This window comes from Primulina eburnea, chromosome 1, assembly GCF_022965805.1.
Source record: "Primulina eburnea isolate SZY01 chromosome 1, ASM2296580v1, whole genome shotgun sequence".
NCBI lineage: Eukaryota > Viridiplantae > Streptophyta > Magnoliopsida > Lamiales > Gesneriaceae > Primulina > Primulina eburnea.
In genome coordinates, this window is record NC_133101.1 from 21,865,795 (window position 1) to 21,931,779 (window position 65,985).

A 65,985-nucleotide genomic window follows, 5' to 3' on the forward strand; every position below is an offset into this window, starting at 1 on the left:
GAAAATCGATTAGAACTCTGTTCTTAGTCAGCCAGTCCATACCCAAAATGATATCGAACTCTGGCATCGGCAAAACGATCAAATCTGCATACACTAGGTGGCCCTGTAGTTCTAGATCGATATCCCTGATCACACTGGTAGCTAACAACTCTTCCCCTGATGGGACTGTCACTGAGAAGTTCAAGTCTAGACCGATGGACTTGATGTCCAGGTGATTAGCAAAGGTCTCTGATATAAAGGAGTGAGTGGCTCCTGAATCTATCAGTGCAGTGGTAGCTAATCTCTTTATAAAAATGTTCCCTGAGATACGTTAGCACAACACGACTTATATCCAAAATACTAACGTTAACCTTACGCATAATAAAATTCAATGTCTTATGTCATTCCCAAAATGCTAACAAGATAATGACCCAAATATATCCTAACAACACTAGCATCCTAATAATCCCAAGTAAAATTCCACATGCAAGGCAAAATACTACTGAGCTTAGGTAGAAAAGTTTACCGGTCAGTAAAGTCGTGTCTGGATCTGCCTCCTGAGCATGCATGGCAAAAACCCTCCCTTGGGTTGGTTGCTTCCACTGCGGACACTCCTTAAGCATGTGGTTGGTTGCACCACACTTGAAGCACTTGCCTGATCCATACAAGCATGGTCCTGGATGTTGGCGGTTGCATTTAGGACACACTGGGTAAGCGGCGGGCTTCTGAGGCGCCCCCTGCTGTTGCATCGGACCCTTGCCCTTCTGTGGGCCATGGTGAGGTTTCTTTCCAGGCTGCCCCTGGTAAGGTTTCTTAAATGGTGGCCGCTGCTGATACTGTTGCTGCTGTTGCGGTGCCTGAAAGGGCCTCTTGCCCAGGCGGTCCTTCTCAATCTCCCTCATGTCCTGCTCTGCCTCCAACGCCCTCGCTACTGCGACCTCATAGGTCATAGGCCCTACCACCTTCACGTCACGGCGCAAGATCGGCCGCATCCCAAGGAGAAAGTGTCTCACCTTGGCCTGAGCATCATTGGCGATCAAGGGCATAAATTGGCAACCCTTCTCAAACCTCTGCACATAATCAGCTACGCTGCTATCTCCCTGTCGTAGTGTCATGAACTCTCCAATCAGTTTTGTACGCACTTCCTCAGTGAAGTACTTGGAGTAGAACACCTCCTTGAACCCATTCCACGTGAGAGTCTGTAGGTTAACTATCACGGATGCGCTCTCCCACCAAACTCTTGCACTCCCATGAAGTAGAAAGATAGCGCACCTCACTCGATCAGTATCCTGCAACTCCATGAAATCGAAGATTACTTCGATGGATTTAACCCATCCCTCTGCTATCAATGGGTCCGTCGTCCCTGAGAATTTGTCTGGGTGCATCCTGCTGAATCTCTCATAGACGGCCTCAGCTCTGGGTCTCGCCCCTGCATCAGCCACTGTCTGGTTACCCATAAACTGGGCAAAGAACTGAGTCATTCCGGCCATCATCTGGGCCTGCATGTCGGGTGGTGGAGGTGGTGGAGGATTGGCTCTCTCCTCGCCTCGAGGCTCTCTGTCCTCCTCCCTATCTTCCCGGTTAATCTCACGTCTAGGAGGCATACTGTTTAACATAATTTACCCAACACGTAAACCCAACATGCATGATTATAATACCAATGACAAAAGATGCACGTAATTTGAACTTAAAACATATACATGCTGAAATCATGACTTAATGCATAGTACATAGCATAACTCAAAACTTTTAAAACTTACAGACTTGAGGTGGGACTTCGAGAGCTTCTTGCGACTGGCAGTAGGCGTAACCCTTTACAAGAACACCGCTCTGATACCAACTGTAACGAACCGTACTTAACTACTTGGAATTTGCGGAAAAATTAAAAATTTTATTCGAATAAAACGTTTGTACGGACGTCACCCAACATTCATAAAAATAAATCTCACCATCATCCGTCACCAATAAAATTTTGCTAAAATAAACTGTCTCAAAACGTCTCACGTTCAAATCAAAACATCAGAGTATTTTAAAAATTTGCATAAACATAAACTTGCGGTCCTCGGGTTTAGCCTGCCACTCAGCCCAAGCCTGCCCCTTGGTCGCCACCTCCTGTCTCCTGCGCATCGTACTCACCTGCATCGATCAAGTCTAGTGAGTCTAAAGACTCAACACGTATAAACTGGAATAACGAATACTACATATTAAGGTCGCATGCAACTTTAAAATAGGACATACATAATTTGAAACTTGAACTTGCGCATTAAAACTTGAACATACGTACATACATACTACGACGTGCCATAACTTAAACTTTTCATAAACATGCTGCATACTTGAACATACTTTAACATACATAACTTCATCATTTGCGTAGAGGATGTTTCAAAGCGAGTGACCCGTAACATAAATGAGCCTGATCAGACTATACCACAGTACTGGGCTGACAGGGACGTATCCACTGCCGCATACATAAGATCCCTGTTCATAATTTAACAGGCCAGTTGATCCACGTTCATAATTTAACGCTTCACAACCCCGATCTAACCCGTTCATAATTTAACGGGCGGATTGGTCCCCGTTCATAATTTAACGCTTTCCAATCCTAACATAATTGGTCACAAGACATTTAGCATACCTCGAAAACTTAAAATATTTTATTGCACGTCAACATACTTACTTGGCGTTGAGGGATTCGTTGGACTTTGACTGGGGCCGTTGCTGCAACATACTAACATAAACTTGTATACTTAACTCACATAACTTAACGTAGAAATCATACTTACTCTCGAGCTCGATCATTACTTAGGACGTTCTAACATTTCCCATGACACGACCTTGATAATCCTTGCACTAAGTCATGACATCGACCTCAAAATAAACTATAATATTTTTCCCAAATATAGCAGAACACGGACCCCGTGCCTACATCCGTGTAGGGGTCCGTGTAGGTACTGGAAGTATACACCGAAATGAAGCAAAGGCACGGACCCCGTGTCAGGGTCCGGGTGAGGGTCCGTGTTGGCACTGGAAAAAGACACTAAGTGAAACCCAAAGGCACGGACCCCGTGCCCTCATCCGTGTAGGGGTCCGTGTAGATACTGGAAAAAGACTCCGAGAAGACAACAAAGGCACGGACCCCGTGACAGGGTCCGTGTACAGGTCCGTGTACCCACTGTGATCGCGAACTTACGAAAATTCTGAACACCCAATGCTTATTCTTCTAGACTCGGTTATACGGACCAAGCACCGACACCTCGAGACTCATCCTAGCATACCACAACATAAATCCAAATTGTCCAAACGTTTCAAAACAACAGTGTTCGCTCTACGACACACACACAACCCAAAATACGGCAATTGACATCAAACCGTTTCCTATGACTTCTAATTAGTTCGAGTGCCTATCGACATGAAACGTAACCTCAAAAACACTCTTAACATCATTACTAACATACCCGTACGCAGCAACGATCGCCCGTCGATTTCCAACGAAGCCTGCAACTTAAAACTTCAAGAAACGTATCAATAACAACATTTTCTGAAAATTTCAGCTTGCGCAGTCGCACGGAAAATATCATAACTCACTCAATTTTCGTCCAAAAATTTCGAATCATATATCAAATCGAAGGTATCGAAAAGTTCTACGTTTTTGCCGTTGAAAGTTTTCCCAAAATATGAACATAAAATCGCAGTATTGACATGAACAGTAAAAACGAGTTTTAGATCTAAAAATTTTCCTTCGAAATTGATCCGATTCATGATCTGCTCAAACTACTATCATCATACATAACTTTTACGCATAAAAATCGACACCACGCATAATATGACTTGATCGACACAGCAAGAACAGAATATACGTGCCTTTTTGATGATAACGTTACCGAAAGACGACACCGAAGCGGAGATAGAGAGGGGCTTGATCCGGGACGAACGTGGCACCGTTTTCTTGCAATAATATTGACCGAAATCTGCTGGAATTTGAGGGGGAAGGGGGCGGCTGCTCTAGGCTAAGAACCCTAGGTTTTCTTTCTCTCAAAATAATGAAACTTGAATTGAGACTTGTGTGTGTGTTTTGTGCGCTACAGGTGTGTGTAAAAGTGTATAATTTGTGTGTGTAGCGTGTGTTTTAAAATATTAGGAGACTAACTTTTGTTTAATTAAAATAATAGTCTACTAATCCAAAACACTAACTCACACTTAACTTTTAAATAAAGCTCTTTAGTTAAAATTTCACACACCATACTAGACTTTAAAAGTTTAAAAATCACTAATTAAATGTTTAGGCTCAAAATACTAAAACTCACTAAATTATTTAAAATACCCCCAAACTCAACTAAAAATAAAATACCACTTTTAAAATTGCCAAAAATCGTCCCCGGGTCTTTTCCTCAATCCCGCCTCGAATAATCGCCTGAAACATGAAACTCGAAAAATATATTTTAACGTGCATTGCATAAACGTAATTAAATTAAAAATAATGCATTTAAATAATATGCATGACTAAACTTCTTTAAAATTAATTAAATGCTTTAATAATTTAAATAAATGCATGGGTTATACGTGTACTGAAATCGGGTTCTACATTTTCTATTATTGCAAAGCCGATTACCCAGCTAACCCAAAAGAATACACCATTTTTTTGGTCAGAGGCTTGTGAATCCAGTTTTCTATAGCTGAAGAAGAGATTGACCCGTGCTCCGGTGTTGACTATTCCTTCAGGTACTGGTGATTTCGTTGTTTATTGTGATGCTTCTCAAACAGGATTGGGTTGTGTTTTGATGCAGCGAGGGCATGTTATTGCATAAGGTTTGAGACAGTTGAAGCCACATGAGACTCGATACCCGATTCATGATCTTAAATTGGTTGTTATCGTGTTTGCATTGAAGATATGGCGACACTATCTATACGGTGAGAAGTTTGAGATATATTCTGATCATAAAAGCATAAAATATCTGTTTTCACAGTCTGAATTGAATATGAGGCAACTAAGATGGCTTGATTTGTTGAAAGATTTGATTGTGAAATCAAATATTATCCGGGAAAGTTGAATGAAGCAGCTGATGCACTGAGTCGAAAAGTATGTTCTTTATTCTTATTGACTATTGTTTTTTCGAAATTGATTGTAGATTGTTGTCTTTCTGGATTAGTATTTGAGACAGATTGTCAACCTTTGAGATTGTATGCTATTCAAGCTGAGCCAGAACTGATTGTTAGAATCAAATAAGCACAAAAAGTGGATCAGAATGTTCAGAACTCGATGTTGATCGTCAGATCAGGTCATCAATCAGAATATCAGGTTCGTGATGATGTACTATATGTGAATAATCGTATTGTTGTGCCGGATGTTTCAGAGTTGAGACAACAGATATTGACAGAAGCGCAAAGCAGTCGATTTAGCATTCATCCTTGTGGCAGAAAAATGTATAACGATTTGAAAAGACAGTTCTGGTGGAAACAGATGAAATCAGATGTCACAGATTTTGTATCTAAATGTTTGAATTGCTAATAGGTGAAAGTAGAGAGAAAGAAACCAGGAGGTCTATTCTTGTGAAAGTCCAGTGGAGTCGCATGGCATTGAGAAAGCTACCTGGGAGACTGAATCAGACATGAGAAAGAAATTCCCAGAGTTATTTCGCTGATGTGAGTCTTTTCCTTTAGCTTCTGTTATATCTTCTTATCTTATGTGATTTGATTGCCTGCGATTTCGAGGACGAAATCATGTCTCAGAGGGGGAGAATTGTAAGGCCCAAGATTTTATCATTTTAATCCGAGATTATTTAATTTATGAATTTTGGAATGTTGAGTCATATTCCATGGTTTTACAATTCAAAGGAATGAGTCGTGAGGACCAAATTGCAAATAGTGAAGATTTCAAGGAATAAAGTGCAATTAATGGGATTTGAGTGGGACACTTGTCTTCACCATGCATTTGGATATATAAAACTCTCATTCATTCTTCAACAATTCCAAAGAGAAAATCGAGAGCTTCCATTAAAATTCCCTCAAGCTTATTTCTCTATTAAAAATTTGGTTGTGCAAGATCCGGCCATCAGAATTTTGATGCGGACACAGTTCTGTGATTCTCTCCTCGATAACTACTACAGGACGTAAGTTTTATTGATTTCTGATATGATATGAAATTATGATTTTGGAGGAATTGTGATTTGATTATTATTATGTGTTCTGGTGATATCAGTAATCGTATATTCGAAGTCAGATCGAAGAACAGACTGTTTATGCAATTGTTATGATTTTCAGAATTGATATGTTTGAAATATAAAGATTTGGTATGAAATTGCGATTATTGATTAATTATGGATTGTATTGGCTTTTGGTTATGAAATGTAATTGATATCTTGTGTTGTTGAGTTACCGGGGACATCATTCTAGTGCCGTTATGCCGTTGATTTTGAATCAGATTAAGATTGATCAGAACAGTTTTGATTTGGATGGTATATTGATATTGTACCTGTTGAATATTTCATTTCAGATTGTATTGACAGCTTTGAATTCAGAACTTCCATTTCTTCAGATCGAGAATACGAAAAGAAAGGTATAAATCAATGATTGAACAGGGAGAATGACTCGAATGAGATATAACTTGAGTTTCCCTAAACCACATACTTATTTGTTATTCATTTGATATATTTGAATTCATTGAATCTATATGCATGTTATATTGATTTATAGAAAGTATGATTTAGATTATTGATTTGAGATAGAGAGTCTTTGGCAGATTTGCCAAGTCCTGACAGAGTTATTGGCAGAGGTGCCAGGTCACTGGACGTTTGGTTTATATCGATGTTGCATAGAATGCAGATCATCTTCTATTGCAGATATTCGATATAGTGTATCAAAGTCTGGGAATAAGAACGTACCGCCATCTAGCTGAGGAGAGTAGGTGAGTTGTTGCGTTCTTATTCAACCGAGATCCCTAGACTAGGCTAGATTGAGTCGAGTCAAAGAATAAGAGTTAGAGCTTGATTTACAGACTTGTATCGATTATGTTACATGTTTGTATCGATTTATGTTTCAGATTATGATTCATGGTTTTAATAAATGTTTATGATTTTATACATTGCATGTATACATTGTTTATACTGAGAATTCTATTGTCTCCGGAGTTATCCGACTATTGTTGTGTTTGTATGTGTGCATGACAACTGGTAGGACAGGATCAGGGTCAAGAAGAGAATGAGATATGGTGATTAAAGTGGTGATTCCGGACTTAGCCGTAGAACTAGTTGTTTATCACTGGTTAGGTGATTGGGATGACACTAGTTTGTTTATGATTGTACTTTGAATAGATTTGTACTTTAGATAGTGTTGTAGATATTGCACTGATCGTGTATTTAAATAATATGGAATATGATTTGTTGTATAGAATTGTACACTTGTTTATATAGGGCCCAATTAAAAAAAAATATTAGACCCATTTAATTAAATGATCCAATTATTCCCAAAGAACGATTAAGAAAATGGTTAGCGTCCGGGTCCTCACATCAATCATCAAGGAACGCATTGTACTTTCGTTTCTGCATCTCTCACGCTGTATACATGCTGTATAATGTTTTGTTGGTGTGTGAAACTCTCGATCCAGTTGTATGCATGAGAATTGTTCGGTTTACTTGCATGTTATTGCGGTTCCATGCTTTCCACTCACGTTTTCAGTGATCCGTGCAAGGGGCTGCTGTGTTGTGTTGTTAAGAGGCTGAGAATGGTGTCAAGATGGGTTTGTAGGAGCAACACCGATTGTGGTTGCTGGGAATGGAAAGATCATGGGGATTGGGTTGGTGCTCGCTTGGGGGCTATGGTGTGTGTGGAGTGGGATAGGCAGGGCAGAGGTTGAACCGAGGCTTGGAATAGACCCTGGTGGGTCTGAGTCACGGCCCAGGAAGGCCAAGCCACCACTAGAACCACTTGAAACACCCGCCGCACGCAATGGAAGGAGGGGAGCTCAGGTAGAGTGATTTGAGGGTTGGTGTTCGGGGTTGTTGTGTAGTCCTGCATGGGGCTGAAGGTTCGATGCAAAGGAGTCCACGGGAGTCCTAGGGTGGTCTAGGGAAGGTCGAGCCATGGTTGGGTCATCGGTGTTAGGCTAGGAGCGAAAATATTGAGGGGTTCGCGAGCTAGGGTTTCGAGTCGGGCGTTCGAAAGCAGCTTGTTGGGTATGTCCGATCTGTTTAAGTGTCGAGTTTAGGAAGTTAGGGTCCTTTAAGTGTTTTTCGGTTATGGTAAAAAGTTGAGAAAATTTTGGTCAAGTTTCGAGTCGATTCAGATTAAAACGAAACGAATCGGTTAAGTTCTGTATGGGGCTCGAGTTTAAATCTAAGAATGCTTTTAAATATGTTTTGGGACATTTTAAGGAGTTTGGTAAGCTTCGGGTCAATTTTAGAGGTCCAAGGATAAAATGGTAATTTTTGGGTTTCTAGGGGCAAAATGGTCATTTTGCACCCGGGGTGAGATTTTTGTCATGGCAGCGCCCTGAGCACATTTTATCATGTTTTTAATGAGTATGCATCATGTTCATGATTTTTACGTAATTACGATAAATACGTTGCATGCTTGGTTTAAAGGAAAAATTATGGATATCCGTGCTTTTATATAAGTGGTGATTATGTTGACACGTTTTGAAGGAAGTGATTTTGTTGTGACTAACACGATGACACGATGACATGTAGGTCGAGACTCAGTGGGCAGGTAATGCTGTCGCTGATGTCCTCGTCGCCGGGTACCGAGGTTACACGTAGATGGATCCATCGACTTACATGATGATACGAAAGTCACAGCTAATGAACGGAATTCAAATTTAGAAAATTAACACGTATATGTTTATACGATGATACATGCTATGATTATTATCATATTTGGATAGGTCACGTTCACGCATACGATTTTACTGCAGACATGAAATGTATGTTGATTATGCTATTTCTCACAGCTGTGTGCTACGTATATGTACTTGTTATTCCTGGTACAGGTGTGTTGAGTTTTTAGACTCACTAGGCGTGTGTGATGCAGGTGAGTTTGTTGCTGAGGAAACTGGAGGTGCTGAACTCTTAGTAGGCAGCCCTGGTGCAGTGACATGACCCGAGGACCGCGTGTTTTTCCACATTTGATTATGAGTTTTTGAGAAGAGTTAAACATTTTTATACGTTGGGGATATTTCGATTTTTACTCATATATGTTTACGTTTGATGTTGGTTATAAATACCATGATTATTATAAATACTAGAATCACTACCATCAGCCTGAGTTCCGAAAACTGCACTATTTTTATTGCCAAATAAATACGATTATTTCAAATGCTATTTTGTAAATGCAATCTTTTAATTTTTTTTTAAAAAAATATTTCCGCACTTTTAAAATGAGTAGACGTTACAGTTGGTATCAGAGCAAGGGTCCTGTATAGGGTTGTGCCACCGCCAGCTTCTGTCGCTCGGTCTTCAAGCCTCAAGTCTGTAAGCTTTTATGTTTTAAATGTTTAAAAATGATTTACTGCTATCACCTTCATGCTTTCATGATTTACTGTACATGTTTAACTACTTTTACGATTTAAGAATTTATTGTTTTAAAAACTAGATTAATTGCATGATAGGTTACGTTTATAAATTGGAGAGTATTCAGATATGCCTCCCAGACGCACTCCTAACACAGACAGGCATGATGATATCCTTGAGCGTGGCAGGGGCCCTCCACCACCACTGCCAAGAGACCCAGCTACCCGAATACTTGAGTGGATAGCTAGGCTGATGGAGCAGGCCCAGCTAGGCCAGCAGGTTCACTTACAACAGACATACGTTTTTGGGCAGTTCTGTAGGCTCAACTCGAGGGAGTTCGGGGTACCACTGATCAATTCGTAGCAAAGGGGTGATTAGGTCGCTGGAGGTTCACTTCGAGTACTTACAAATGAGGAATGGAGACCGGGCCAGGTGCGCCAGTTATTTGCTGAGGGATGATGCGTGCCTTTGGTGGGAGGGAGCTGCACATCCTGTAGATGTGGCTACTCTCACATGAGCCAGATTCAGAGAGATATTCTTCAGGGAAGTAATTCCCAGCTGACGTCAGGGGCCGCCTGACGATATATTTATGAGTCTCCGGCAAGGGGACTTATCAGTGGCAAAGTTTATCCACAAGTTTGATAGGGGCTGCCATTTTGCACCCATGATAGCAGGAGATGCCGCCCAGAAGCTGAGGCATTTCCTAGATGGACTGAGACCCACTCTCCGTCGGGAAGTCATGCTGATGAGGCCGGCAGGTTATGATGAGGCCACTGCCTGCGCTTTTCAGGCGGAGCAGGATCTGCGAGACATAGACTACGAGATGTAGAGGAAGCGGCATCAGCCCCAGTCCAATTCTCAGCCACATAAGAAAGCAGTATACGGGGCCACCGAGACAGCAGGGGCAGCAGAAGCCCCAGGGACAGCTTAGGGGCCAGGACAGCAGCGACCCTTCCAGGCACCAGGGGCTCCTAGGTAGGAGGGAGGACCGCCGTGCAAGCAGTGCAACAAACTCCAGTATGGAAAATGCATGTGGGGCACCTACATATGCTTCGTATGCAAACAGGAGGGGCACAAAGCTGCAGATTGCCCTTAGAACAAGGGTACCACTACCGGCAAGGCATATGTGATGCATGCCGAGCAGGCTGAAGCGGAGTCAGATTCTACTTTGATCACCGGTAACCCATATGCTTAAGTTTTATATGTTTACCGCCTTGATTGCATGGGTTTACTGCTTGCTTGAAATTTTATTTTTGGGATTGATAACATAGAAGAAAATAGGATGCATGCTCTACCTAGTTAGGATGAAGAATTTAATGGTTTGAATTAAGAAACTTTAGGGACCCAATTGTATTAACTGTTAAATTGAGGACTTAATTGCTAAAAATAAAGATTTTTGGGATTATTTTTGAAACTTCTGTAAATTTTGGAGATAAAATTCTGAAATTAGAAAGGGTTATATTGAAAATTTTGAATAAGAGAACGACCATTGTGCTATTTTCGAACTTTAAGGGAGTTAATTTGCAATTTCGATTTTTCTGAGGTTGAATTTTGAATTTTGGGGAATGATGTTTGGGTTAATTCAGTGATTGTTCGAGGATTTTGGGTTAATTTCCGATAATAAATCCCTTAAATTCAACTATATTAGATTTGATGGTATGTTTTGTCGCAGTGAGGATATACATTGCAGGTGTAGCCACGCATGCATTGCTAGATTCAGGGGCTACGAATTCGTTTATATTCGAATCTTTCGTGAAGCGACTAGGAATTATACCAGTAGCGATGGATTCAGGGTTCAGAGTATCGATTCCCTCCGAGGATCAGATGTTCACATCTCGGATAATGAGAGGATTGGAGCTTAAATTGCAACAGAAAGTAGTATAGGCAGATATGATAGTACTATCGTTGCCAGAGTTTGACATCATATTGGGTATGGACTGGCTATCTTCTCACGGTGCAGTCATATATTTTCGATAGAGGTCAGTTTCTGTCGGACCACCTAGTGGGAAGCCGTTTTTTTAGGCACTCAGACACCAGCAGTTCCCGCACATCATTTCCTGCTTGTCTGTGAGGAAGCTTATCAAGAGAGGTTGCCAAGCATTCTTAGCCAGCATCGTGTCAGTGATATAGCCAGCCAGTCAGAGGCTGGATGATGTGGTTGTGGTCAGTGAGTTCTCCAGTGTGTTCCTTGACGATGTTTCAGGCATTCCACTAAACAGAGAGGTGGACTTCTCTATTGAGCTCATGCCAGGGACAATGCCAATATCTAAGGCACCCTCTTGATTAGCGCCTGCAGAGATGAAAGAGCTCAAGGATCAGATTCAAGATATGCTAGACAATGGTTTCATTCGCCCTAAATTTTCTTCTTGGGGTTCACCAGTGCTATTTGTTAAGAAGAAGGATGGTAACATGCGACTGTGCATTGAATACCGAGAGCTGAACAGGGTCACAGTTAAGAGTAAGTATCTGTTGCATAGGATCGAGGACTTATTTGATCAGCTTCTGGGAGCCTCAGTGTTCTCCAAGATACACCTTTGATCCGGATACCATCAGCTGAAAGTGAGAGAGTCAGATGTGCATAAACATCTTTCCGGACACGTTACGAGCACTATGAGTTTATGGTGATTCCCTTCGGTCGGACGAATGCGTCAGCGATTTTCATGGACCTCATGAATCGTGTGTTTCAGCCATATCTAGATCAGTTCGTCATAGTCTTTATTGATGATATTCTGATCTATTCGACGAGCAGGGAGGAGCACAGTTAGCATCCGATGACAGTATTGCATACTCTACAGGATAGGCGACTGTATGCCAAGTTCAATAAATGTGAGTTCAGGCTTGATAAAGTGGCATTCTTGGGTCACATTGTATCGCAGGATGGCATAGAGGTCGACCCTAGCAAAGTGGAGGCAGTCAGAGATTGGCCAGTTCCAAAGAGTCTGACAGAGATCCGTAGCATCTTGGGATTGGCAGGTTACTACAAGAAATTCATCCAGGGCTTCTCTTCTATTGTGGTACCTATAGCTGCCTTGACAAAGAAGAATGCCAAGTTTGTTTGGGGACCCGAGTGTCAGGGGAGCTTTGACAGACGTAAGCTAGCATTGACCACTGCACCAGTACTAGCTATGCCATCAGGGCAGGGAGAGTTTGTGGTCAATAAAGATGCATATAAGCTTGGGTTTGGCGCAGTTCTGATGCAGCAGGACAGAGTGATAGCCTACACGTCCAGACATAAGAAGGTTCATGAGAAGAATTATCCTACTCATGAACTCGAGCTAGCAGCAGTGTTACTTGCCATGAAGATCTGGAGACAATATCTGTATGGTGAGAAGTGCAGAATTTTCACAGATCATAAGAGCCTGAAATACTTCTTCACACAGAGGGAACTGAATATGCGACAGAGGAGGTGGCTTGAGCTAGTGAAGGACAATGATTGCGACATTAGCTACCATTCGGGTAAGGCTAATGTGGTTGCAGACGCTCTAAGCAAGAAGCACGCAGTGATTGCTCATCTGTCAGTGCAGAGATCGCTGCAGGCTGAGATTCAGAGATTTGATCTTGCAGTTTATGCCAGGGCGAGGCCCCGAATCTTGCTACTCTGACAGTACAGTCGACTCTGAGAGACAGAATCCGGACAGGGCAGACTTCTGACGAGCTGTTGCAGAAATGGAGACAGAGGGACGAGGCTAAGGGCCAGAGACTATATACAGTTGTGGACGACATTGTCAGATATAAGGTCCGCTTATGGGTTCCTAACAATGATTCCCTCCGAGCAGATATCTTGAGTGAGGTCCACAGCACCCCGTACTTCATCCATCAAGGGCGTACGAAGATGTATAAGGACCTACAGACTCTGTATTGGTGGCCGAGCATGAAGCGGGATATTCTGCGTTTCTTCACCGAGTGTTTGGCTTGTCAGCAGGTCAAATCAGAGCATCCAAGATCTGCAGGGAAGCTGAGACAACTCCCTATTCTCGATTGGAAATGGGAGAAAATTACTATGGATTTCGTGACTGGGCTTCCAAGGACTACTGGAGAATTTAACACCATCTGAGTGATTGTTGATCGGCTCACTAAATCAGCTCATTTCTTACCAATCAGGAAGACATTCACCATGACTCAGTATTCAGAGCTGTACATCAGAGAGATAGTCAGACTATACGGAATTCCAGTGTCGATATTGTTAGATAGAGATCCGAGGTTTACATCTGCATCCTGGAAGAGTCTTCACTAGGCGTTAGGTACGAAGCTACTATTCAGTACCGCTTTCCATCCTCAGACAGACGGTCAGTCAGAGAGGGTGATTCAGATTCTGGAGGACCTACTCTGAGCATGCATGATCGGCTTCCAGGGCAGCTGGGAGCCAAAGTTAACTCTTGTGGAGTTCACATACAATAACAATTATCAGGCATCGATAGGTATGGCTCCATACGAGGCACTGTATGGGTGAAAGTGTAGGTCGCCAGTTTATTTGGATGAGCTAGGTGAACGAGCAGAGTTGGGTCCGGATATTGTCACACAGACAACGGATTTAGTGGCTAGGATTAGGGACATGATGAAGATTGCACAGAGCCGTCAGAAGAGTTATACTGATCAGAGGCGGCAAGAACTTGAGTTTGCAGTAGGGGATCATGTTTTTGTGAAGGTAGCACCGATGAAGGGTGTGATGAGGTTCAGGAAGAAGGGCAAGCTCAGCCTAGATTCATCGTACCCTTTGAGATCCTAGAGATTGTTTGGACAATTAAGTATAGAGTTGCATTACCGCCGAATCTGGCGGGAGTTCATAATGTGTTCCACGTCTCCATGCTACGAAAGTACATGTCTAATCCCTCGCATGTGCTTAACTATGAGCCACTTCAGCTGACACCGTATCTTTCATTCAAGGAGAAATCCCCACTTAGATTTTGGACAGACATGAGAAGAGACTCTGGAACAAGGTGATCCAGATGGTCAAGGTCAAGTGGCTTAATCATTCTGAGGAGGATGCTACTTGGGAGACCGAGACCAAGATAAGGAGTCTCTACTCAGTGTTATTCGACACGTTTTAATTTCGAGGACGAAATTTTATTTTAGGGGGGAGGAGAGAGTTGTAAGGTCCAGGAGTTTAAAACCACGTAACCGAATGCATGCAATCTAGGATTTTATTTAAATTATGAGTTTAATTATTTTATGCATGATTATTGCATGGTAGAATTTAATTCATGAAATTTGATAAGTTAATGTATTAGGGTTTCTAGATGCATTTCGCGCTTCAAAGAGGAGCGGAGACCTGAGAATTTTCAGGAAAATTATTTTATTATATGATTAATTTTTAGTAATTAATTTAAGGTGTTTTTAAGGTTATATTTCAAAAATGTGCTTTTTGGGTATTTTTACCCGCATGATTTTTATTTTTATCCAGTACGCAAATTTTATCGAATCGAGGGACTTTTTCAGGGTTCGTCTAATATTTTCACAAACTTTCCAACACGAAATATTTTTCGGGAGTGTGTTTGGATTTAATGGGCCTACTTTTAAGCTTATTGGGCTTAAAAATCTTTTAAACTTTTAATTAAATAATTTAGGGCCCATTAACTACTTGATTATTATTTAATTAAGCTACTAAGAATCATTTAACCTAAACCTAAAATCCATATCAGCAGACACCTTCCCCTCAGCTCCTTTTTTTCTCACGTTTTTCTCATCAACAACCTCAAGATGCCTCGGTTTTCATTTGTTCTTGCAAAGAAATTCCTCCCGGTGTCTCCCTCGTCTCGTTTTTGTTCATCAATCATCAAGACAAGCATTGTACTTTTGTTTCTGCATCTCTCACGCTGTATACATGCTGTATAATGTTTTTTTGGTTTGAGAAACTCTCGATCCAGTTGTATGCATGAGATTTGTTCGGTTTACTTGCATGTTATTGTGTTTCCATGCTTTACACTCACGTTTTCAGTGATCCGTGCAATGGGTTGTTGTGTTGTGTTGTTAAGAGGCTGAGAAGTGTGTCAAGATGGGTTTGCAGGAGCAACACCGATCGTGGTTGCTGGGAATGGAAAGATCGTGGGAATCGGGTTGGTGCTCGCTTGGGGGCTGTGGTGCGTGTGTGGCGTGGGATAGGCGGGGCAGAGGTTGAACCGAGGCTTGGACCAGACCCAGTTGGGTCTGAGTCATGGCCAGGAAGGCCAAGACACCGCTGGGACCACCTGAAACACCGGCCGCACGCAATGTAAGGGGGGAACTCGGGTAGAGTGATTTGAGGGTTGGCGTTCGGGGCTGTCGGGTAGTCCTGTATGGGGCTGTAGGCTCGATGCATGGGAGTCCAGGGGAGTCCTAGGGTGGTCTAGGAAAGGTCGAGCGGGTCATCGGTTTTAGGCTAGGAGCGAAAATATTGCGGGGTTCGCGAGCTAGGGTCTCGAGTCGGGCGTTCGAAAATTTCCAACAGCTTGTTGGGTATGTCCGATCTGTTTTAGTGTCGAGTTTAGGAGGTTTTAGGGTCCTTTAAGTGTTTTTCAGTTATGATAAAAAGTTGAGAAAATTTCGGTTAAGTTTCGAGTCGATTCGGGTTAAAACCGGGACCTCGGTCCAAGTTTTAAAATGAATCGGTTAACTTTTGTATGGGGCTCGAGTTTATGTCTAAGAATGTTTTTAAATATGTTTTGGGACATTTTAAGGAGTTTGGTAAGCTTCGGGTCAATTTTAGAGGTCCATGGGTAAAATGGTAATTTTTGGGTTTCTAGGGTCAAAATGGTCATTTTGCACCCGTAGTGAGATTTTTTTCATGGCAGTGCCGTGATCACATTTTATCATGTTTTTAATGATTATTCATCATGTTCATGATTTTTACATAATTACGATAAATACGTTGCATGCTTGGTTTAAATTAAAAATTATGGATATGCATGCTTTTATTTAAGTGGTGATTATGATGACATGTTTTGAAAGAAGTGATTTAGTTGTGACTAATATGATGACACGATGACATGTAGGCTGGGACTCAGTGGACGGGTAATGCTGTCGCTGATGTCCTCGCCGCCGGGTACCGCGGTTACACGTAGATGGATCCATCGATTGACATGATGATACGAAAGTCACAGCTAATGAACGAAATTCAAATTAAGAAAATTAACACATATATGTTGATACGATGATATATGTTATGATTATTACTATGTTTGACAAGCCACGTTTACGCATACGATTTTACTGCAGACATGAAATGTATGTTGAATATACTATTTTTCACTGCTGTGTGCTACGTATATGTACTTGTTATTCCTGGTACAGGTGTTTTGAGTCTTTAGACTCACTATGCGTGTGTGATGGAGGTGAGTTTGTTGCTGAGGAGACCGGAGGTGCTGAAATCTGAGTAGGCAGCTCTGGTGTGGTGACATGACCTGAGGACCGCGTGTTTTTCCGCATTTGATTATGAGTTTTTGAGAGCAGTTAAACATTTTTATACGTTGGGGATATTTCGATTTTTACTCATTTTTGTTTACGTTTGATATTGGTTATTTTAAACTGCGCTATTTTTATTGCCAAATATATACGATTATTTAAAATGTTATTTTGTAAATACGAGCTTTTATTTAAAAAAATATATATTTCCGTACTTTTAAAACGAGTAGACGTAACAATCTGCCTCCTCCATCTCCTCTAGGTCCACCCTCTCTAGTACTAGAATTACTAGCATTCAAACTTGACATTCCGTAAAAAAAGGAAAAAGAAAAATTAATAATACGAATAAATGTGTCGTCTTCAAAATCGTCATCATCAACTACAAAATCACCTATGTAGTGCAACAAAAGATCGATATTCATAACCTCGGTTGGTTCAACATCATCACGATGGAAGCTGACATTCTCTAACTCCAGTAATTCTACCACCAATTGCAGTGATTGTGAATTAATCTCTTGCACAACGCGAGAATCTATACTAGTTGTGTTAACATCATTTTCAACTTCAACATTTGGATAGTCCCATAGATTACGTGGGGTATAATCCTGCACCAATTACCAATTCTTTTAGGAGAAAATGTTAGAAAAAAATTAGGGAATCTTGTGAAAAACAAATAATTCCTTATGACGATTTACTTATGGTCAATTAATTAGTCTAACTCAACAAGAATGTTTAAAAATATGTCAAGATTTAAAATTACAAAAATATTTAAAATGGGAAATGAAAAGAACAAAGCAATAATTAGGAACTTTCTGTCAACAATTCTATATAAATCCTAATAAGCCATCTCATTCTAAATGCTTATTAAATTGTGGTGAATCTTGTAAAAAAGCATATGGATATTTTTTTAAATACAATAAGAAAAATTCTAAATCAAAAGAAAATTTTATAAGAAACCTTATAAGAAAATTAGAAATTGCAAACAATATAATTAAAAATCCTTTAAAGATTTTGAATGTTATAAATGTCATAAAAAAGGGTATACTATTAATTATTGTAGATTAAATAAACAATTAAATAAATGAGAATTAAATGAAGAAATATTAAATAAAATTTCTAACCTCTTAATTGATTTTTCGGAGTCTTATGATTCATAATTTGAAAAAATTTCTTCTAAATCTAAATATGAAAATGACTCTTTAAAAATAGATGAATTAATTACATCTAGTAACGAATATGAAAAATAAATTAATATGCTTTCAAAATATCAAAATTATTTTTTGATATTCTAAAAATATAAATGATCTCAATATTCAAAAGTATTTTCTTGATAGAATTTAAAATCTCTCAAAGAAAATAAAGAAGAAAAAATATAAAAAATATTAATTTACCAAATACTTCTAAAAATACTTACGACTTAAACAATATTTTAAAAAACATAAAGAAAATAAAAAATATGGATATAACAATCCAAGATTTACAAAAAGATATAAAAAAATAAAATTAGAGCTAAAAAAATTAAAAGAAAAACAAAAGAAATATTCTAAAATAATAAACGAAATATTAGATAATATTAATACTGAAAATTCTGAATAATCTAAAGATAATGAAATTAAAAACCTTCAAACCTTGAAAAAATTCCAAAAGACTTTCTTTTTGTATTATGTTGAAAACTAAATTTCGCTGATTTGATAAACTAAGTATCAATTTATTGGACTAACTGCTCATACAATCCGAAGTAAACTGATCTACTCATATCAAACTGACAGTCGCCTTAACCGAAGCTTAATGCGCAGCTTATTGAAGGCAGTCGAACTGATCTTACAAACTGACTGATCAGTACTTTCAATTACAAGCATACCAACTATTACTTATCAGCTGATCGTTCAGCTGAACACCTCATCAGTTGAAGAGGACGTTCAACCGTTCAACTGACAATATTACAAAGCAGACTGCAACTCACGGTGGAACGCCGCATTTCAGAGTCTATAGTGTACGAATGTCAGAAGAATATTGACGTGGCAATCAACGGATATTAAATTCAAATTATATTTAATGTTATCGTTGAAGAGAAGCCTATAAATAGGTGAGAAGAGCAGTTGAAGACATACAACACGAACGATTCACACTTTCAGTTTGTTGTTACTCTGCTCAAATTCAAAGTTAAGCTCACACTTATCAGATTCATCAGTAGCATTCAAGGCTATATATAAAGAGCTCAATATCACAAAATTATCTTGTTGTAATTCATTCAGTTGTGCTAAGTCCAGTCGAAGAACTGTGAAAATTGTTGTTAACTAAGAGTTTCAGCTTTGGCAGTGTTAAGTCCAAAACTGAAGTGGGTCTGTACAAATCTTGTATTGATCAAAGTCTTTTAGTGAAAATCTTATCTTCATGATAGAAGGGGTGACGTAGGAGTAATTGAAATCTCTGAACATCCAGAAACACACTCTGTCCATTTTCCTTAAGCTTTTCAGGCACTATATTCTATCTTTCAGTCAGTTTTATTCCGCACTTAACTGTTAATTGACTGTGATCGACTGACAAGATTTTGAGAATCTGTTTCACCAAACTGATTCAAACTTTCGAAAAAGAAAGTAGAAAAACCGTGAGTGTTTATTCAACCCCCTTTCTAAACACTCCTTATCCTTTAACTGATCCTATCAAGTGGTATCAGAGCTTGTTGAATCATGTCACAGTTATTTTCAAACTGATCAATATGTCTTCATTCAACAAAATACAAATTTTGTCCAGAGAATATTTTGATGATTGGAAAATAAGAATGCAGGCTCATCTAGCCACACAAGATGACGACATGTGGTATGTCATCACTGATGGTCCCATGAAGATTATAAAAGCAAATATAACAGTTGCCACTATTGATGGGACACCTCACTGCATAGAAAAGCCTAGAGAAGAATGGACAACTGAGGACAAAAGGGAAGTCAACCTAGATAATGTGACTAAGGATATCTTATACAAGACGCTGGATAAAGTCACATTCAGCAAAATCAAGATGTGCAAAACTGGCAAAGAAATTTGGAAAAAGCTGATCCAGCTGTGTGAAGGTAATGAGCAGAATAAAGAGAATAAGTTCTCAGTTGCCGTTCAAAAATTTGATAACATCAAAATGGAAGCTGGAGAATCAATGAATGAACACGACGAAAGAGTCAGTTTCATTATAAATGAGTTAAATGCACTTGGAAAAGTGTACTCCAACAAAGAGGTTGCACTGAAAGTTGTCAGAAGTCTTCCCAAAGAGTGGGATGTTAAGACCATGGCGATGAGGGAATCAAAGCACTTAAACAAGGTTGAACTCCATGACTTGTTTGCTGATCTGAAGGCTTATGAGTTTGAGCTGCAGACTAGAGAAGGAGAACCCTCAACTCCAGCAGCTTCAACCGCTTTAAGTTCTGTCAGACTGGAACCAACTGGTTCAGTTGACGTATCTGCCGATCAGCTGAGCAATGACGCAATTTCATTGTTTGTAAAAAAGTTTGGAAGATTTATGAGGAAGAATCAAGGAAACTTTCACAAGCAATATCAGATAAGCAATTCCAAAGAAGAACTCTATGTTTGCTACAATTGTGACAAATCTGGTCATTTCATAGCAGACTGTCCTAAGCCAAAGAAGGACAGTCGAGTATCAACAGAAAAAGGGAAAAAGCCCTATGAACATAGAAGAAAGACAAGGGATGACAAGAAATCATCCAAAAAGAAATATAAAGTGCTTTTAGTTGAAGAAAGAAAATCTAAGTGGGCTTAAATTGACAGTGATGAGTCAGAACCAGTAAGCCCAAGCAGTTCAAGTGAAGATGAAGAGGAAGTCAAATGCTTGATGGCTGACAATGAAGAACTGGATTCAGCAAGCGAACATGTATTTGATTTTAGCTCTACTAATTTCACACGTGAGGAACTCATTACCACACTGCATGACATGGTAAATGAGTATCACAAACTTGCCCAATCGTTTAAGAAGGTTAAGGCTGAGCAAACTGATCCCAAAGACAACAAGACAGAAACTTTGAACTGTTGAGTCTAAAAAGAGAGATTGCACAGCAAAAAGTTGAAATGACCGAAAATAAAGTTTTGATTGGTCAGTTAAAAATAAAAATGTCAAAACAAACGGAACTGATTCAAGCTTGGAATAAATCTTCAATTTCATTAATTGAAATGCATAACTCACAATAATCAGTTGATGATAAAACTGGTTTAGGATACAACAGTTATGTTGAAAACTCTGCGTGTGATACAAAGCCAAGGTTGTATGAAAACAAAGGAAAATAAATTACCTTTGTAAAATCAACCATGGTAAATGAATTTCTAGAACCTAGTAAACCAGTTGTTCAACTGATTGAAAGTACGAACAAAGGCAAACAATATGGTATCGGATATAGCTCTGAGAGTGCAACTGATACAATAAATTAGGCACCTAAACGGTTCAGTCACAAAAATCAGTACTCAAGGAATGGCTATTACAAATACTACAACTGCGAGCCAATTCAGAAACGATATCAGAAGAATAGCTAGTTGAAAAATGATACTAATCATATAGTTTCATCCTCACATCACACACACATTGCCCAGAATTTGAGAAAAACCATTTGGAACACATCAAATGGGAAGTCAGTTAGACTAGTCCAAGTCTGGGTTCCTAAAGGACTAATCAGTTTAGGACCCAAATGAATATGGGTACCAAAATTATATATTGTGTGTGATTGCGGGTAATAGGAACAAAACAAAGAATCAAATTGGTATCTAGACAATGGTTGTTCGCGACATATGACAGGAGATGCAAGTTTGCTATCTCAATTAATCAAGTACACTGGACCAAACATCAGTTTTGGAAACAACTCCAAAGGTAAAAGTGTAGTGCCCAAATTCAGTACAAGAATCCATGCATTTATTTAATTATTAAAGCATCTATTTAAGATTAAATTGAGTTTTAGCCATGCATAATTTATGAAAATACATTATTTTAAATTATTCAGGTTTATGTGATGCACATTAAAATGTTTTTCAATTTTCATGTTTCAGGCGTTTATTCGAGGCGGGATCGAGGAGTAGAGACCGGGGATGATATTGGCAAAATTTAAAAGGTGGTATTTTATTATGAGTTGAGAATGAGGCATTTTAAATAATTTATTTAGTTTAGCATTTTAAAGCTTAATTTATGTATTTAGTGATTTAAGAGTTTAAAACTTTTAAAAGTTAGCATTTTATGTGTGGTATTTTACTTAAGGGATTTTATTAGGAGTGTGTAGTAATTTTTACTATTCTTTTAGCTTGTAAGGGATTTTGAATTTTTAATTACCTTGCTAATTATTGATTAAGCAAGTTTCTCTCTCAATTAACACTACACACCCACACAAACCGTAGATCACACACACACAAACACTTTTACACACACCTAATATCAGCTAACACACAACAAGTCTAAAAATCTGATTTTTATTATTTTGAGAGAGCAAAAACCTAGGGTTCTTGTTCCAGAGGCAGCCGCCCCCTTCCTTTGTCAATTTCCAGCAAGTTTGATCGATTTTAATCCAAGAAAAAGTGCCACGTTCGTCCCGGATCAACCTCGCTTCTATCTCCGCTTCAGTGACGTCGTTTCGGTAAAGTTTGATATAAAAAAGGCACGTATATTCTGTTCTTTCTGCATCGATCCTGTCATATTATGTGTTGTGTTATTTTTATGTGTAAAAATTCATGTGTGACATTCGTCGTTTGAGCGGAAAATAGTTTGAATGCGTTTTGAAATACTTTTTAGATATGAAATCTCGTAACTTGTTGTTCTGTTGAAAACTGCGATTTTTAGGTAGGGATTTTGAGAAACCTTTCAACATGAATAATGTAGAACTTTTTGATACCTTCGATTTGATATAAAATTTGAAATTTTTTGACGCAAATTGAGTGAGTTATGACGTTTTTCATGGGACTGCTCAAACTGCGTTTCAGAAAACTATGTATTGATGTGTTCTCGAGATTTTGTTGTTGCAGTCTTCGTTGGGGATCGACGGGTGATTGTTGCTGCATATAGGTATATTAATAATGATGTTGGGATGGTCTTTCGTTTGGTTTCGCGTCGTTAGGCACATTAGAGATCGAGTAGTCGTAAAACTATTTTGTTGTATCAAAAATTTAAGTTATGAGTTTATGGTGTTGCGCGGGGTGCGTCGTCCCTTGGAGATGTTTGGGACATTTGTGGAGTCGATTCAGTGCCATAGTGTCCTAGGATGGGTCTCGAGGCGTTGCTCACCATTTGTGTAATCGAATTCGAAGAGTATAAGCTTTTAAGTCGGGGAGTCCAGTTTACTCGGCGCCCGAGCGTTAAATTTCAGTCCCCCGAGCGCCATTCTTTCTGTTCGAATGATTTTCCCCGTAACCTCGGCGCCCGAGCGGAAGTTTACTACCGCCCGAGCGCGGACCCTAGCGCCCGAGCGGTAAAGTTTCACCGCCCGAGCGTGACCCCTTCTGTCCAAATATTTTGTTCTTCCTTCTTTTCAAGTTCTAATAGTGGGTTCAGGTCTTTTATGGTTGGGAAGTGTTCACACGGCATCCTAGAGTTTGTTTCGGGGTTTGATGTCATGGTTAGTATGATTAAACGAGGTGAAGTCCCGAGGGATCTAGAATGTCATAAACTATTTATGCAATTCGGTGGTGAGCTCGAGTACCTACGTCTAAGTTATGCAAGTTAAGTGTTGAAATTCATGCTAGTTTGCAGCAGCGGCCCCAATTGAAATCCAACGAATCCCTCAACGCCAAGTAAGTATGTATGACGTGCAAGAAAATATTTTAAGTTTTTGAGGTATGCTAAATGTCTTGTGACCAAATTGAATGGGTTTGGAAGTCGGTTATAACTGCCGGAAAATGCGTGTTTGAATATTTGCGAAAAAAATTTAAATTTTTTTTGTAAAGTAAGTAAAATGCCTCATTCATAAAATAGACCGTTAAATAAAGTTTAAATGTTAAAAATAGCAGCGGAAGAAATTTTTTGTTTGGAAAAGAACAATTTAAGAATAATCCAACAACGGATAAACTGTTTGAGCATAAAAATGGTAAATGCTAAAATGAGGTGCTCGGGTTCCACTACTGCCGACCCAAGCTAGCTCACTGGTCCCCGCCCTCGGCCTCGGCACCATCAGTACCTACAACAATCAAGTCTAGTGAGTCTAAAGACTCAACATGCATATATCGTAAATAACGAGTAATTATAGTAAAAATTTAATGGGAGTAAAAATATCATGTCATGAGGCACAATGTGAAAATAACATATCATGAGCGATTATAATACGTGCATAACTGAACTGAAAGTCATAGTGAAAATGTTTGCTCCTTGGAGCCCTGTACTGAAATAGCCTGTAATAAATTTTCTGTTGAGATTATGGTCTACGCAAGTGGCCCCTGCACTGAAACTGACCGGTAACTGGCGACCGGATAATAAAATGCTCCCATGACCGGTAACTGGCGACCGGGTAAAATAGTAAACTTCTGATCAGACTATGCCACAGTATACTGGGTGGTACAAACTGAACTGACCGGTAATTGACGATCGGACCGGTAACTGGCGACCGGATTTAGCAATAATCCCATGATAGTGAAATGGCCACAAGCAATATCGCATAATCTCAAAAATGAACATTTTATATTTTTATGCACGTAATATAATTAAATGGCACAATTAAATATCCTGTAATAATTTACTGCTTGGATTGGATCGATCTCAGGCTCGTTGCAACCTAAATATGCCACAAAAAATATGCAATAGATGTATGGGACCAAACTATGCAAAAACATTCGAAAATGTGACAATTACACCGAACGACTTCGTATTTAATCATGACTCCAAACCAACCCGAGCCAACACTGAAACATCATATAGTCATGATTAAAATACGCTTAGATGATGAATTAATGCTCCTAAAATGATGCAAGTCGAATTTTAGGTGAATGGAGGCCAAAACATGAAACGATCTTTCGAGAGTCAATTTGGCACATCGCACCGTAAATTCTCGTGACCTCAAAAATGATCCGAATCACGAACGGCCAAAAACATGACCTTCCTAACTTGATGAGACACTGTCCAGTACAAGGCCATAGGCTAAAAGCCAACCAAGAACTCGAACGAGCCACTGAACCGTCACAGCAAGTTGTTGTCCAAAAATACAGCAGCTGTGCTTTAGTTTCTTGCGTAGGTTGCGAGGCTAATGGCCATTGGGGCTTGAACCACCGACCAAAACTCTTAAAAAAATCCCAAGGAATGATTTGAACCATGGCTAAGGGCCCTAGGCCAGCCACAATTCACATCACACCATAACTCCATCGAAAGTAACACCGGAGAGCACCCTAGCATGCATGTGGTGTCTTGCTTCGTTTGTTGTCTCGTGTCGTTCCAGTGGCCATTTGATTGACTATGGCACAATCTAGACATCTAGGAGCCTGGTATGAACCGTGGTTAGGGGCCATAGGCCAAACAAGATCCACACCATCCCTCAAAACCAAATGTTACACTTGCTGAATTCGTAAGGGGCGAAGGGTTGTTCTTGTTGTTTGATGTAAAAACCGATTCAACCATGGACCAAGCCTCAAAATGGTGACTTGGTCACGTCTTAGACATCACCAGGAGATGTTCTAACCATGGCTATAGCCCTTAGGGCAGCCAAGATCAGATCCATCAACCTTTGACATCAAACAAGAAAATCGATTGCAAATGGTGACATGATTGGGGAGTTGCTGTCATCTCGATTTCCAGCAAGCATGGGGGCTGAAATAATGGACCAAAGTGGTCCTTATCCATCCTATAACATGTCTAGATGTAGCCTTGGGAACCTGGAACCGAACCAATACCTGAAACCCACAAAACAAAGCAACCCGTGAAGAGTATCATGAAAGCCGAAAAATTATGCATGTTTTATTTCAAAATGTTCTTGACATATTTCGGTTTTCGCATGAAATGATGATCATGTAATATAAAAATAATGATAGTAGGACTTAATTGAAGAGTCAAGGAAGAATATATGCATGTCTGGTTTCATTTAAAAGAAAAACGAAAGAATGATACGATTCGGCGCGGAGGAGATGGAGTGATCTTCCTTCCTTCCTTCTACTCAATTTTCTCTCTAGTTTTCTCTAGTGCTAGCCACGATTTTCTCTCAAAATTACTCTGAATTTTGAGACTAGGGGAGGGGAATGGTGGTTAAGAGAGTGAGGAGAATGGGTGCAAAATATAGGGATAATGCAAGACCAAGTCTACTCTTTTTGAATTTTGAATTTGCTTGTTATCAAATGATTTTTTTGGAGGGATACAAGGGTGGAGTGTGGCCGATTTTTGCATGTCCAACAAGGCTAGGATAAGATTGATCATGCAATAAAATCAATTTAAATTTAAATACTATAATTATGCATGACTTATACGGAGTCAAAGTTACGGGTTCTACATCGGTGAACATGGCCGAGGACCTCTCCACCCCGTTAAATTATGAACGGGTTAGATCGTGGTTGGAAAGCGTTAAATTATGAACGGGGACCAACCAGCCCGTTAAATTATGAACGGGGATCTCATGTATGTGGCAGTGGATACGTCCTTATCAACCCAGTACTGTGGTTTGTCTGATCAGGCGGTTATTATGTATGGGTCACTTGCTTTGAAACATGCCTCTACGCAAAATGAAGTCATGTATGTTTAAGTATGATCAAGTATGCAAGTATGTTTATGAAAGCTTTTAAGTTATGGCACGTATATGTATGTATGCAAGTTCAAGTTCATTTTGCAAGTTCAAGCTTCAAGTACGTATGTCCTATTTTAAAGTTGCATGTGGTTTTTATTATGTACTGCTTGCTATTCCAGTTTATACGTGTTGAGTCTTTAGACTCACTAGACTTGATCGATGTAGGTGAGGATGCCTATGAGAAGACAAGAGGTGGGGACCAAGGAGCAGGCTTGGACTGAGCGGGAGGCTAGACCCGAGGACCGTCCACGTTATTTTAATATTTTTATGCAAGTTTAAAACACTCTGATTTTATTTTTTGATGAGAGATGTTCGGAGTAAGCTTTTCTTCTAACAAGATTTTTATTGATGAACGGATGATGTAGTGACGACCGTATTGATTTTAATTTCGTATTCAAGAAATTTTTAATTTTTCCGCAAATTTTAAGTAGTAAAAGTACGGTTCGTTACAAAAAGTGTGGGTAAGAGTAAACTTATTCATGGTAACTTCACCATTTAAGATGTTTTATTTGTTGAGAATCTGAAGTATAACTTGATTAGCATCAGTCAGTTATGCGATAATGGATTTTCAGTTCAATTTGACAAACATTTATGTTCAGTCAAAGATTCAACTGAAGAGGTCATCTTAACTGGCAAACATTGTAGGAACACTTACAAAGTCAGTTGGAATGATTAACCTTTTGCATCAGTTTGTTTCATTGCTTCTAAATCTTTTAAAAACTGGTTGTGGCATAAGAGATTGAACCATCTGAATTTTAAATCTATTGCATATCTGAATAATCATGATCTTGTAACTGGTTTGCCTAAAATGAAAGATAAACTTTGTTTAGCATGTCAGTTTGGTAAACAAGTAAGATCTTCCTTTAAGAACAAGGGTTGTAAATCTTCTTCCCGATGCTTAGAACTGTTACATGTGGATCTATTTGGTCCTATACCCGTCATGATTTTAGGGGGAATGAAATACACCTTGATGGTTGTAGATGATTTTTCAAGATTTACTTGGTTTATATTTCTCAAATCGAAAGACCAAACTGCTGCACAACTGATCAAGCTCTTTAAAAGATTACTAAATGGAAAATCAGTTGGAATTGATAGAATCAGGTCTGATCGAGGAACTGAATCATCAATCAAATTCTTTCAAATTTTTTAGAAAATACTGGAATTAAGCATGAGCTCTCAGCAGCTAGAACTCCTCAGCAAAATGGTGTAGCTAAGAGGAGAAATCGAACCCTTAAAGAAGCTGCTAGAACAATGCTTGCTGATTTTGGTATTTCTCAAAGGTTTTGGGCAGAGGCAGTAAACACTGCATGTTATACTCAGAACAAATCAATGATTAATAAGAATCATTTGAAGACACCTTATTAGATCTGGCATGGATGAAAAAGTGTGGTTTCTTATTTCAAAATATTTGACAGCAGATGTTTTATACTCGATAATGGCAAAAATTATTTAAAAGATTTTGATGCTAAATCTGCAGAGGGAATATTTCTTGGATATTCATCAGTCAGTAAAGCTTATAGAGTCTTCAACAAAAATACTTTAAATGTTGAAGAATCTATTCATGTTGTTTTTGATGAATATGTACTCACTAATAAGCCAACTAATCCAGTTGAGCTAATTGATAGATTTACAGATATCAGTTTGGAGGATGATAATAAAGAAGAAAATCATATCAATCGAAACATCCTTCAAACACCTGAACCAGAAGTTTTAGATCAACCAATAGAACATGGAGCTGCTCCTAACAATCATTTGGTGGAAATAGTGAAAATATTCAGTTACCAACTGATGCAGCAGCAACTGAAACCAAAGAAAATACTCAGTTGGAAACTGAAGCAGTTGTTAACTTGGATGCAACAAACATTGAACTCAGATGGAAGAAATCACATCCTCCAGAATTGGTGATAGGTAATCCATCTGACCCGGTAAGAACAAGAAATCAAATGCTTAATTTGTTCATTCATTCTGCTTTTATATCACAACTGGAACCAAAGAAAACTGACAAAGCTCTTGCTGATCCTAACTGGATAAATGCAATACAAGAGGAGCTAAATCAGTTTACCCATAACAATGTATGGAACTTAGTTCCAAGACCAGCTTGTAAAACAATTATAAGTACAAAGTGGGTATTCAGAAATAAACTGAACGAAGATGGTTCAGTTGCACGCAACAAAGCTATACTTATAGCACAAGGATATAGGCATGAAGAAGGAATTGACTATGATGAAACGTATGCACCAGTTGCAAGACTAGAAGCAATCAGTGTGACGTCTACTCGTTTTAAAAGTGCGGGAATTTTTTTTTATAAAGCTCACATTTTCGAAATAACATTTAAAAATGATCTTATATATTTGACAATAAAAATAGCGCAGTATAAAATAACCAAACTCGTCTAAAAGCATACATAAACATAAACGCATGAAAATCTTAAAATCATCAACATATGAAATGTATTCCTCTCCTCTCAAATCTCCTAAAACATTATGCGGAAAACATGCGGTCCTCGGGTCATGTCACCGTACCAGAGCTACCTACTCAGAGTTCAGCACCTCCAGTCTCCTCAACATCAAGCTCACCTGCATCACACACGTCTAGTGAGTCTAAAGACTCAACACACCTGTACCAGTAAATAACAAGTACTTATACGTAGCACACAACAGTGAAAAATAGCATAATCAACATACATTTCGTGTCTGCAGTAAAAATCGTATAAGTAAACGTGTCCTTTCAAAACATGGTAATAATCATAACATGTATCATCGTATCAGCATATATGTGCTAAATCATGTCATCATAAACGTATACATTTTCTTTTAATTGAATTCAGTTCATTAGTTATGACTTTCGTATCAGCTCTATCATATCAGCTCTATCGATGGATCCATCCACGTACAACCATGGTACCGGACGGCGAGGGACATCAGCGACAGCATTACCCGTCCACTGAGCCCGGGCCTCAGCTTTTCATATCTCATGTCATCGTATACATATATATCGTCAATCACAACCAATTCTCATCCTTCAAAAATCATCATAGTCACCACTTAATAAAACATGCATATACGTAACTTTTCCTTTAAACCAAGCATGCAAAATATTTATCATAATTGCGTAAAAATCGTAAGCATGATGCATAAAAATTTAAAATATCATAAATATGTGTGCTCAGGGTGTTTCCATATCCAAAATCTCACCCCGAGTGTAAAATGATCATGTTGCCCCTAGAAACCCAAAAATTATCGTTTTGCCCCTAGACGTAAAATTTAACTCTTTTGACATTTTTTTAATTCCATTGACTCTAACATATCCCAAATAATTATTTGAACCTACATTAAATTTCCTATATTTTTATTTGGCATAAATCTATGACTTTTAAATTAATCTTTAAATATAACATATTAATGCGTTTTAATCTCGAATTAAACCAAACCTTAGCATAAAATTCCCAAATTAAAAACTTATACTTCTAATAATTATTTGAGCTTAAATATAATTTTCCATAATTTTATTAAGCTTAAATCTAGGCGTTTCAATTAATTTTTAAATTAACGTTTCGTGCGGCGATTAAATCCCGAATAAATCCACAACTCATTATTTTGATCCAAAACTTACCAAAATCTTAAAAATGTCCCAAAAAATATTTAAAAGTGTTCTAGACGTAAACTCGAGTCTATTTCAAAACTTAATCGATTCGTTTTAAAAATTGGACCGGGGTTCCGGTTTTAACCCGAATCGACTCGAAATTAAACCAAATTTTTCCCACATTTTTTACCAATATTAAAGCACTCATTACAGCCTTTAAATCCTTCACATTAAGCTCCTAATTCTTGGCCAAACCTACAGCCCTCCATCAATTCTCGGCCACCCCAACTTGCCTCATCATTTATCCAACACATGGCTCCACCCCTTCATTCCTTTGGTCCAATCTTCTACCACCATATGTCAGCCTTTAAAGCTCACAATTAGGACCTTAATGACCCTTCTAAACTAAGCCAAACCTACACTAAAAGCTTCTGCACCAGCACGTGCAGAAACCAGCCGAATTGTCACCTCACGAAGCATACTCAAACAACTCCCACATCCAACGCTCAAGCGGCTTCTCGTCTTGTCCCAGCTGTGTTCGAACTCCCCCCTTGACGGTGGCTCAGACCCCTCATGATCTGTTCCAGGTCTCGAGATGTCCTTGCACAGCGTTGACTACCCCAACAACCGATCTACTCCTCAAACTTCCGATCCCGCCTACTCTTGATCGTTCATCGACTAAAATTTAACACACCTCAACCTCAGCCATTAGACATCATAACCAAGACCTTAACAACACTCAGCAACCCCTCGGCAGTCCCCTTTACATCAAAAGACAAATAAAACGTGAGCACAACAAGAAACATGAAATAAAAATATGCCAAACTCACACCGAGACACACATATGCATAGATCGAAAGTTTTTTCATGTATTATACAATCATCAGCATATAAAATGAGTGTGATGCGTAAAACATGATACAAGGCGTGCCTTATATGAATTCCAAGCAAGAACGTCGAAGAACAGGTGTCGGTAGAAGCGCCGGAGAATTTTTCTTGAAAGAAAACACCTTGGCCGATGGAAGTTTGGTGTTGTACTACTGAAATATGAGAGAAATGAGTGGAGGTGGGGAGGTGTAGGCTGATTTAAAGAAATAATAGGTTTAGGGGATGATTAGGTATTATTTAAATATTTAAATAATAGATAATGAGCCTTATATTGTTTAATTAAAAGTTAAAAATGATTTTAAGCCTAACAAGCATAAAAGTAGTTCCACTAAATCCAAACAAACTCTCGAAAAATATTACGTGTTGGAAAGTTTTTGAAAATAATAGCCGAACCCTCAAAAAGTTCTCCGATTCGCTAAAATTTGCGTACAGTTAAAAATTAAAATCATGCGAGTAAAAATACCCAATAAATCCTATTTTTTGAAAATACCTTTAAAACATATTAAATTAATTAATGAAAATTTATCATGTAATTAAAATAATTTTCTTGAAAATTTCTCGGTTTTCGTTCCTCGTTCGGGCGCGAAATGAAACTTAAAAATATTTAATGCATGAACATTTAAAATTTCATGAAATAAATACTACCACAATAGTAATGCATGAAAATAATTAAACACAAATTAATAAAATAAACATGCATTTTATGCTTTAAAAGAATTTAATAAAATACCAAAGAAATTTAATAATTTACATGCATGTGGTTCACGTGGACTTTTCGATTTTTCGGGACGTTAAAATCAGAATGTTCCTTGCCTATGCATCCTACAAGAACTTTAAAGTCTATCAAATGGATGTCAAAATTGTATTTCTGAATGGAAAGTTGCAGTAAGAAGTTTATGTTGAACAACCTCCACGTTTTATCAATCACTCTTTTCCTGATCATGTCTATCATTTGAACAAAGCTTTATATGGTCTTAAACAGGCTCTAAGAGCTTGGTATGAGACACTTTCAAAATTCTTAACTGATCATGATTTTACTGTTGGATCAGTTGACAAGACATTGTTCAAATTTACTAAAAATGATCTTTTTTTACCTGTGCAAATATATGTTGATGATATTATCTTTGGGTCAACTAACCCCAAATTATGTGAGAAATTTTTCAAGTTAATGCAGGAAAATTCGAGATGAGTATGATGGGTGAACTAATATTTTTTCTCGATCTGCAAGTGAAACAACTGGATACTGGTATCTTTATCAGTCAGACTAAATACAGCTGAAGAAATTTGGCATGGAATCATGTTCAGCTGCAAGTACCCCATGAGTTCATCAGTTAAACTGGACAATTATCAAGGAGAAATATCAGTTGAGACGACACTCTACAGAGGTTTAATAGGTTCATTATTGTACATAACTGTTAGTCGTCCTGATATAGTATTTGCTGTTTGCATGTGTGCTAGATTTCAAGTAAATCCTAAGTAATCGCATTTTACAGTTGCCAAAAGAATTTTAAAATATTTAAAAGGCACTCAAATGTGGGATTATGGTGCGCTAAAGACTCTTCTTTCAATTTAGTTGGATATTCAGATGCAGATTATGCAAGATGTAATCTAGATCGTAAAAGCACCAGTGGATCTTGTCAGTCTCTAGGAGACAGACTGATCTCATGGCTCAGCAAGAAGCAAACATCCATAGCTACTTCCACAACTGAAGCATAATACCTTGCTGCTGGAAGCTGCTGTGCCAAACTGCTCTGGATTCAGCAACAACTAAAGATTATGGAGTTGATGCTCAAGAATCTCCTATATTTTGTGACAATACAAGTGCAATTGCGATTACATACAATCCAATTCTTCACTAAAAGACCAAGCATATTGATGTCAGGCATCACTTCATCAGTGATCATGCTCTGAAGAAAGCTATCAGACTAGAATATGTGTCAACTGAACAACAAGCAGCTGGCATTTTCACCAAACCATTGCCAGAGACTAAGTTTTCTCAATTTTGCAATATACTTGGTTAAATTGATTTATCTTAATCAGTTTTTTTGCTGCTTTGTCAATTACTGTTCATTCAGTTCGTCACTTATCAGTTTGAATTTATCAACTGATGTCGGTTGAACATTTAGTAGTTACAATATTCAGTTCATTAACTGTTTCTCAACTGATGTCAATTAGTCTTTTATCTTTTACTATATCCAATTTGTTATATATTTATCAACTGATGAAAGTTCAGTTTTGCAGAACGATAAAGAGACAACTACGATGATACAAATCAGACCTCATTAAGAATAAAATCGAAATCATACAACATCATTCAGTCTTGCTCTACAGCATTTTCCAGTCATTTAACCAATTAATCAGTTCTTGGCAACGCAGCTCTCTGAAGGACTCTAAAGAAAAGATCTTCTCAAGCTGATGCCACTCTTTTCCACATCAGAATATGAAACAGAACTGCATCAGAGGCAAGCTGTGAAATGTGAGAAACGTTAGAACGCCTGAAGTATTTTCTTGCTACAGCTCTCTGCTTGGTACTAGGAACTAAGTCGTGTCTTCGAATCAACTAAAGATCGTGAACTTTAACCCAAGAAGACATGACCTTCCTCCAGACATATTCTTCGATGTTTTTCTTCAATTGAGGAAATCTTCTTGATGCAACTGAGTTATGAGTTCGACTGCAGGCATATGAAACGATCAAATTAGACATTGTGAACTGTTGTTTATCTAACATATCTTTTTCTTATTTAATAGACAGGTTACATTCGATAGTGAAGAAGATGAAGAGACTCAAGTCAAATGAACCAACCTTTGACTTATTCAGAATGATTTTTTTCTTAATTTTTTCTCCTAAATCTATGCATTTATTGAGGGGGAATGTCGATTTTAAATGTTAACTGAGAAGACAATAGTTAGTGGTCTTCAACTGAACTGACTGGGTTTTCAACTGGTCATTCAGTTATGATCTAACTGATCTTCTCCGATAAGTTAACTAATAAATCGAATAATATTCTATATTAAATGATGTGACTGTTTGTCGAAGCATTTATTGTTGTCTTTCAACAAATAGTATCTCGAAACGTGGACTCACATAATCCATTCATTTTCTATACACGTTTCTACCGCACGTACACACATTTTTAAATTCAAATTTCCTGGACTGACATGTGTCCAATAATTTGAACAGTCATGTACATAAATACTATAACCCGCTTCATTTCAGTTTTCTTCTTACGCGCACATTCGAGCATCCATAGCAAATTTTCACTCTAAGCATATTTTCTCGCAGAATCTCAAGCTACTCCAATGGCCAACCAAATTCTTGCTCATGTAATGAATGCAATGTCTATCGATTTTGATTCTATCTTCACTGTGAAAGACGAAGAAGTCAAAAATGTCTTTCTGAAACTAGAAGCAGCTATATTGAAATCATTCTTGAGATTATCTTCCCAAGAAATTTACAAGAAAGAGATTCAGGATATCTACTCCAGCGGCTATGTTACACAAGATGGAAGCATAGCGACTACTGTAAATGGTCAGTTGATTATCATTGAGAAGGAATTCTTCTACAATCTTTTCTCACTGCCTTCTGATGGACTAGCTAATCTTGGTGAAGTCAAGTCATTAGATATTGAGGAAATTCAAACCCTACTCTCTGCTGATGGTCGGAAAATCAAGGTTTCCGATCCAAAGAAGGAACTGAAGCCAGAAGTACAACTGCTGGCAGATATAGTAGCAAAGGGCCTTTTGGCAAAAGCTGAATCCTTTGCTGCGCTGACTTTGGAGAAGTGTCAGGCCATAACTGTTATTATGGCTGGTCAGAAGATGAACTGAAAGAACATCATCAACAGCATTCTGAGAAACATGTTCAAATCTTCCAAGCAGTCAAAAGGTTTTGCAGTGCAGCTCAGCTATTTGTTCAAAGTTCAAGGGATGGTAACTGATGATTTTGAGAAATCATCAAAACTGAAAATCTTCAATGTCAAAAATGTCATGCCTCCCAAGCTAAAACTAGATCGAAAGAAGCTACAAACGAAAGTTGCTCATCTGTGACAAAATTTTGATCCTAGCAATCCCACTGCATTCATTGATAAATTAGTGTATACCCAACTGGAAACGGATCTTATCGGATTACAAGGAGAAATCAAACAATGGGAAATGGATCTAGAGCTGATCATTCTAGCAGCCTCCCAAGAATTCTCACCAGAAGAGCCAACTGAACAACCAGCTCAAGAGCCCTTAAAGAAAACCACTGCTGATCCAAAGCTCTATTCTGACGCTGAATTGTCTTTTGCCAATCTGGATGAGGTCATTGAATCAGTTACTTCTGAAATTCAGCAAGAAACTTCCAAGTCAGTTGAAGATGTTATCTTAACTGAGGAACCATCAGATCAGCCGATTCATACTGAAGCTCCAATAGATCCCATTTTTGTTGAAAAACCAGCTGATCAGGCCGACATCTCTGAATATCTGGCTGACAAAGCTATTTTTGGAGTAACTGACAAGCCAGTTCAGTCAATTGTCATGATTGAACATGCAGTTTTTGAACAACTGAACATGTTATTTTTGCTCAAACATAAGAGACTCAGCTGCCCACAGTTTTGACTTAAGAAGTATCAGCTGACAAACTAGTTGATCAGCAAACTGAAGAGCCAGTTGATCAACAAACTGAAGAACCAGTTTTGGAACCATCTATACAAGAAACCGAACATTTGATTGTCTCAGTTGAACATCAAACTGAACTACCTTCTACTACTTTGGATCTTCCATCTGTCTCCTCTCCTCCCCAGCTTCAACAAGAGCGCACAACTGAAACTATTTCAGAAATTTTGGAGCATGAAACTGAAGCAACTGACGACACCATGGTCGTGTTTACTCAACAAGAAAGGTTGCATAGTCCAGAATCTTCCAGAGTTCAGTCTCCTCAAATTCTGATACAAAGGCTCTGTTTGAAGAAATTCCGACTATTCAGCACAACCTAAACAATATGGTGAATGTGATTTCTGCTATACAGTCGACTCAGCTTGTACATTCATTGAATCTAAATTCTAACCATGAATTTACTTCGAACAGACTAGATCAGCTCAATCAGCATGTAAATGATCTCTATACTCAGATGGATGAGATCAAGAAAGAACTGTCGACTGAATCCCATTTTCAGACTCAACATCTAGTTGGCAAACGATTTGATTCTCTGCAAAGCTCAGTTAACAAAAAGATTGATTTACTGCAAGAGGTTGTGCTAACTGCTGTCAAAGACATTGCAGTTGATGTTCGAATTTTATCTCTAATAGTTGTTGTGCTTGACAAAAAGGGGGAAGCAGATAGATTGATGAAAGAACAAAAGAGCGGAAATGAAGAACAATTGTTTTCAGCTGTTTTCAGTTATTAGTTGAAGGATTTGTTTTTTCTTTGTACGAATCTGTACACTAGAAAAATTATTTTATCTACAATGAGTTCGAAGAATTTTCTTTAGTTAATCAGTTTATTAAGTTCCAAGTTTTGTCAATCACCTGAAAAAGAGAAATTGTTGGAAACTAAATTTCGGTGATTTGACAAACTAAGTATCAATTTATTGGACTAACTGTTCATAGAATCCGAAGTAAACTTATCTACTCATATCAAACTGACAGTCGCCTAAACCGAAGCTTAATGCGCAGCTTATTGAAGGCAGTCGAACTGAACTTATAAACTGACTGATCAGTTGGAAACAAATCAATTAATACTTTCAATTACAAGCATACCAGCTATTACTTATCAGCAGATCGTTCAGCTGAACACGTCATCAGTTGAAAAGGACGTTCAACCGTTCAACTGACAACAGTACAAAGAAGACTGCAACTCATGGTGGAACGCCGCATTTCAGAGTCTATAGTGTACGAATGTCAGAATAATATTGACGTGGCAATCAATGGATATTAAATTCAAATTATATTTAATGTTACCGTTGAAGAGAAGCCTATAAATTGGCGAAAAGAGCAGTTGAAGATATACAACACGAACGATTCACACTTTCAGTTTGATGTTACTCTGCTCAAATTCAAAGTTAAGCTCACACTTATAAGATTCATCAGTAGCATTCAAGGCTATATATAAAGAGCTCAATAGCACAAAATTATCTTGTTGTAATTCATTCAGTTGTGCTAAGTTGTTGCGACTTTGATTGTTGCACTCCCAAGAGCAGGTTGTCCACAAGTAATATAATTCGGTGAGTCCGAATATCGTATCCACAGGGAAGCTAAGGTAATTACAAGTCCACTACAATGTCTTTTTGTTTTGTTTTTGTTTTTGTTTCTTTTTAATTTTAATTGTTTGAATATTTAATGGGTAAATTTTAATTGTTCAAATTTTAATTTAAGTAGTTGAGATTAAAGGATCCACTCTTGGTATTTTAATAAAGTTAACATTAACGAACAATATTGAAATCCACTTAATAAAATGGTTCCAATATATTAAATAATCATATTTATATTATGTTATAAATTATTATCTCATAAATATATAATATATACCAAAACTTATAGATGTGGTCAAGTATTTATTGTGCTATATATATATTTGTAAACACTAAATCAAGGTTCCCACTTTAAATGGTTGGTAAAACCAAACTAACATTTAAATGGTACCAAGAAAATATTATTATGATATATTTATATATAGTAAATCAAGGAATCCAAGTTAAATGGTTGGTAAAACAAAACTAACATTTAAATGGTTCCAAGAATTTAATATTATAATATATTTATATATAATAAATCAAGGCATCCACTTTAAATGGTTGGTAATACCAAACTAACATTTAAATGGTTCCAAGAATTTAGTGTAACATATAGCAACAATAAATCAAAACTCCCACTTATAAGTAGGGTATAAAAATATTACTTAAAGAAATAAATATAACATAAACAATAAATAATGATTAAATAATATAAAACATAGATTCTTACCTTATAATAACCTTATTATCATGCCAAGAGCTTCACCTTATCATCTCAACTTTAGGAAGTTAGCTATTCATTATTCAAAGTGTAAAACTTTGAATATGAAATTAACAAGCTAATTATATTTAAATGAAGAAATAAAAAAAATATAGAGAGAAATGTTATGAACTCAAAGATTTGTTCATAGAATGAGGGATATCTCAATACATTACAATACACCCCTATTTATAGCCAAATTTGGGGAGACAACCACAAATAAAATATTATTTTTTACACAAAAGTCTTCATTGGTGTTCCAAGAAATTAATATTATATTACACATCACTTTTGAAGGTCTTATTCTTCGAATTTGCTTCTTCACATAAAATGAAACATGTGGATAATTGAGTTGTCTAGTTGTGGTATTTTTTTCAGAATATTTGACCAAGTAATTTGAGAGATATGGTCAAAATACTAGAGCATGGTAAAACTGCCACTCCTTTGGTAACTTTAATTGTTGCTTAATTTGATCCCAATTGTGAAAGGATTTTTATCTCATGCTTGCCATCAATATTGTAGATATTAACATCAACTTTCTACAGGTCCAAGAATCATCTTAATCCCATTTGCAATGCCAAGTTTATTCTTCTTTTATCGAACCTGTAAAAATAGTAAAAACTTATAATTACACAACAACTTATATTTTATACAATTTATTATAAAACATATAATATTTAAACATTTAATAAAACAAAAACTATATATTTATATTATAAAACATTTAATTAATGTACAATTGTTATGTTTATCACACCTCCCAACCAGCTTATTGCTAGTCCCTAGCAATTTAAGCGTTAATAGCAATACAAAACATATTGATTAATTTAAATAGAAATGTAATCAAAACTATCTAAGTGTTTAAATTAAATTTGAAAACTGTCAAAGTTATATCAAGATCATCATAATTATAATTTATGAAATAATTTGAGATGATTAATTCAAAGCTTATTTCAGGTAGTTAAGTGTACACGGCCTTCAGAAATTCCTAGTAAGAGTCTCAACTCCATATCCTCACAGGTTAATAAATGTTTCTATTTATGGCAACGATTTCTCTCATGGAGTTGGAATACAGATGAATGCTCAGGAAAATGGTTTACAGAATGCAGACAGACAAACGAGCCAAACTAATCAAAAGATAGAAAATCCATTGATTTAAAATCCAGTTGTTCTTATTATATTTTTTTTTTCCTGATTTTTTTTTTACATCATGGAATCAGACTAAGTTTATGCTTTTTGACAACATATTTATTTAATTTGTACAATGTATTTCTCTCTTTCTTTTTTTTCTTTTTTTTTTATTCTTATGAGAGAAAAATGGGTCGCAGCATATAACTTAAAAATTACATAGATCTTCAACATCTTTCTTTTCGTATTTTTCTCTTTTTTTTTTCTTTTTTTTAGGAAATATCATTTTTTTTTTCAAAATAAGAACTCAAGATCTAAACAATAGATAGTCTCTCTCATGATCAATAAAGGCTCGAAAGCTGTTTTCTCAGTCCTCTCCACTCACTCACAAAATATGTGTGAGTTTAAAATTTTAGGCACTTTTATAAGGTATATCTTGGGCCATATACTTTAATACCTGATTTTATCACAATGGTTAATCACTCAAAAAGATTTCATAAATCATATTTTTATATTGATCAGAATATTAAAATTGACATTTTTTTTTCAAATAAAAATTTAAACATTCTTAAATAGATTAATGCATATTCTAATTTAAATCTTTCAAACATGTAATGTATAACATTTTTGCGAAAATTACTAAGATACAAACAATAAACATGATTTTATTTTAAAATAATATATATTTTTTAATTTTTTAATATTTTTTTTAAATATTTTTTATATAAGTTTGTTCTCCCCCTAATCAGGATATGACATTGTCCCTAATGTCAAAATAACTAGTAATAAAGAGTGCATAATGAAAGAGATATCACCTGGAATTTTATTGAAGATAACAAACTGAAACAAATGCAAACCAATCCACGACTTTTGAATCAATGATCCAACTTCCTTTTCTTACTGCTTGATTGCGACCAATTGATCTTTGTTATCATCGGATCTGGCTTATGAACAAAAGCTTCCAAATCATCAATTAATTGATCGACAGTCGAAGCACAGATGAGCATCCGTCGTGAATTTTCTGAAATGAAATTCTGTTCCCCAGCTTTATCAAGAAATGTCAACAAACTGTCATAATAATTATTGATATTCAACAAGCCCACAGGTTTATTATGGATATTAAGTTGTGCCCAAGAAACAGTGTGAAAAATTTCTTCTAATGTACCAAAACCACTTGGTAGTGCGATAAAAGCATCAGAATTTTCAATCATTTGAGTGATTCTTTCATACATAGAAGAAATTTTTAATTCCTCCCCAATCGTAACACCTGTAATATTTCCTTCAGCTAAAGCTATAGGAACAATACCCAAAACCTGACTACCTCCAAGATGAACAGATGTTGAAACAGATCCCATTAACCCAATATTACCTCCCCCATATACCAAGTGAATTTTTCTCTCAGCCAATATCTTTCCAAGATTATTCGCTGCTTCTACAAACACTTCATTTTTTCCATGACTCGACCCACAAAATACACAAATATTTTTCAATGTTTGTGCAGAGGATCCAGCCATGTTTTTACTTTCTTTTTTTTTCTGCTAAAATAGAGAGAAAGATGAGAGATTTTATAGGGGTAATATGTTATCATGACAAAACTATGGGTCACAGCTGTAAACAGAATAAATAGTAAAAACAATAATGACACAGATGCATATAAACAGTAGTGTGATTGTGGCTCACAATTTTCCTCTGGTTTTACGTCCAGAAACGGCTTCAACGCCTTCTATGAGTCGAGGATATGCTTCCCATCCAATTTTCTTATAAATTGGCAAACAGGGTCTTTTTTAGTCAGATTCCCAAGACTATGACGCTTATCTTGAAATTGTTTCCATAAACGGAGAAGTTCAATATGCACATGTCCACTAGAATGCGTCTCAAGAGTCAATAAGATGTTATCCAAAGACTCCTTACTCAGCCCATTCTTAATGAAACCAATTTTATCTTCTCTGTTATCGGAAACACATCCCAAAGATCTGCTTCGTTTGTCACAAGTCCATCTTGCACACTTATGACAAACCCCTAAACTTTTTGCCCTTCGTTTTTTCGCATAAGTGCTTTTTCCTAATCCAGGCAAATACCGAATGAGCAATGATTGTGGAACTTCTCCTCCTAATCGGACCTTAGCTTCAATTACAAGACGAATATCTTCTGGAATTCCTTTTTGCATTAGCAATCTCAATCTTTCACCCCTTCCTGCATAAATTTTTCTTAGAACATTTTCAGAAACAGAGGGAAAATATTTACAAATTTTTGAGAGAATTTCATCCATTTTGAAAAGAAAAGAAATGATTTTTTTTTATTTTTGTATCAGCAATTGTGGGAAACTGATTTAACCGACTATGAGAGTCACGGAGTACCGTTATCCGCCATTTAACCGGGAAAATAAAAAGATTAAGGAAACCTGAAATAAAAACAAACAAAATTAAATGCAACATAAAAATTTAAGGATCAGAAAGGGAAATAAACTCTTCTTGAAAGATTTCATTTTCCAAAAATGGTTTAAGCCTTTGTCCATTCACTTTAAAAACATCACCATTTTTAGGATTTTCAATATCCACAGCTCCATAAGGATACACATGCTTTACAACATATGGGCCTGTCCATCTTGATCATAATTTTCCTGGGAATATGTGAAGTCGAGAATTATAAAGCAAAACTTTTTTACCAATCTCAAAAGATTTTCTAAGAATTGTTTTATCATGAAATGATTTGATTTTTGCTTTATAAATCCTTGAATTCTCATACGCATCATTTCTGAGTTCATCAAGTTCATTAAGTTGCAATTTACGCAATTTGTTGGCATCATCCATGCTTGAATTTAAAGTTTTGATCGCCCAATAAGATTTATGTTCCAATTCCACAGGCAAATGACAATGTTTTCCATAAACCAACCTATAGGGAGACATATTCAATGATGTTTTAAAAGCTGTTCGATATGCCCACAGTGCATCATTAAGTCGCAGAGACCAATCTTTTCTATTTGAGTTAACAGTTTTTTCCAAAATTTGCTTTATCTCCCTATTAGCTAATTCAACTTGTCCATTTGTTTGAGGATGATAAGGAGTTGTTACTTTGTGAGTAATACCATATTTTTTCATTAATGAAGCAAATGGTTTATTAACAAAGTGAGTTCCCCCATCACTTATCATAGCTCGAGGAATTCCGAATCTACTAAAAATATTTTCTTTCAAAAATTTGATGACGATTTTATGATCATTTGTTCGACATGGAATTGCCTCTATCCATTTGGAAACATAATCAACTGCAACTAAAATATACAAGTATCCAAACGACGGTGGAAAAGGTCCCATAAAATCAATTCCCCAACAGTCAAAGATTTCAATTTCAATGATAGGATTCAAAGGCATCATGTTTCTTTTTGAAATTGCACCCAATTTTTGACAATTTTCACAGATCTTGCAGATTTTGTGGGTGTCTTTAAACAAAGTGGGCCAATAAAATCCACACTGCAAAATTTTTGCAGCCGTTTTCTTTGAAGAAAAATGTCCTCCGCATGCTTCTGAATGACAAAATTTAATGACACTACTTACCTCATTGTCGGGTATGCAATGTCGAAAAATTTGATCTGGACAGTACTTGAACAGATACGGATCATCCCAATAAAAGTTTTTTACCTCATTCAAAAATTTTCTCTTATCTTGGGAACTCCATTGCGGTGGCATTTTTCCTGTCACAAGAAAATTTACTATATTAGCAAACCAAGGTGTAGTAGTAACTGAAAATAGATGTTCATCAGGAAAATTATCATTAATTGGTGTCATTTCACAAGATGATCCTGTTACTAGTCTCGATAAATGATCGGCTACGACATTCTCGGTTCCTTTTTTATCTTTGATCACAATGTCAAATTCTTGGAGCAACAAAATCCATCGTATCAGTCGTGGCTTTGCATCCTGTTTCGTCAACAAATATCTAATAGCAGAATGATCAATAAACACAAAAGTCGTTGATCCAATCAAATAAGAACGAAATTTATCTAATGCAAATATTACAGCAAGTAGTTCTTTTTCAGTTGTGGAGTAATTCATTTGAGCATTGTTTAAAGTTCTACTTGCATAATATATCACATAAGGCTTACCGTTTCTTCTTTGACCCAGTACTGCACCGACTGCATAATCACTCGCATCGTACATGATTTCAAATGGTAAAGACCAGTTAGGAGGTTGCATGATAGGAGCTGATGTTAAATGTCGAATGATTTTATCAAAAGCATTTTGACATTCTTGAGTCCACTCAAATGCAGTGTCTTTTGTTAAGAGGTTACAAATGGGTTTAGAGATTAAACTAAAGTCCTTTATAAACCTCCTATAAAATCCAGCATGTCCCAAAAATGATCGAATTTCTTTAATGGTTTTTGGAGGGGGTAAATTGGCAATGACATCAACTTTTGCTTTATCAACTTCAATTCCATGAGATGACACGACATGTCCCAAAACAATTCCAGAAGTAATCATGTAATGACATTTTTCCCAATTTAAAATAAGACCTTTTTCCTCGCATCTTTTTAAAACTTTTTCCAAATTTTCAAGACAATTATCAAATGTATTCCCAAATACAGTTAAATCATCCATGAAAATTTCCAAACAATTTTCAACCATGTCGCAAAAAATGCTTAGCATACATCTTTGAAATGTTGCTGGGGCATTGCATAATCCAAATGGCATCCTTCTAAATGCAAATGTTCCAAAAGGACATGTGAATGTAGTTTTATCTTGATCTTCGAGTGCAATGGGAATTTGATAATAGCCTGAATATCCGTCAAGAAAACAGTAGTAGGGATGACCAGCTACTCTTTCTAAAATTTGATCCAAAAATGGTAATGGAAAATGATCTTTTCTAGTGGCATCATTTAATTTTCTATAGTCAATACACATCCGCCAACTAGATGGGACTCTACTTGTTAACAATTCACCTTTTTCATTTTTTATCACTGTGATGCCAGATTTTTTTGGAACTCTTTGTGTTGGACTTACCCACTTACTATCAGAAATAGGGTAGATAATCCCAACATCAAGTAGTTTGAGAACTTCAGTTTTCACAACATCTTTCATGTGTGGATTTAATCTCCTTTGTGGTTGTTGAGATGTTTTAGCATTTTCTTCTAAATGAATTTTGTGTGTGCAAATTAGTGGATTAATGCCCTTGAGATCTTTCAGTGTCCAACCAATTGCATTTTTATGTCTTTTAAGCATATCAACTAATTTACCTTCTTGATCACTTTCTAGTTTGGAAGAAATTACCACTGGATATGTTTCATCTTCTCCAAGAAATGCATACTTCAATTCTTCTGGCAAGGGTTTTAACTCCAATATTGGTGGTTCGTCTTTGTTCTCATATTTCGCCTCAAATTCTTTCTCTGATCCTGGTAACGAGTGATACCTGATAAAATCATCAAGATCAATTTCAATATTTTCTTTAACAGTTTCAATTGAACAAATATCTAATTGATCACGAGTACTCCCTTCTTGAATGTTTTCTTCCACAAGAGTTTCAATAAGATTTTCATCTTCACTTTCATCTCCTTTGTCATGTGGTTGCTTACAAAGATTAAAAACATTGAGCTCCAAGGTCATGTTACCAAATGACAACTTCATTATTCCATTCCTGCAATTTATAAGAGCATTAGAAGTTGCTAAAAATGGACGACCCAAAATTACAGGAATTGCATTACAAGCTTCGATAGGTTGTGTATCTAAAACTATGAAATCGACAAGATATACAAAGTTATCAACTTGGACCAACACGTCTTCTACCATACCTCTTGGCACTTTAACAGATCTATCGGCAAGTAAAAGTGTTACCGAAGTAGGTTTTAACTCGCCTAGATTGAGTTCTTGATAAACTGAATATGGAAGTAAATTAACACTAGCTCCAAGATCAAGCAAGGCTTTTTTAATCTTTCGTTCTCCAATAATACAAGAAATAGTAGGACAACCAGGGTCTTTGTATTTCAAAGCATTATTATTTTGAATGATTGCACTTACTTGTTCTGCTAAAAATGCTTTCTTTTTCACATTCAATTTTCTTTTCACAGTGCACAAGTCTTTCAAAAATTTGGCATATGATGGTACCTGTTTTATTGCATCTAATAAAGGAATATTAACTTTTACTTGTTTAAAAATATCATATATATCAGAATTCAAATTTGATTTTTTTGTATTTTTCAATGCATGAGGGAATGGTGGTGACACTGTCTGTTGAACCTCCTCTTCGCAAGTTATGGGTTCCACTTCCTTACCCTTTGGAGTTGATTTATCATCATCTTCACAAGGTTCAAGAATGGATTTTTCCACAACCTTACCACTTCGAAGGGTAATAACAGATTTTACCTGATCCATCGGTTGAGTTGCAGAAGTTCCAGTTTGTGTATGATGATCCTTAGGATTAGGCAAAGGTTGTGAAGGAAATTTACCTTTTTCATGAACATTAAGTGCAGATGCAAATTTAGCAAGAGTATCTTTCAAATCTGTCATGGTTTGAGCAGTTTGAGTATTGATAGATTCTTGCTTTGCAATGAAAGAATTCAATGTATCTTCCAAATTTCTTTTCGGCGGAGGAACATAAGGTGCATAATTTTGAAAATTTTGTTGATTTTGAAAATGTGGTTGTGAAAACTGTGCAGCATTATCATTCCTCCAACTGGATGATTTCGCCAACCTGGATTGTAATTTTGAGAAAATGGTTCAAAATTTGGCCTTTTGAAACTGTTCAAAACATTGGCTTGTTCATGGAGACATTCTTTAAAAGAGGGCAAAGTGGGACAATCTTTTGTAAAATGATCACTTGTGTCACAGATGTGACACACAATTTCTTGAACAGATTTTAATTGACCATTCTTTTTCAATTCAAGTGCCTCAACTTTTCTTGCCAAAGAGGTAAATCTAGCTTGAAGATCATGTTCATCTTTGAGAGTGTACATACCTCCACCAGATGTAGGAGATTGAATCTTGTTTGATGGTTCGATAGTACCTATAGTGTCCCAATTTTGAGCATTTTCAGCTAATGAATCGAGATACTCAATTGCCTCATTTGGATCTTTATCTTCAAATGTTCCATTACACATAAATTCAACCATTTGCCTATCTTTAGGTGTTAAGCCTTCATAAAATTGAGAAACAACTCTCCAAATTTCAAAACCATGATGTGAACAAAGATTAAGCAATTCTTTGTATCTATCCCAACACTGATAAAAAGTTTCTCCTTGTTTTTGAGTGAAATTGATGATTTGCCTTTTGAAAGAATTTGTTCTATGAGATGGAAAAAACTTTTTCAAAAATTGTTGTTTCAATTCATCCCAAGTTCGAATGGATCCCGATCTAAGATTTTGTAGCCAAGTTTTAGCTTTATCTTTTAAAGAAAAAAGAAAAAGCTTAAGTCGAATGGTGTTCATGCTACAATTTAGATCATTATATGTGTTGCACACTTCTTCAAACTCTCGTAAATGCATGTATGGATTTTCAGAATCTAAGCCATGAAAGTTGGGTAAAAGTTGGATAATACCAGGCTTAAAATTGAAATGAGATGCATCAGGGGGAAAAACTAGACATGAAGGTGCACTAGTACGTGTAGGATTCATGTGATCTCTAAGTGTTCTTCGTCTATCATTATCATGTTGAGATTGAATTTCATCTTGATTTTCTTGGATGGGTTCTTCCGCCATGTTTTGTAAAAATAAAGGGTTATTTCGAATGAGTCGACCACTAAGTGTACGTGACCAAATGCTCATGCAAATGCAAAAGAAAAAGAAAAAAAAACACACAAAAGCAATAAAAATTCAAATAAAGAAAAATAAACCATAAACAAAATTAAATAGACTTGAAATTAAATTATACTTCCCCGGCAACGGCGCCAAAAACTTGTTGCGACTTTGATTGTTGCACTCCCAAGAGCAGGTTGTCCACAAGTAATATAATTCGGTGAGTCCGAATATCGTATCCACATGGAAGCTAAGGTAATTACAAGTCCACTACAATGTCTTTTTGTTTTGTTTTTGTTTTTGTTTCTTTTTAATTTTAATTGTTTGAATATTTAATGGGTAAATTTTAATTGTTCAAATTTTAATTTAAGTAGTTGAGATTAAAGGATCCACTCTTGGTATTTTAATAAAGTTAACATTAACGAACAATATTGAAATCCACTTAATAAAATGGTTCCAATATATTAAATAATCATATTTATATTATGTTATAAATTATTATCTCATAAATATATAATATATACCAAAACTTATAGATGTGGTCAAGTATTTATTGTGCTATATATATATTTGTAAACACTAAATCAAGGTTCCCACTTTAAATGGTTGGTAAAACCAAACTAACATTTAAATGGTACCAAGAAAATATTATTATGATATATTTATATATAGTAAATCAAGGAATCCAAGTTAAATGGTTGGTAAAACCAAACTAACATTTAAATGGTTCCAAGAATTTAATATTATAATATATTTATATATAATAAATCAAGGCATCCACTTTAAATGGTTGGTAATACCAAACTAACATTTAAATGGTTCCAAGAATTTAGTGTAACATATAGCAACAATAAATCAAAACTCCCACTTATAAGTAGGGTATAAAAATACTTAAAGAAATAAATATAACATAAACAATAAATAATGATTAAATAATATAAAACATAGATTCTTACCTTATAATAACCTTATTATCATGCCAAGAGCTTCACCTTATCATCTCAACTTTAGGAAGTTAGTTATTCATTATTCAAAGTGTAAAACTTTGAATATGAAATTAACAAGCTAATTATATTTAAATGAAGAAATAAAAGAAAAATATAGAGAGAAATGTTATGAACTCAAAGATTTGTTCATAGAATGAGGGATATCTCAATACATTACAATACACCCCTATTTATAGCCAAATTTGGGGAGACAACCACAAATAAAATATTATTTTTTACACAAAAGTCTTCATTGGTGTTCCAAGAAATTAATATTATATTACACATCACTTTTGAAGGTCTTCTTCTTCGAATTTGCTTCTTCACATAAAATGAAACATGTGGATAATTGAGTTGTCTAGTTGTGGTATTTTTTTCAGAATATTTGACCAAGTAATTTGAGAGATATGGTCAAAATACTAGAGCATGGTAAAACTGCCACTCCTTTGGTAACTTTAATTGTTGCTTAATTTGATCCCAATTGTGAAAGGATTTTTATCTCATGCTTGCCATCAATATTGTAGATATTAACATCAACTTTCTACAGGTCCAAGAATCATCTTAATCCCATTTGCAATGCCAAGTTTATTCTTCTTTTATCGAACCTGTAAAAATAGTAAAAACTTATAATTACACAACAACTTATATTTTATACAATTTTTATTATAAAACATATAATATTTAAACATTTAATAAAACAAAAACTATATATTTATATTATAAAACATTTAATTAATGTTCAATTTTTATGTTTATCATAAGTCCAGTCGAAGAACTGTGAAAATTTTTGTTAACTAAGAGTTTCAGCTTTGGCAGTGCTAAGTCCAAAACTGAAGTGGATCTGTACAACTCTTGTATTGATCAAAGTATTTTAGTGAAAATCCTATTTTCATGATAGAAGGGGTGACGTAGGAGTAATTGAAATCTCTGAACATCCAGAAACAAACTCTATGCATTTTCCTTAAGCTTTTCAGTTACTATATTCTATCTTTCAGTCATTTCATTCCGCACTTAACTGTTAACTGATTGTGATCGACTGACATGATTTTGAGAATCAGTTTCTCACCAAATTGATTCAAACTTTCGAAAAAGAAAGTAGAAAAATCGTGAGTGCTTATTCAACCCTCCTTCTAAACACTCCTTACCCTTTAACCGATCCTATCATACTAAGAGAAATAACTCTAGAAAATAAATATTAAAAATAAATATAATATTTTCAAAAATTTTTAAAATTAATACAATAGCCCTTTTTGATACTGGTGCTGATTTAAATTTTATAAAATCAAGGATAATACTTAAAAAAATTAAGAAAATAACAATGAAAACATTCAGCTGCTAACAATTCTAAATTAAATGTTAATTAAAAAACAAAAAATCAATATTAAACAAGAAATATAAATTTAATAAAATCATATTCTAATATATATATATATATATATATATATATATATATATATATAGTAATAATGTAATAATCCAATGAAAAAAATTTCATCTAAACAATCTTAAAAATTATATTTCTCTAAAAAGAATAGAAACTTATGGATATTAAAACGATTATAAAAGAATTCTAACAAATTTATTTGATCCATGTAGGAAAATGACATCATCAAGCAAATTTGATTATTCCCTAAAAAAATCCCCCACATAATTATTTTCTTTTGGAGATATCATTCTTCTTATTTATCCAGAAAACTCACAAAAATGTTTCAGGCTTTCAAGACCATTTAATCTAGAATAATCTGAAAAACTTTATTAAATTTATGAAACGTCCAACCAAACGATTCCAATCAAAAAGTCATAGTCATAAATGCATTGACCTATTATTTCAGTCAAATAAATCTTTCCTCCCAACCAACACATGAAGCTGATTCAGAAAACTTATCATATTATGTTGTTTATCAAGGGAAGATGACAGGAATCTACAACACTGGACGCGAGTGGATGAAGAAATTAAAAATGAACAAAATCCTTTATATAAAAGTTTTAAAACCCTTCCTAAAGTTCCAGAATCAACCAACTGTTATATTGGTCCAAATTATTTTATTGATTATCCAATTAGAAAAAAATAAATATCCAAAAGAATTATGGTAAACAAATAGGCAATGAAAATAGTTTTCCAAAAAAGAGTTTTTATGAAATTCCTAAAAAATATTTTAAAACCGATATTCAATTTTGTAACCATTTAAAAGACTAAATGATTTTAAATCAATAATGTCTGATAAAATTAAGGAAATGTTGGAAAAATTACAAAAAATAGAAGCAGCCCTTAAGGCGAACCTTATTAACTTGGACCTTCTTAAAAAGATCCAAGATTTTGAAGTAGACAAACCCAGTCTATTAGACAAAACTAGTCTATTTATTTCCAATAAAAAACTGAGACCAACAATGTAAGGTCTAGGAAATTCGAACTACTTAACTTGACTGCATGCAATCTATGGTTTTATTTAAATATGTGTTTAATGATTTTTATGCATTTATTGCATGATTATTACATGATTAAGTGTTTATTTCATTGGTAGTTTAAGTTTCATGCATTAGGGTTTTAAATTGCATTTCGCTCTCGAACGAGTAACAGAGATCGGGAATAATCAGGAAAAATAATTTTTATCGAATATTTTTTTTTTAATTATTTAATATAAGGTGTATTTAAGGGAGAATTTCGAAAATGAGCCTTGATTGGATATTTTACGGTCCGGGACGTATTCTAAACCGGTACGCAAATTTTATCGATTCAGAGGACTTGTTGAGGGTTCGGGTAATATTTTTAAAAACGTACCTAAACGAAATATTTTTCGAGAGTGCTATTGGGTTTGATGGGATTATTTTAGTGCTTAATGGGCCCAAAATCTTTTTAAATTTTAATTAGCGCCCATTAGTGTGTTAGTTTTCTACTTAAACAATTCTAAACTAAACACTAACCCTAAACCTAGCAGCATCCGCCCCCTCCCCCATTCAACAGCCTCTATCTTCGAGAGAAAAATACCAGCAGCCCTCGATTTACTCTATATTTTTCAAGCAAGCTTCCTCCCCGCTCCTCCGGTGCTAGCTCGACGCGCATATCTTTGTGTTTTCAAGCATTTACACGTTAAGGCATGCCTTGTATCATCTTTATGTTTTAAATGTTTTAATGCTATCACCTGTATGATTACATGATTTAAAATTTACAATACATGATTAGCTACTTCCATGATTTAAGGATTGAAATGTTTTGAAAACTTGATTCAATTGCATGATGGGATACGTTTAGAATTTAGACTGTATTCAAATATCATCCCTCCCAGAGCGTCCCTAGTACAGACTGACAGGATGATACTCCATGAGGCTGCAGAGGCCCACCTCCACCACCACCACCGCCATTGGATGCAGCTACTCGAGTTCTCGAGGGCATGGCTAGAATTCTGGAGTAGGCTCCCCGACCTCAGACAGACATATATGAGCAGTTTAGACGGCTCAACCTGAAGGAGTTTGGGGGCACCATTGATCCATTCTTGGCAGAGGGTTGGATTCGATCTTTGGAGCTACATTTTTAGTACCTGGATATGAGGGATGGCGACCAGGTCATGTGCGCCATGCATATGTTGAGAGATGATGCATCCCTGTGGTGGGAGGGAGCAGCCCACGGGCTGAAACTAGCTACCCTCACTTGGGAGCAGTAAAAGGAGGTGTTCTATGATAAGTATTTTATAGCTGATGTCAGGGGCCGCCTGAAAAAGGAGTTCATGAGTCTCCGCCGGGGGGACTCGTCTGTGGCCGAGTTTATTCAGAAGTTCTATAGGGGCTGTCACTTTGTACCCCTCATTGCTAGAGATGCCGCCCAGAAGCTGAGGCATTTCATGGATAGCCTCAAGCCTGCTTTGCACCGGGATGTTATGTTGATGAGACCAGTGAGCTATGACGAGGTGATAAAGGTCATATTTACGTGTTTTAATGCATTGTGTGGGTGGTATTTTGCATCGTTCTGGGTTATATGGAGTCTGCATTCTGTCTATTTCTTCTTATTTTATTGCATTCGATCACCGCTCACTGAAGTTATATTAATGTGCAGAAAAACGATGGAAAATGAAGAAAGGTCAACTGAAGAAGAAGGCTAGGGACAGAACACCTCGCACTAGGGCGGCCAAACTTGACTGCCCCAGCGCGAGTGCAAGAAAACGAGATGCCGAGCAGAACTTGAATGCCCCAGCGCGAGAGGCTGAAGAATAAAACAAGAGACCTCGCGCTAGTTTGACCGCCCCAGTGCGAGAGGCTGTGGAAGAAACCAACATCATAGAAGACGTCGCACTAGGTTGGTCAAGTTTGACAGCCCCAATGCGAGTAAAAAAGGAAAATTTCCAAACTTGGGTTATTTTCAACATGGAAAGTGGGAGGTTGCAACAAGCAACCCTAGGCACAAAAATTGAGCATTATTCAGCAGCCAAAGAAGAGAAAAAGGAGAGAAAAGCTTGGAGCAAGTGTTTGAATTGAAGATTTCGAGACTTCCGGGCACCGTTCTTCGCAGATTTCGTCACGTCTAGTATTTTGAGTTTATTTTCTATTATTCAAACATTGTTTTTCTTAGTTTAATTATGACATCGAGTAGATAGTTTTTCATATTTGTTGGGATTAAGGGGATCCTACCCCGAACTTTGATTTAATTAATTCACGTGTTGATTGTTGATTCATTCTTGAATATGCTATTGTTTTTCATGACGTTATTAAAGCGTAGCTAACTTTAATAATCATTTCATATCGCGAGTGAGTTCAAGAGAATAGCTTGTGATAGGAACGAGTAGCATAGTCCATGGATCTACAATTTACATAGAAATATGAAGTTGGATACATATTGATTGTTATAGTCCTAAGGGTCGAAAGCTAGGTGATTTCATATAGCGGCATGTAATTCAGCTTTGATAAATAATTAAAGAAATGTAATTATTTCACTGAGTAGAATTAGTTTGGCATAGCTCGAGAGGGCGTATTAAATTGAATAGGAAATCATGTCGGAAGCGTAAATCACCATCGAACGAATTAAGTAAATAACGAGGGGTAGGTGAACCGAAATTCCCAAAAATTCACTTATCATTGAACTTCAATAAACCATTCTAGCTTATATATTTCAGCATTTAATTCCTGAAATTTTTATATTACAATTTTTATTCAAACATAGTAGTAGTAAACCATCATTCAATGTTCGTTGCTAAAGATTTAATAACTGGAATTAATAATTGCAAAATACAGTATCTAGCGGAACGATACTCGCACTCTCGTACATCATACTATTACTTGACATCGTGCACTTGCTATTATTTCGAGCTTAAATATTATTAATTTCGACCAAGAGTTTTATAGTGCAAGTTTTGCTCGATCAAGTTTTTAACGCCGTTGTTGGGGACTGTTAATTCACAATTTTATTTTTAGTTATTTTATTTAGCATTGTTTTAATTTTCTTTAGCTAACACTCTATATTCTATTCCAGATATCTTTTCCAGTGCATGCCAAAGTCACTTGACATGGAGCTTGAGCAGTTTGACCCTGAAATTGAAAGAACTTTCCGCAGAAAGAGACAGCAGCAGAGACTTAAGCAGCTAATGGAGAGGCACGAGCACGAGCATGAGGAGGAACACCATGAAGATAGACGTGTTGAGGTGCCACGCCACATACCAATGCTGGAGTATACCCACCATTCTTTAGATGGTGCACGCCCCATCATTGTGAGGCCTATTGTGCGGGCAAACCACTTCGAAATCAAGCCAGCTATAATTCAGATGATCCAAAATACGGTCCAGTTTGGGGAATCTGCGTTAGATGACCCAAACACACACATCGCAGATTTTTTTGAAATTTGCGATACTTTTAAATTTAATGGAGTTTCTGATGATGTTGTTAGATTGTGTTTATTTCCTTTCTCCTTACGTGACAAAGCTAAGCATGGTTAAATTGTTTGCCTGTAGGTTTCATCACCACATGGGAGGACATGGTAAAAGCATTTCTCATTAAATACTTTCCTCCATCTAAGACCATGCAGCTGCAGGCAGACATCACCACATTTGCTCAATTCGAGCAGGAGTCTTTATATAAGGCATGATAGCGCTTCAAAGATTTATTACGGAGATGTCCGCATCATGAACTGCCACTTGGATTAGTCCTTCAAACATTTTATTATGGCTTGCTTACTCCTAATCGTACTATGATAGATGCTACTGCCTGTGAAAACCTATTGAGAAAAACTGCTGAGCAAGGATATGATTTATTAGAGGAAATGACTGTTAGCAGCTATCATCCTCAATCTGAAAGGAACAACCAGCGGAGAAGTGCAGGAGTTCACCAGGTAACTGATCTTTCTGCTATTACTACGCAACTTGATGTCTTGAACAGGAAATTGGACGGCTTGAATATGGGTGGCACAGCTATACGTCTTCAAGAGATATTTTGTGATAAGTGTGGAGGGGAACACTTTGCGAAGGACTGTCCAGATGGCAATCCCTTCTATGTGCAAAAAGAGGCACCAGTGAATCAAGTGGGAGTCCAAAACCATCCAAGGAATGATCCATATTCAAACACATATAATTTTGGATGGAGGCAACATCCCAACTTCTCATGGGGTGGTGAAAACAGTCAGAATAGACCACAGGGAGGATAGCCGTATGGAAAACAACCGATGTACAAAACAAACCCTCCTAGAGAAGAAAAGCAAAGTTTTAGAGTCCAAGGAAAAGGGAAAAAGTCAATTACCGGATGAACAAGCTGAGACAACCAAAGGTAAGTCTTCTATCTCTACACCAGTACTCACTGCACAATCCAAAATTGTTATACCTCCTCCTTTTCCTGCAGCATTGAAAAAAGCAAAATTTGATGCACAATTATGTAAGTTTCTTGAGTTATTTAAAAACTTGCACATCAATATTCCTTTAGCCGATACTTTGATGCAAATGTCAAGTTATGTTAAATTTCTGAAGGACGTATTAGCACATAAGAGGAAGTTGGAGGATCACATGACAATAAATTTAACTGAAAATTTCTCTGCTTTGGTGCAAAATAAGATCCCACCGAAACTTAAAGATCCAGAGAGTTTTTCTATTCCTTGCATGATTGGTGATGTTGTTTTTCATGAAGCCTTATGTGACCTTGGTGGAAGTATTAACCTTATGCCTTTGTTTGTGTTTAGGAAACTTGGTTTGGATAACCTAAGAAAACAAGAATATCTTTACAGCTAGCAGACAGATCTGTCAAGTATCCACGAGGAGTTATTGAGGATGTGCTAGTGAAAGTGGACAAATTTATTTCTCCTGCAGATTTTGTGGTGCTTGACATAGAGGAGGACATAGAGATGCCGTTGATATTGGGGAGGCCATTCTTTGCAATTGGCAAGGCCCTAATTGATGTGCAAGAAGGGCAGTTGAGATTGAGAGTGGGGGAAGAGGAGATTACTTTTGATGTCTTTAACGCACTTAAGCACACACTGCATTCTGATAGTTGTTTTAGAATTGATGCTTTTGATTCTCTTGCGTGTAACTATGTTCAGATGCTACAAAGGACCCTTTGGAAGCCACTCTCACTACTGAATTGAGAGAAGATGAATTGGATGAAGAGAAAGCTGAAATAGTGGTATACCTTAATGCCAACCATCTATGGAAGAGGCCAATAAGGATGAGATTAGAGGACCTGGGGGATCAGAGAGACTTGACCCCTCAGAAGCCAAGCATAGAGGAGCCACCAACTCTTGAGCTCAGGCCCACATCTGAAATACGTCTATCTGGGTGAGAATAATAAACTTCATGTGATTATTTCTTCTGATTTGACAGATATGATGGAGGGCAAACTGCTGAAAGTTTTGAAAGCGCACAAGAGTTCATTTGTGTGGAAGGTAGCGGATATAAAAAGGATCAATCCATCAGTCTGCATGCACAAGATATTGATGGAAGACAAGTACTCACCTCTTGTGCAACCTCAGAGAAGATCGAATCCAAAGATGCAAGAGACAGTAAAAGCAGAAACTATCAAAATCCTTGATGCAGGTATTATCTATCCTATATGATAGTGCATGGGTGAGTCCTGTTCAATGTGTGCCGAAAAATGGTGGGATTACTGTTATTACAAATGAAAAAATTGAATTAATACCCACTAGGACAGGTACGGGATGGTGTGTGTGTATCGATTACAGGAAATTTAATGATGTCACCCGTAAAGATCACTTTCCACTTCCCTTCATTAATCAAATGCTTGAGAGGTTAGCGGGTCATGAGTTTTATAGTTTTTTGGATGGACATTCAGGGTATAACAAAATCATGATTGTGCCCAAGGACAAAGAGAAAACCACTTTCACTTGTCCTTATGGCACCTTTGATTTTAGATGATTGCCCTTTGGTTTGTGTAATGCCCCTGCCATTTTTCAAAGATGCATGATCGCTATATTTCATGACATGATAGATACTTTCCTTGAAATATTTATGGTTGACTTCTCGATATTTGGCTCTTTTTTTTATGACCGTTTGCAGAATCTGAAGGTGGTATTGATGAGATGTGAAGAGACGAATTTGATGATGAATTGGAAAAAGTGCCATTTTATGGTACAAGAAGGCATAGTATTAGGGCACAAAATATCAGAGCATAGAATAGAGGTTGATAAGGCAAAAGTAGAAGTTATCAAAAACTTACCACCTCCAACATCCATAAAGGGAGTTAGAAGTTTTCTAGGCCACGCTGGTTTTTATCGGCATTTTATTAAAGATTTATCTAAAATTGCCAAACATCTATCTTCTTTACTTATGAAAGAGGTACCATTTGATTTTAATTCTAACTATCTGCAGGCATACGAGGATTTAAAAGAGCGCTTGGTGATGGCTCCTGTTTTGGTGACACCGGATGGGGATCTACCCTTCGAGGTGATGTGCGATGCCAGTGATACTGCGGTTGGGGTCGTGCTTGGCCAGCAGCAAAACAAGGTATTCATACAATTTACTACGCAAGTAAGACCATAGTTGAGGCTCAATTGAAATATGCAAAAACTGAAAAGGAGTTACTTGCAGTAGTTTTCACCCTTGAAAATTTTCATTCATATCTTGTTTTGTCCAAAGTCATTGTTTACATAGACCACTCTGCACTGAAATATTTACTTGCTAAGAAAGATGCAAAGCCACGCCTACTTAGGTGGATTTTATTGTTACAAGAGTTTGATTTAGAAATAAAGGATAAGAAGGGTGTTGAGAATGTGAGAGCCGATCACTTGTCTAGATTGGAGCTTATTAGTAATGACTGTGTAGATCATGCCATTAATGATTGGTTTCCTGATGAGCAGCTATTTGAGGTGAAACACTGTCCTTGGTATGCAAATTTTGCTAACTTTCTTGTCACATGCACACCACCCACCCAATCTATCTTTTCACCAACGAAAGAAATTATTTTCTGACGTAAAGCATTATTTTTGGGAGGAACTGTTTTTGTTTAAGATTTGTGCAGATCCCTTGATAAGAAGGTGTGTTGCAGAGGAAGAATTTGGTCAAATTCTTGACCATTGCCATGACCGTGAGGTAGGTGGTCATTTTGGACCAACAAGGACGACATCTAAGGTACTTGAATGTGACTTCAATTGCCCGACTCTATTTAAAGATTCTCGTTCTTATGTGCTTGCCTGTGATAAATGCCAATAGACAGGTAACATCTCTAACCGTCAGGAAATGCCATTAAACAATATCATGGAATGTGAGGTTTTTGATGTGTGATGGATAGAATTCATGGAACCGTTTCCCAGTTCGTTCACAAAATAATATATTCTGGTTGCGGTTGACTATGTGTCTAATTGGCTAGAGGCAGAAGCACATGCGACTAATGATGCTCAAGTGGTCCTGAAATTTTTAAAGAAAAATATTGTTAACAGATTTGGAACACCACGAGCAATCATTAGTAATGGTGGCACCCATTTTTGCAACAAACTATTTGAAAATTTTTGAGCAAATATGGTGTCACACATAAGATCTCTACCCCCTGTCACTCCCAGACGAGTGGTCAAGTAGATGTGTCTAACCGAGAGATCAAGCGGGTTTTGGAAAAAGTGGTAGGTGTCAGTCGGAAAGATTGGTCTATGAGGTTAGATGATGCTCTTTGGCCATATATGACTGCTTTTAAAACACCTATAAGCACTACACCATATTGTTTACTGTTTGGTAAAGCATGTCATTTACCTGTAGAGTTAGAGCATCGTGCATACTGGGTAACAAAAGCACTGAACTTTAATTTTACTGATGCAGGTGAACGACGTCTGCTTCAGTTGGATCAGTTGGAGAAATTACGAAATCTGGCATATGATCTCGCACTATCTTACAAGGAGAAGACAAAGAGGGCTCATGACAAGCAAATCATTGAAAGGGAGTTCAAAGAAGGTAAAAATGTCCTACTCTACAACTCCCGGTTGCGAATGTTTCCCGATAAATTGAAGTCGCGATGGTCTGCTCCATTCGTGATTTCTAAAGTATATCCATCGGGAGCTGTAGAACTGAAAGATGGAAAAGATGGGACATTTACGGTCAATGCCCAGCGACTGAAGCACTACATAGGTGCACAATTGAGCCACAACTTGGAATCACCCGGTTCCAAGATAGTCCGAACTAAAACTGACCGATAGTCAAGCTCTCGATATAAATTTAGAACTACCTCTCTTTTTCTTATCTTGTGCTACATTCGATTTTGTTATTTTTAATTGATTTATTTTAATTTTTTTTTATTTTTAAAAAAAAATTGCAAAAACCCCACGAGCTTGCGCTAGGGTGGTATTATTCTACTGCCCTAGCGCGACTCCCTGGCACCCTGGGGACAGTGGACATCACGCTAGGGCGGTAAACTTTGACCGCCCCAGTGCGACCACTTTGATTTTCACCAGAACGCAGCGCGCTAGAGCGGTGAAACTTGACCATCCCAGCACGCCGAATTATAAAGCCATCCCCTTCCCTTCTTCTTCTCACTCTGTGCGCACACATATTCTACACACACCGACGGTTCTGAAAACAAAAACAAAAAAACAAACGCCCTCACCATCCATCTCTTCTTCTTGATTTGCAGATACTCGAGTTCATACACTCCCATGCCACTCAAGCACACCAGTGACTCTGTTTTTCTCTCAAATCTTAAAAGCTATGCGGATTGGTCATCTCATCTCTCCACACCCACATTCCTACATGGCTCCGAAGAAATCGAAGGTGCATAGGCTCCCCATTCCAGAGCGGAGGTTTGAATTCTATGCTGGATCGCTACATCTGTTGCAAGATATTGAGGAACGCGGTTGGGAGTCTTTCTGCGCTAAACCTAAGGCCGTGGTAGTCTCAATTGTGCGTGAATTTTATGCCAACGCCGCCGAGCGGACTAATGGAACGGCTATGGTACGAGGTAAGTTAGTCTCTTTCGACTCGACCACACTAAATGCATTATTGGTTATCCATTTAGTTGATGAGTCTGATTTAGAGGCGTTAACGCCAATCCAAATTTCAAGTTAATTATGCAAACCCTATGTTACCCGGGGGCTAGGTGGAAGACTTCGAGTTATTTTCTTGAAAAATATTTGTTGTTCAGGCCTGCGAGGTATGCATTTCTATCGAAGCGATCAATGCCGGTGTCACATACCAGTGACGTTCAGAAAGACCACGCCATCTTGGTCTACGCACTGATGGAGGGCATTATAATTAATATGGGCCGACTGATCTTTTCTCAGATCTAGCAATACATACACAACTCGAGCATCCCCTTATTCTTTCCCACTATTATTACCGAGCTGTGTGTGCGAGTCGGGGTAGTTGTCAATGTGGAATACGAATGGTTACAACCAGTGAAGCCCATTGACGACTCGTGGATGAAGACAAAGAGAGGCAAGCGTGCTATCGACTTCCCAGAGGTGCACGAGGAGGAGGTAGCTGCTAACCACCCACCACCACCTCCACAGCCCCGCCGACGGTCCATTATTGATAAATTTGATGAGTTGTGTGTCTTTGCGATCCATCAAGATCAGTATAACACCATCAACAGCGTGCAAAAGTCCTCGATGGAGTCTCTGGTACGCGGGATGGCATCGCACATGGGCCTTGACACTGGAGTTTACCCACCACCGTCGACATTCCCGCCTCCATTCCCATTCCAGTATGCCTATCCTGAGTCTGACGATAAGGAGCCTAGAGTTGTGCCACCCGAGGACGAGGAGGATGACCAGTGATCAGGGGAGTCTTCCCGTTTCCTTTTACTTTGCATTTGTCTTCTATTTTAATTTCGCATGCATTCCGTTTAGCATTTGTGGATAGTAGTCTGTTCGTTTGCCTACTTTTTTTTGTAGTGTTGTGCACTGGGGATAGTGCACGTTTCTGTTTGGGGTGGGTGTTTAATCTGGTTATTTTGTGTTTAGGTTGGTTTTTAGTTCGTCTTTCGAATTGCATTTGTATTGTGTTTGTTGTTTTCATCTGAGAAGTGTTATATAGTTGGTGCTAGAATGATATATGGTAGCCAATGATGATGTTGAATGGGACATACATACGCATGTCCATTTCTGTCACGACACTAGTTGAGAACACACAAGGGGTTGACAAATGAAAATCTTAATTGGATAATGAAATTTTCGGCACGAATGTTGGCAAAAGAAAAATGCATAATATAGTGAACTTGGACATTGTCTGTGGAGAATTTGAAATGCACTAGGTGACTTGAACTTGAACACATCCCTTGACATGAACACTGGTCAGCAGGACGAGGATGAGCTAGGCACATCTCTGCTAGACCAATTCATTGAACCGAGCTTACCAATAAAAATTATACCGCGATGCTTGTACCCATGTATCTAGCCGTGTCTAACCTTATTGATGCACCCTTGAGATTGGACCAAAGCCACAAGCCCATATTTCTTGTTCCTATCTGAGGGAGGACAAAAAAATAAGAAAATGTTGCACAAAAAAAAAGATGGAGATGTAAGGTGTGGGGGTGTGGGGGAGCCAAATAAAAGAATGAAATTCTATTCCTAGGCTAAAATAATGGAAATGTATGGAGTTGAAGGACATCAAACGCAAAGTCCGAATGTGCGCAAATATTAAACCACTGCACCTCCCTCAGTATCTGTTCCAGCCTAGTCGAGACACCCCTATCTTGCACTGATTTTTTCATACCGAGTCCTAACTATCTGTGCTGCGAATCGGTAACTAGTGAAGAGGGATGAGAGAAAGGGAATGTTACACTGATGTGTTGATTGAAGTCTCTGACATCATTGAAAATTTTACTGTGGGAATGCATAATGCTTGAGCCAACATTGCACACACACATGTTGTTTTAAAAATCCATGAAAGATTGTAATGTTTAAACTTCGTACTGAAATTTGAAACTAATGTCTTGTGTTAGTGGAATAGTGGATAAAATTTGTGTTGATATTCGCTGAGACAAATCAGAACCATGAATGCACCGACATGCTACTTCTCGAGTTGTTCTATCCTGCAACCTATTTTGCTCGAGGGCAAGCAAAAATTTACTATCAAGGGGTTGATAGAGGTCATATTTACGTGTTTTAATGCATTGTGTGAGTCGTATTTTGCATCATTCTGGGTTATATGGAGTCTGTAATCTGTCTATTTCTTCTTATTTTATTGCATTCGATCACCGCTCACTGAAGTATATTAATGTGCAGAAAAACGATAGAAAATGAAGAAAGGTCAACTGAAGGAGAATGTTGGGGACAGAACACCTCGCGCTAGGGCATCCAAACTTGACCGCCCCAACGCGAGTGCAGCAAAAACGAGATGCCGAGCAGAACACCTCGCGCTAGGGCGGTCAAGTTTGCGAGAGGCTGAAGAACAAAACAGGAGACCTCGCGCTTGGGGGGTCAAACTTGACCACCCTAGCGCGAGAGGCTGTGGAAGAGACCAACATCACATAAAACATCGCGCTGGGCCGGTCAAGTTTGACCGCCCCAGCGCGAGTAAAAAAGGAAAATTTCCAAATTTGGGTTATTTTCAATATGGAAAGGGGGAGGCTGCAACAAGTAACCCTAGGCACGAAAATTGAGCATTATTCAGCAGCCAAAGAAGAGAAGAAGGAGAGAAAAGCTTGGAGCAAGTGCTTGGATTGAAGATTTCAAGACTTCCAGGCACCGTTCTTTGCAGATTTCGTCACGTCTAGTATTTCGAGTTTATTTTCTATTATTCAAATTTTTTTTTGCTTAGTTTAATTATGACATCGAGTAGCTAATTTTTCATATTTGTTAAGATTAAAGGGATCCTACCCCGAACTTTGATTTAATTAATTCACGTATTGATTGTTGATTAATTCTTGAATATGCTATTGTTTTTCATGACATTATTAAAGAGTAGATAACTTTAATAATCATCTCATATCGCGAGTGAGTTCGAGAGAATAGCTTGTGATATGAACGAGTAGCATAGTCCGTGGATCTACAATTTACATAGAAATATGAAGTTGGATACATGTTGATAGTTATATTCCTAAGGGTCGAAAGCCAGGGGGATTTCATAGAGCGGCATGCAATTCACCTTTGATAAATAATTAAAGAAATTTAATTACTTCAGTGAGTAAAATTAGTTTGGCATAGCTCGAGAGGGCGTGTTCAATTGAATAGGAAATCCTGTCGAAAGCGTAGATCAGTATCGAACAAATTAAGTAAATAACGAGGGGTAGGTGAATCGAAATACCCAACAAATTCATTTATCATTGAACTTTAATAAACCATTCTAGCTTATATATTTCAGCATTTAATTCCTGAAATTTTTCATTTGCAATTTTTAGTCAAACATAGTAGTAGTAAACCATCATTCAAAGTTAGTTGCTAAAGATTTAATAACTAGAATTAATAATTGTAAAATACAGTCTCTAGTGGAACGATACTCGTAATCTCGTACATCATACTATTAATTGACATCGTCCACTTGCAATTATTTTGAGCTTAAATATTATTAGTTTTGACCAAGAGTTTTACAGTGCAAGTTTAGCTCGATCACGAGGCCACCTCTTCTGCTTTTCAGGCGGAGCAGGCGCTAGGGGACATTGATTTTGAGATGCAGTGAAAGAGGCATCATACCTAGCCCAATGCACAACCGTAGAAGAAGCAGAACTCAGGGCCACCGAGGCAGCAGGGGCAGCAGAATCCTCAGGAAAAATTTATGAAGCCAGGACAGCACAACGTCCTCCACAGGCACCAGGGGCTCCTAAGCCGGTGGAGGGACAGGTGTGCAAGCAGTGCAACAGATTGCACTATGGAAAATGAATGTGGGACTCCTTCAGGTGCTTCATATGTAAAAAAGATGGCCACGAGGCACCTGATTGCCCCAGAACAAGGGCCCTACGACTGGCAGGGCCTACGTGATGCTTGCAGTGGAGGCAGGGACGGAGCCAGACTCTACCCTGAACACCGGTAACCTTTACGCTTAAGAATTTTAAATTTCCTCATTGATTGCATGGGTTTTATGATTGTTATGGGTATTACTTTAGGATTGAGAACCTAGAATAAATTAGGTTACATATTCTAAATAGTTGGATTTAATGATTGAATTGAATTGATTAAGGGTTTTTAAGGACCATATTGCATTAACAAAAAATTTTAAGGGTTGTTTTCAAAATTTTCAAAATTTTGGGAATCAATTTTGTAAATTTTGAAAATTTTAAGGATTAAAGGGCTAAATTCGAAAAAAATTTGGGACAAAAATTGCAATTTTCGAAAATTGTAGGGCCAATTTGCGATTTCTGATTCCGAAATTTTTGAGGTGAAAATTTGAGATTTTTGCTTGTGAACTAGAAGTAAATCAGTAATTTTTTCAAGGATTATGGGATAATTCCTGGTAGAAAATTTCTTATGTTTCAACGCGATCAAATTTGATGGTATTTTTTTCCGCAGGACAGATATATATTTTAGGTGAAGCCACGTATGCATTGCTAGATTCCGGAGCTACACATTTGTTAATATCTGATTCATTCGTTAAACAACTAGGAATCATACCAGAGGCTATGGATGTGGGATTCAGGGTTTCGATTCCGTCCGGAGATCAGATGTTTACCTCCCAGATAGTGAAGAGATTGGAGTTTCGGTTACAGAAAAATGCGGTGCGAGTAGACCTGATTGTGCTACCGCTATCGGAGTTTGATATTATTCTCGGCATGGACTAGCTTTCTTCAAATGGAGCTGTCATATATTTTTGACATAGATCGGTATCTGTCCAACAGCCAAGCGGTAAGCCGTTTTCATTCGAGGCAGCCAGACATCAGCAGATGTCTCACATCATTGCTTGCATCTATGCGAGGAAGCTCATGAAGAGAGGCCGCCAGGAATTTTTGGCCAGTATCGTGTCTGTGACTGAGCCAGTCAGTCAGAGGCTAGAGTAGGTTGAAGTGGTCAGAGACTTCTCTGGTGTTTTCCCTGAAGACATTTCATGCATTCCACCAGACAGAGAGGTAGATGTTGGGTGCAATAATTGTCCCTACTTGCTAGAGAGATCGAACCGTGGTGCTTCAGCTGCTGTGCGGTTTAAAAGATTTGAGTTGCACCATTATCACCAGCTATAGCTTTTGGTAAAGCGGTATGCACTCGGTCCTACAATTGGTATCAGAGCCAAGGTCACAGGTTCGATTCCCATTGATTGCAATGAGTGCAATTATTGAGAGGGAGAATGTTGGGTGCAATAATTGTCCCTGCGTGGTAGAGTGATCAAACCGTGATGCTTGAGCTGCTGTGCGGTTTAAAAGATTTGAGTTGTACCATTACCACCAGCTATAGCTTATGGTAAAGCGGTAAGCACTCGGTCCTACAGTAGACTTTTCTATCGAGCTTATGCCAGGTATAATGCCTATTTCTAAGGCGCCTTATCATCTAGCACCGCAGAGATGAAAGAACTGAAGGATCAGATTCAAGACTTGCTAGATATAGGTTCATTTGCCCTAGTTTTTCTCCATGTGGCGCACCGGTACTTTTTGTGAAGAAGAAAGATGGCAGCATGCAGCTTTGTATTGACTACAGGGAGCTGAACCGTGTCACGGTCAAGAACAAGTATCCATTGCCCAGGTTTGAGAATTTATTTGATCAGCCTCAGGGTGCATCAATATTCTCAAAGATAGATCTCCGATCTGGATACCATCAGCTGAAGGTGAGAGAGTCTAACGTGCATAAGACGGCGTTTAGGACGCATTATGGGCACTATGAGTTTATGGTGATGTCCTTTGGACTGACGCACGCGCCAGCGATCTTCATGGATCTCTTGAATAGCGTTTTTCAACTATATTTGGATCAGTTTGTCATAGTTTTTATAGATGACATACTGATTTATTCTAGGAGCAGAGAGGAGCATATTCAGCATCTGATGACTGTATTGCAGACTTTACAGGACAGACGGCTGTATGCCAAGTTCAGTAAGTGTGAGTTCTGGCTAGACAGAGTGGCATTCTTGGGCCACATTATATCTCAGGTTGGTATAGAGGTCGACCTCAGTAAAGTTGAGGCAAGAAGATATTGCCCAATGCCCAAGAGCGTGAAAGAGATCCATAGCATCTTGAGATTGGCTGGTTATTACAGGAAATTTATTCAGGGCTTCTCTTATATTGAGGTGCCTATGACCGCCTTGACGAAGAAGAATGCCAAGTTCATCTATGGATCTGAGTTCCAGGAGAGCTTTGACAGGTTAAAGCAGGCATTTACCACTGCACCAATATGCCATCAGGGCAAGGAGAGTTTGTGGTTTATACAGAAATTTGGAAGCTCATTTTGGGCGCAGTTCTGATGCAACACGACAGAGTTATAGCCTATGCGTCCAGACAGCTGAAGGTCCATGAGAAGAACTACCCGACTCATGACCTCGAGCTCGCAGCAGTGGTTTTTGCTCTGAAGATTTGGAGGAATTATCTGTAGGAGAATAGTGCAGGATTTTGACTGATCAAGTGAGCCTGAATTACTTCTTCACAGAGAAAGAGCTGAACATGAGACAGTAGAGGTGGCTAGAGCTAGTGAAAGATTATGATTGTGACATTAGCTACCATCCGGGTAAGGCTAATGTAGTTGCAGATGCCTTGAGCAGGAAGACTGCAGTGATCACTCATCTATCTATACAGAGACCATTGTAGGCAGAGATTCAGCGATTTGAGCTTGTAGTTTATGCCAGGGGTAGTGCCCCTAATATTTCTACCCTGACA

At 37.4% G+C, this 65,985-nt stretch overlaps 1 long non-coding RNA gene and 1 pseudogene across 1 annotated transcript; both read right to left on the bottom strand.

Annotated features, from left to right (window-relative positions):
• Positions 1 to 23,793: 23,793 nt before the first annotated feature.
• Positions 23,794 to 31,255, bottom strand: LOC140829265 (uncharacterized). Its single transcript, XR_012117424.1, has 3 exons — positions 29,110 to 31,255; positions 28,284 to 28,387; positions 23,794 to 24,007 (listed from the first exon to the last, which is right to left on the bottom strand). It is a non-coding gene; the product is annotated as an uncharacterized lncRNA (long non-coding RNA).
• Positions 31,256 to 36,560: 5,305 nt separating this feature from the next.
• LOC140805675 (uncharacterized) lies at positions 36,561 to 51,250 on the bottom strand (annotated as a pseudogene).
• Between the last annotated feature and the right edge of the window lie 14,735 nt (positions 51,251 to 65,985).